Genomic DNA, 72089 nt, shown 5'->3' with positions numbered 1-72089 from the left:
CCAGGCTCCTCCGTTCATGGGATTTTCCAGGCAAGAGTACTGGAGTGGGGTGCCATTGCCTTCTCCAAACTTATGGCTACCAGGGTGAAAAAGGAGTAGGGCTAAATTGGGAGATTGTGATTGACATATACACCTTACTATATATATATAATAGATAACGAATAAGGACGTACTGTATAACACAGGGAACTCTACTCAAAATTCTATAATGGCCTATATGGGGAAAGAATCTAAAAAAGAGTGTGTATGTACAATACTTTGGCCACCTGATGCAAAGAGCTGACTCATTTGAAAAGACCCTGATGCTGGGAAAGATTGAAGGCGGGAGGAGAAGGGGATAACAGAGGATGAGATGGTTAGATGGCATCACTGACTCGATGGACATGGGTTTGGGTGGACTCAGGGAGTTGGTGATGGACAGGGAGGCCTGTCGTGCTGCAGTCCATGGGGTCACAAAGAGTTGGACATGACTGAGTGACTGAACTGAACTGAACTGAAAGGTAAATAATAAGAAATCTGCCTCTAATCTAGAATACCTCAGTGTACATTCAAGAATAAAATTAATAGAAATAAATATTTAAAAATCAACAATAAAATAGTATTATATTTCATACTTTAGTTTCAATTTAAAGTTACTGTGTATAACATCAACATACAAAAATCAGTTGTATTATATATAAGCCAAAAACAAACCAGTAGAATATGAAACTAAAATAAGACACTATTTACAAATCAAACAGTGATGAATGAATATATGTAAGATTTATTGGAGAAAAATATGACATTCTATTTGTAGACATTTTAAAGATTCAAATAAATGGCTGTACCATACTTATGGGCTAGAAAACAAAACATCTTAAAGATACCAATTTTCACAAGTTTACCATAGGTATAATGCAATCTCAGTAAGGATTTCATAGATTTTTTTATAATACTTGATAGGCAAAATTTCTGCTGAGTTACAAAGGATAAAAAATAATGACACACTCTAAAAGAAGGATAACAAAATGAAATTATCAGAGATCACTAGTTATTCTAAAGTGAAAAAGTGAAAGTGAAAGTTGTTCAGTCATGTCCAACTCTTTGCGACCCAGTCCATGGAATTCTCTAGGCCAGAATACTGGAGTGGGTAGCCTTTCCCTTCTCCAAGGGGTCTTCCCAACCCAAGGATTGAACCCAGGTCTCCAGCATTTTGGGCGGATTCCTTTCCAGCTGAGCTATCAGGGAAGCCCTAGTTAATTAAGACAGCATATTATTGTTGTAGGAATAGACAAATAGATCAATGGAAGATAATTGAACTTAGAAACTGACTCATATATATGTGAACCATTAATTTATGATAAAGTTATCACTAAAAGTGGAAAAGGACAGTCTTAACAGAAAACAACTCTGGTAATATTTGATATCTATACGGGAAAAAGTGAAATTGGATATTAATTACAGAAGAAATCAATCCCAAATGAATTATAGACATAAACCTGAAAGTCAAAAAATTAAAGATTATATAGAAGAATATTTTCACGGCATTGGGTTAGGGAAATTTTTTCTTAACTTAGATACAACAAAAAATTGATAAATTTGACCACATTAAAGTTAAGAATCTGTTTACAAATGAAAATCATTTAACAGAGCAAAAAATAGTAAGATATCTGCAACTCATATAATCCAAAAAGTAATTATATTCAGAATACATAAAGAATTCCAACATATCAATAGAGAAAAGACAGATAGCCCAGTGAAAAAGAAGTGAGCAAGAGATTGGAAAAAGGACTTCAAAAAAGAGAAATATAAATGGCAAATATTGCTATAGAAAATTCTTCACCTACACTAACAGTCATGGAAAAAGCAAATTAAGATCACTTGAGTTCAACTTCACATAATCAGATAGGTAAACATTGACAATCTGAAGTCCAAGTAAGGAAGCTATGGAGCAGAGAGCAATTGGATATTGTAAACAATTCAACCACTTTGAAATCAATTCAGCATTACTATTAAAGTTGAAATAATACATACCCAATAACCCAGCAGCTCCACTTATGGAATACATGTGTCAGTAGAACTGTACATTTCATAATTTTTCCAAAATGAAAAACAAATCTCTGCTAACTAGATGAATGAATAAATGGTGGCAGATTCAAACAATGGAATATTATAATGCAAATGAATGAGTCACAGCTATCAGCAGCAACACAAATGAATTGTATGCATAAATCTGAACACCCATGATGGATTCATGTCAATGTATGGCAAAACAAATACAATATTGTAAAGTTAAAAAATAGAAAATAAACTAATTTTTAAAAAAAGACAAAAAAAACTGAATAAAAGAAGTGAGACATGAAGGAATATATACAGTGTAATGCCATTTTTATAAAGGTTGAAAACAGGCAACACTAAACTATATTGTTTAAGGATCCATAAAGTGACAAAACTGTAAATGTAAGAAATTTAATTTGTTGAAATATTCTCATGTGTAAATGGAGATACAAATAAGTCCAGATTCAAAAGATTTCTGAGATAATTGAAGAAGTTAATCCATGTAACAGACTCAGCCCCTGCTTAAAAAGAAGTAGAAATCACTTAATCGCACAGTTATTCATATTTTTCTCCTTGGCCTTGCTATTAATGTTCGTGGTGTTAGTATTGACACTGATTTTTTTATCTTTTGAAATCTCTGAGAACACAAACACTTATCCAAAATAAAGTTTCTCACCACATATGTTTTTTCCTTTTTGAGTATAATCTTTGTACTTCATTTTAATATCAAATGATGAACAAGAAGAAAAAATGGACAGAAAATAAGATAATATTTGACTATATTTGGTGGTAGGTGGTGGATGAATGACAATCGTAATTTGAGAGATGGCTTAATTTCCAATGAATTTAGAAGTACTGTACAGGGCCGCTCATACTCCTACAAATGAAAGAGCCCCTAACTGTGCTGATTTTAGAAAAACAATTCACAAACTATTTTCAGAATGTGGGGCTCTTCGATGACCCTCAAATTGTGTCACCAATGTGGTAGCATGTTTCAGTGATAACCAAGTGGTAATTTTTCTAGCCATCTTCAAAGGTCTCACCTCATTACTCTCATCTTCTCTCTCAGATTCTTAGGCTGTAGCTGACTCTCTCACTGCACTTTTTTTTTTTGTCTTTTTTTCCCAAATATATTGAAATATAACTGACATATAATATTGTGTAACTTTAAGATATACAATGTGATAATTTGATACTCTCATTGTACTTTTAACATAGTCTCCTCGGCCCTTCTCTCAAATATGTGTCCACAACTTTCTCACAAAATTGTCAACAATTGATGCTCATTAACACCTCTGAACTTGAGTCCACAGGGCACCTTTAGCTTCTTAGGGTAATTGATCCCCATGTGCATTCTCTGAAAGGAACAGATAAAACCTGGATCACTGTTAATAACACAGGATCTGCAAAGAAGTCCATATCTTGGCTTCTAAGGAGAGCAACATAATTTATCACAGATCAGAAAATTTAAGGTATTTTCAGTCTGATCAGTCCTCCTTTTTAATCCTATCACTGCTACTTTTTACAATTTTTGGTATGGTCTTTTGCCCTGTTAAGTAGAACTCTATCTCTCAAGAACTGAGGCTTAATCTAATTTGAATTATTTGAAGCAATAGAGAAAATAATTCACTTACTATTTAGTTAAGCCTTATTTATAAGGTTGAGTACTTCCATGAAAGAGCATGGCAGGATAAGGCAAGACAATACAGATAAATTATGCTAATTTTTTGCTATTTGTAGGCTCATATGTGAATCTCACCTTTGATTCATCTTTTAGTATCAACCAGGTAAACAAACCACCACAATCATTCAAACTGTGAACAGTATAAGCCCTTTATGTTTCTAGTTTCCAAAACCACTGATGTAATCATTAGTGGACATAGACCATGAAATTTTACCATTGCGAAATTCTGAAAGAAAATGTAAAGCTACTGTTAAAAATTTCAGGTGAGTACAACCAGGGAAATAAGATCCAGACCTGAGAAAACCAGATTCAGGTTTCACTTTATCTGGTCCCTCAGTATTCATGTATGGCCACCATGGGGTATCAGTGATGTCTGAAAGTATATGACTTTTCTAACTAACCATACAGGTTGATTAAAGGATCCCTTAAAATGTCCTTTGCCACAAGAATATTTTTAATCAGATAAGGCTACAGGTGCAAAAATATGTAACTATCAAATTTGCCTTCCTTAGTGACTACCAATATATCTACAAAGAACAACTATAACCAATAATACTGGCATCAGTTTCCTTATTTCTGTGCTCTAAGAACAGTGGAAACACATATTTTTGAGATTTATAAACAACCTCTATTCCTAGATACCATTCAGCAGTCTTCAAAACTTTGAGCAAAATCCATTCTGGGAGCTATGTCCTATGACTGCCACAATATCTCTCTCCCCATTTGTATGCCAAATCAGTGCCCAGAAGACTCTGGCAATGAAGTGTAAGTGAAAAGTGAAAGTGCTAGTCACTCAGAAGTGAAAGTGCTAGTCACTCAGTCATGTCCAACTCTTTGCAAACGCCATGGACTGTAGCCTGCCAGTTTCCTCTGTCCATGGAATTCTCCAGGCAAGAATATTAGCGTGGGTTGCCATTCCCTTCTCCAGGGGATCTTTCTGACCTAGGGATCAAACCCAGGTCCCTTGCATTGCAGGCAAATTCTTTTTTTTTTTTCAATTAGTTTATTTTCTATTTTTTAACTTTACAGTATTGTATTTGTTTTGCCATACATTGACATGAATCCACCATGGATGTACATGTTTTCCCCTTCCAGAACCCCCCTTCCACCTCCTTCCCCATCCCATCCCTCCGGGTCATCCCGGTGCACCAGCCCCGAGCACCCTGTATCATGCATTGAACCTGGACTGGTGATTCGTTTCACATATGATAATTTACATGCTTCCATGTCATTCTCCCATATCATCCTGCCCTCGTCCTCTCCCATAGAGTCCATAATACTGTTCTATTTATCTGTGTCTCTTTTGATGTCTCGCATACAGGGTTATCTTTACCAATTGACTAAATACCATATATATGTGTTAGTATACTGTATTGGTGTTTTTCTTTCTGGCTTACTTCACTCTGTATAATAGGCTGCAGTTTCATCCACCTCATTAGAACTGATTCAAATGTATACTTTTTAATGACTGAGTAATATTCCATTGTGTATATGTACCACATCTTCCTTATCCATTCATCTGCTGATGGGCATCTAGGCTGCTTCCATGTCCTGGCTATTATAAACAGTGCTGCGATGAACACTGGGGTACACGTGTCTAATTCTTTACCATCTGAGTCACCAGGGAAGCCCAGAAAGCCTAAGGCTTAATGCATATTAATACAATTTAGTGATGGCAGAAGCCCGGACATAGGAAAAGACTTATGGTATAAAATGATAGCATTCTGAAACAGTCTCATAATCTTAAAGACCAAATAAATATTCATCCAGAAAAAATTCAGGAAGGTAGCAAAAGCAAACAGCTTTGGATTTGGGGTTTATAGCATTGCCTGTACTGGGAGAATTTCCACAGGTTACTTTAAAGAGGAAATCAGGCAACTAGACTGTGAAGGAGATGAGGGTCAGCTACATATATGATGAAGTATCAGGTAGTGTATGAAGGGGAACACAAAAAGAAGAGAAAAGAGGGACAAAGAGAAAAATTTATACCAAGAACATAGAAATAAAAGAGACATAGAGAACTAAAATCAGATAACATTATTTAAATGTAGGAAATTTATGAATATTTTATAAGAAAGGACAGGTACAGAAAGAGTCGTTCTTGTGTGACATGTCTGTGTTAAGAACCCAGGAACAGGAGAAATGACAAAAGCTTTATTAATTGAACAATATTTTACGTTTTGGTGTTTTCATTCCATTATATGAATTCTCTATGCACATCATTCCTGTGTGAATGCACATTGTTCCTGTGTGAATGCACATCATTCTTTGTGTTTAATCAATTTTATTCATGTTTTAATGTGAAAATATTGATCCATTAAAATATTCACTTGCCAAAAAAGAGCTTTATGAATCAAGCCACTTACATAGGAAACCTGGGTCTTCCAATGAGCCAACCCTAGTCCAGTGGGATGCCACTTTGGGCCAATTTGGTTGAAGAGTTGATAATATGACCTGATTCTGTTGGTTGCAATTAACTTCATTTTTCCTAGCCTGAAAAACTCCAGTTTTCATCACTGACCTTCCATTTTCCCTTTAGATCTACTGAAGGTCAACAATGAAAACTGAACCACGTTTACTGAGTTTATTCTGTTGGGCCTCACAAATCAACCTGAACCCAGGTGGTGATATTCATCTTTCTGTTCCTCACCTACTTGCCAAGCATCTTAGGAAATCTATCATTGTACTCACTCTGGTGGACCCTCACCTCAAGATTCCCATGTATTTCTTCCTCCAGAATTTCTCCTTCTTAGAAGTTTCCTTCACATCCATTTTTATTCCCAGGCTTCTGACCAGCTTGACAACAGGAAATAAAGTCATCAGCTTTGCTGGCTGCTTGACTCAGTAGAATTTTGCTATACTTCTTGGGGCAACAGAGTTTTACCCTCTGACTTCTAGGTCCTATGACCACTATGTGGCCATCTGCAAACCCCTGCATTACCTGACCATCATGAGCAGCAGAGTCTGCATACAATCTGTGTTCTGCTCCTGGCTAGGGGGAGCCCTGGCTATCTTGCCACCAATTATCCTGATAAGCCAGATGGATTTCTGTGCCTCCAATGTTCTGAATCAATATTTCTGTGACTATAGACCCCTCCTAGAGGTTGCCTGCTCAGACACAAGCCTTTTAGAATTAATAGTCATCTTCTTAGCTGTTTTGACTCTGGTGGTTACTCTTTTGCTGGTGACACTTTCTTATACATATATTATCAAGACCATTCTGAGGATTCCTTCTGCCCAGCAAAGGTCAAAGGCTTTTGCCACCTGTTCCTCCCACGTGATTGTCATATCGCTCTCTTATGGCAGCTGCATCTTTTTATACATGAACCCATCACCAAAAAAAGGAGGGAATTTCGACAAGGAAATATCTCTGCTCATGACTTCAGTTAGCCCTTTGTTGAACCCCTTTATTTATACCCTAAGGAATCAGCAGGTGAAACAAGCTTTTAAGAATACAGTAAAAAAAAATTAAAAATTTTTAATAATCAAAATTTATTATTTTAATTAATAAAATTAACAAATAATTGAGTTAATACATATCTAATGTGTTGACTATGTTTCCAGGGATATGCTGGGCATTGAGAATAGAAATACAAGAAACATAGCTCCCAAATTTCTAAGAACATCCAGGCCAGTATTATAGAGAGATATAAAAGCATATAAATTATAATGAAACTTATTAAATGCTATTCAGTTCAGTTCAGTCGCTCAGTCGTGTCCGACTCTTTGCAACCCCATGAATCGCAGCACGCCAGGCCTCCCTGTCCATCACCAGCTCCCGGAGTTTACCCAAACTCATGTCCATTGAGTCGATGATGCCATCCAGCCATCTCATCCTCTGTCATCCCCTTTACCTCCTGCCCCCAACTAAATGCTATTACAAAGAAATAAATGAGATGCCATAAAAAATTATTTGAGACAGCTTTGCTCTTGATATCATGATTTCTCACTTTTGAGACATTTGAGAGGCAAAAATGGTGTATAATGGGAACAGTAGAAGGATATTAATTTAGAGTGAAGGTAGGAGCCCAGTAGTGAAGATATTTATTGCACATTTAAGAGTTAACTAAGTATTACTGAGCCAAGAGAAATTATAAGAAGTGATATGTCAATTTTGCTTTATGAGGAATATAATAAAGCAGTGAATAAATTAACTTTTACATACAAGATGAGTGACAAGCAATTAATCAAGAATAGCATTCAAGCAAACAATAGTAAAAGTTTCATTATGGTCCATAAGATAGAGAGAAAGGACACAATTACAATCTCAATTCAAGCAATGTAGTGGACAGAGATGAGAAAGTTTTCCAGCTTGGAAGACTGCATGGTTGATAAAGCCATAAATCAAATGAAGGATTCAAGAGAAAAACATTTGTCAGCTTATTACTCACAAGCTATATTTAATCAAGTTTGTTTTGAAACACAGATGAAAAAATAAATGTATGAGAAGTATTTGTTTATCAGTGTGCCAATGGACTCAGCTTTAGGACATGTGAAATGTAAGATTAATTTAAAAATAAATATGAGCAAACTGTCCAGGGAACAAGTGAGGTTTGAACATAAATGTCTGGCTTTTATCTCAGAGTGACTGAAGAGCACAGACTTAGAAAACAGTCTGAAAAATAGTTTCTAATCAAGGATTTTCTGAAATAAAGTCTGCCAATAGTAGCCATCAGAGAGATGAAAGAGGAGGAGGAAGAAGGAGACAGTGGAAGGAGAAGAAGGGAAGGAGAAAGGAAAGAAGGGAGAGAGGAAATCAAGAGATATTATAGAAAAGGAAGTAAAACGTCCCCCTGGAAGTCAGGAATTATAGGCTTAAAAATTGTCAGAACTGGAAGCAAAGCAGTCGAATTGGCAACGTCAAAACGGTTCACTATACTTTCAAAGTTTTATAAGTGAAGGTCAAAATTATTTCAATCTAGTAATGCCAGACAACTAGAGGTCATGTGGAGAAGGAAAAGACTGTCATACCTAATTTAAAAAGAAATTAAAGTTTTAGACATGCAAGGAAGACACTGTAGGAAATAATGAGAATCAAGAAAAGTCTTGAATCTACTTGTCTGGCAAGTAGAAGCATTTCATTGTGCCTCTTTTCATAATAATAATCTACCATCTGTGCCATTTGATATTTTCCCTAGAATTAGTGTCTTATGATTTCTTCTGAAAAGCTTCCTCAACTGTGTTTTTTAAATTTATTTTTAATTGGGGGATAATTGATTTCTGCCATACAACAACATTAACCAGTCATAAGTATACATATGTCCCCTTCCTCTTGAATCTTCCTCCCACCCACCCCCATCCTACCCTTCTAGGTTGTCATCTAGCACTGGGTACAGCTCCCTATGTTACACATCAATTGTATTTTAAATGCACAGGTGGGAGACTTTGAACATTTTAAAGAAATTAGCTCCATCACTCAGTCGTATCCAACTCTTTTGCAACACCATGGACTGTAGCCCGCCAGGCTCCTCTGTCTATGGAACTTTCCAGGCAAGAATACTGGAGTGGGGTGCCATTTCCTTCTTCAACAAATACAAGTGGTACCATACAATTACACTATTTCTTGAACAGCTTTTTTATTGTCTCAGTTTAGTTCAGTTCAGTCGCTCAGTCGTGTCCGATTCTTTGCGACCCCATAAATTGCAGCACGCCAGGCCTCCCTGTCCATCGCCAGCTCTCGGAGTTTACCCAAACCCGTGTCCATTGAGTTAGTGATGCCATCCAACCATCTCATCCTCTGTCATCCCCTTCTCCTCCTGCCCCCAATCCTTCCCAGCATTAGGGTCTTTTCCAATGAGTTAACTCTTCGCATGAGGTGGCCAAAGTATTGGAGTTTCAGCTTCAACATCAGTCCTTCCAATGAACACCCAGGACTGATCTCCTTCAGGATGGACTGGTTGGATCTTCTTGCAGTCCAAGGGACTCTCAAGAGTCTTCTCCAACACCACAGTTCAAAAGCATCAGTTCTTTGGCGCTCAGCTTTCTTCACCGTCCAACTCTCACATCCATACATGACCACTGGAAAAACCATAGCCTTGACTAGATGGACCTTTGTTGGCAAAGTAAAGTCTCTGCTTTTAAATATGCTATCTAGGTTGGCCATAACCTTCCTTCCAAGTGTCTAACTACACATAATTACCTTTTTATTTGACACAATTTGACATATCTTATTTTCACGTTTGTCTGTTAAACATTCTATTGAGTTCTCTTTCATCCTAAAGACCTCACTTCTAAGGCTTCCGTCCTCCTACTCCATGTGTACAAGTGGCTTTCTGTATATGTTCAACAGTTGTCCTATATTCACTGTTGGTTAGTGAATTAAAATGTGAAATGAGATGTAATTTTTAAGAGTAAAATGGATTATAACCACTCGACAAGAATTACAACAATGGGAGAACATTACAAAAAGATAATAAATCAAAAACCAAGACTCAAAATACATTTGTGTATCATAAAATTAAACAATAAGATGTTTCAACATGTAGGAACAATTCCTGAGACCCACAGATAAGGGTTATTCTCAGATAAAGAATATCTCAGATGCTACTAATACAGCAGGTATTATTGTCCAGATAAATGCCTTAAGAGGAAGTGAGTTGTACCCACCAACAATTGAGCCTTTACCTAGGATATGTCATCAACTGGGAGAGTAGGTAATGTGAAATTTTGGAAGTCTTTTATAATCATTCCCATATGCTTATAAAGATTGGACTGTGGCAAACCAGTGAATGTTTGGTCCCCTCAAAGTAAGCAGACTACAAGAGTACACATATAAAATGTGTACATATCATTCCTGAAATGTTCTATGATTGCTACAAGAGTCTTCGAGTCATTTTGATTCACAGAGAAAAAGTTTGCTTTGTGTAGTTGAACAATTTTTATAGGACAAGCTTGAGAGGTAGAGATGAAAATAAATAAACCAGTGTTCATATAATCGGTTCCATATTTGCCCCTTCTTCATTGGTTAATCCTGTGTTTTGAATTTGTGGAGCTATTTCCTCAATGGTATTATGTTTACCTAGGAGGACAAAAATGTTGCAAAGATGGTGCATAATGTGATTTCCTATTATATCTTCCATGGTTGGCCTTAAGACTTCTTTGGATTCTGGTTTTAGAAGGTATTATAAAAATTTGGAAAGAGGTTTAAATAGATTGCTCTGAACCTCAATAGTCTCAGCTCCAATCATGGTGCCAATTTCAGTGGAATGTCTGATTAATAAGGAATCTAGGGCTTCATGGAGTTCCTCCAAAATGTTTTACTTAGACATAAGGACAAACTATCTCAACTATCAAGGCAAAACAACCTTAGATTTCCTTCAGTCAAGAGAATGTATGTACCATTGTAAATACATCTTGCTGTACAATGACAAATTATTCTTACAAAGTTAAACAATCTACATTCATATTTTAAAATATATAGTTATCTAAGGTAGAACCAAATGAAAAAAACAGACATGCTTTTGTAGCTCAGATTTAGAAATCCAGGACAATGACAATTTGAAAACTTTAATAGTAACCTTTATCTAAGTTTGTCTGCCTTACAGTACCTCATGTGTGGCCTTCAGGATTGTAAAAGTCATGTGGTATATGCCATGGCAAATGATTCAGCAACTAGGTTATCTACTATAAAGAAATCAACAAGACCTATGCAGCAGGAGATTGAAATGACTACTGTTGAAAACAGTGTATGATTACAGCCCACTCAACAGCAATACAGAACAAGCTGATCACACACACACACCAAAAAAATGATCTATTTTGCATCACAGGCTGGAAATTAAATAGTGTGGATGGTACAGTTTTGTTATTCTTTTCAAAATTGTTTAGACTATCCGAGTTTCTTTGCCTTTCTTTATATGTAAGCTTTAAAATCAACTTATCTATATCTGCCAAAAATCCTGCTAGAATTTTGACTGGATTGCTTTTTCTTGGTAAATATTTATTTATTAATTTATTTATTTGGCTGCACTGAGTCTGAGTTGTGGCATGCAGGCTCTTTGGGCTCTTTAAGATGCAGTGTGTGGAATCTAGTTCCCTGACAAGGAATCGAACCCAGGCCTACTGCATTGAGACCTCAGAGTTTTAGCCACTGGACAACCAGGGAAGCCCCGACTGGAGTGCTCTAAATCTAGAGATCACACTGGGAAGAATTTATTTCTTAAAAGCATTAGAACGCCTTCCCATTAGAGTTGTTATAGAAGGCTGCCACTGCAGGAGGTTGTGGTTCCCCAAAGGCCAGGATCCTTTTCCCCAGGATCACAGCAGAGGGTGCACTAGTCTGAGGGAGCTGGATTTCCGACCCGCCGCAAGATATCGAAGACAGGAGCAGCACACCCCCAGGAGGTAGCAAATCAGCAAGGGTCCCCAGTACATGATCACCAGCATGTGAGAATTAGAAAAAGGATCATTTTCTTCTCATCAGGTTTTAGAGAACTGAGAGCTGAGTAGTGAACAACAGTACACAGATTTTGAGATCTGGCAGCAGCAACAAGTCGGCCCAAGATGCAATGGACCACAGGATGGCAACCATGCTGAAGCAGGGGCAGAATCTGAAGTCTCAAGGACTGTGGTCACCATCAGTTTAGACTCTGATGACCTAAATGGCTTCAACATTTAGGCTAACAACGTGGGGAAACATGCTCAACTTATGCTGAATATCAGAGAGACCATTCTTATCATCAGTAGAACCAAGAAATGTGTTGGGCAACATTGTTCTGGATCAGGCTTCCTTGAGATCATTCATTAATTCATGCATTTTCTAGCGTAGTCTCTTGACAAACTACCAACAAGGGCTTTAGCTTGTTTTAATAAAAGTATAAGAAGTGTCTCTTTGAGGTCTTGTATTGTGGCTTCATCGGTAGCATGTCTGGAAGGAGAGGGGCATACTATTTCCAAGTGTCTACTATGATCCAAAAATAGTAACTAACAGCAGAGGGAGTCAGTGGCCTCACAAATCTATTTGCCACTGGCTAAGGGCCATCCAGGGAGACAATCTTCTTCCATTGTATAGGCAGGGGCACGTTTTCCCTCATAAGATGCATGAGTTAGTCATTATGTTATCTTATGTTCACACTGGAAAAGGGAAGTCCCTTTAATTCTTCTCAGGCCTTGAAGGCAGAGGCCATACTATGGACTGGCATTTCATGGGCCCACCAGGAAGAGATTAGTGGCATCAGATCTGAGGTGTACCAGTGCGTGTTTCAGAAATCCAAGCTAATTTATCAGCCTGTGCATGGTAATGAGGCTCTGAAAATTGAATTTCAGTATGTGACCTTGATTTGCATTTTGATATCAGTAATGCAAGAAATTCCTGGAGTTCTTTACCCCAAAGGAGAGTGTGAAACAACTTAGATAAGGGATTGTTGTTGCTGTCATTAGCCAGACCATGTGACCATATTGTCAGCAACTGACCAAGAGTCTATAAAAATGTGAAGGGGCCAATTGTTGGCCATCACATCCTCCAATATTAAAATGACTGTGCTGTGGTGCACTGGGATGACCCAGAGGGATGGGATGGGGAGGGAGGTGGGAGTGGGGTTCAGGATGGGGAACACATGTACACCCATGGTGGATTCATGTCAATGTATGGCAAAACAAATACAATATTGTAAAGTTAAAAAATAGATAAATAAACTAATTTTAAAAATTTTAAAAATAAAAAATAAAGGGGCCTTGAATTTTATAGGATGCAGTGGACCATCTCTGATTAGAAAGTTCTGTGAAAAGTTTTGTTTATCCCATGTGAAAGCACTGTTTGAATTTCCTTGCAGAAGGATGTTATCAATATAATCTCACAGCTGTATTCCTGGAATAAGTTGGATGTGGTTAGATCTTGCCTGCAGGGTTATGTGCAATAGGCAAGGCTGTTGGAATATCTCACAGGGAGGCAAGTGAAACACACTATTCCTTCAGAAAGTGAAGGCAAATAGCTTCTGAGAGCCTGTAGAACTCTAGAATGCAGACATAAAATAGAACATTAGTCAAATCTTCCATAGAAAAATATTTTCCAGGTGCTGATTGGATGGAGTATTAATTTCAAAAATAATAAGTATGTAGATCTTTTTTTATTATTAATTTATTTATTTCAGTTGGAGGTTAATTACTTTACAATATTGTAGTGGTTTTTGCCATACATTGATATGAATCAGCCATGGGTGTACATGTGTTCCCCATCCTGAACCCCCCTCCCACCTCCCTCCCCATCCCATCCCTCTGGGTCATCCCAGTGCACCAGCCCTGAGCACATGTCTCATGCATCAAACCTGGACATATGATAATATACATGTTTCAATGCTATTCTCTCAGATCATCCTGCCCTCGCCCTCACCCATAGAGTCCAAAAGACTGTTCTATACATCTGTGTCTCTTTCTCTGTCTCGCATATAGGGTTATCTTTACCATCTTTTTAAATTCCATATATATGCGTTAGCATACCGTATTGGTGTTTTTCTTTCTGGCTTACTTCACTCGGTATAATAGGCTCCAGTTTCATCCACCTCATTAGAACTGATTCAAATGTATTCTTTTTAATAACTAAATAATATTCCATTGTGTATATGTACCACAACTTCCTTATCCATTCGTCAGCTGATGGACATCTAGGTTGCTTCCATGTCCTGGCTATTATAAACAGTGCTGCAATGAACATTGGGGTACACGTGTCTCTTTCAATTCTGGTTTCCTCAATGTGTATGCCCAGCAGTGGGATTGCTGGGTAATATGGCAGTTCTATTTCCAGTTTTTTAAGGAATCTCCACACTGTTCTCCAAAGTAGCTGTACTAGTTTGCATTCCCACCAACAGTGTAAGAGGGTTCCCTTTTCTCCACACCCTCTCCAGCATTTATTGCTTGTAGACTTTTGGATAGCAGCCATTCTGACTGATGTGAAATGGTACCTCATTGTGGTTTTGATTTGCATTTCTCTGATAATGAGTGATGTTGCACATCTTTTCATGTGTTTGTTAGCCATCTGTATGTCTTCTTTGGAGAAGTGTCTGTTTAGTTTCTTGGCCCATTTCTTGATTGGGTCGTTTATTTTTCTGGAATTGAGCTACAGGAGTTGCCTGTATATTTTTGAGATTAATTCTTTGTTGCTTCGTTTGCTATTATTTTCTCCCATTCTGAAGGCTGTCTTTTCACCTTGCTTATAGTTTCCTTAGTTGTGCAAAAGCTTTGAAGTTTAATTAGGTCCCATTTGTTTATTTTTGCTTTTATTCCCATTACTCTGGGAGGTGGGTCATAGAAGATCCCACTGTGATTTATGTTGGAGAGTGTTTTGCCTATGTTTTCCTCTAGGAGTTTTATAGTTTCTGGTCTTACATTTAGATCTTTAATCCATTTTGAGTTTATTTTTGTGTATGGTGTTAGAAATTGTTCTTGTTTCATGCTTTTACAAGTGGTTGACCAGTTTTCCCAGCACCACGTGTTAAAGAGATTGTCTTTACTCCATTGCATGTTCTTGCCTCCTTTATCGAAGATAAGGTGTCCATAGGTGCTTTCTATTTTGTTCCATTGATCTATATTTCTGTCCTTGTGCCAGTACCATACTGTCTTGATGACTGTGGCTTTGTAGTAGAGCCTGAAGTCAGGCAGATTGATTCGTCCAGTTCCATTGTTCTTTCTCAAGATTGCTTTGGCTATTCGAGGTTTTTTATATTTCCATACAAATTGTGAAATTATCTGTTCTTGTTCTGTGAAAAATACCATTGGTAGCTTGATAGGGATTGCATTGAATCTATAGATTGCTTTGGGTAGTATACTCATTTTCACTATATTGATTCTTCCAATCCATGAACACAATATATTTCTCCATCTATTTGTGTCCTCTTTGATTTCTTTCATCAGTGTTTTATAGTTTTCTATATATAGGTCTTTTGTTTCTTTAGGTAGATATATTCCTAAGTATTTTATTCTTTTTGTTGCAATGGTGAATAGTATTGTTTCCTTAATTTCTCTTTCTGTTTTTTCATTGTTAGTGTATAGGAATGCAAGGGATTTCTGTGTGTTAATTTTATATCCTGCAACTTTACTATATTCATTGATTACAGGCCAATATCACTGATGAACATAGATGCAAAAATCCTTAACAAAATGCTAGCAAACAGAATCCAACAACATATTAAAAAGATCACACATCTTGACCAAGTGGGCTTTATCCCAGGAAAGCAACGATTCTTTAATATCTGCAAATCAATCAATGTAATACACCACATTAACAAATTGAAGATAAAAACCATATGATTATCTCAATAGATGCAGAAAAAGCCTTTGACAAAATCCAATATCCATTTATAATAAAAACTCTCCAGAAAGCAGGAATAGAAGGAACATACCTCAACATAATAAAAGCTATATACGACAAACCCACAGCAAACATTATCCTCAATGGTGAAAAATTGAAAGCATTTCCCCTTAAGTCAGGAACAAGGTAAGGGTGCCCACTCTCACCACTACTATTCAACATAGTTTGGGAAGTTTTGGCCACAGCAATCAGAGCAGAAAAAGAAATAAAAGGAATCCAGATAGGAAAAGAAGAAGTAAAACTCTCACTGTTTGCAGATGACATGATCCTCTACATAGAAAACCCTAAAGATTCTACCAGAAAATTACTAAAGCTAATCAATGAATATAGTAGAGTATGCAGATCTTAATGAAGGATACCATGGCATTAAAATTGTTGTTGTTGTTGTTATTGTTTAGTTGCTAATTCGTGTCCAACTCTTTTGAGACCCCATGGACTATAGCCTGCCAGACTCCTCTGTCCTTCGGATTTCCCAGACAAGAATACTGGATTGGTTTGCCATTCTTTCTCCAGAGGATCTTCCCAACCCAGGGATCAAACCCACATCTCATGCATTGGCAGGTGGGTTCTTTACCACGGAGCCACCAGGGAAGCCCCAAGGTTGTGATAATCCACTGGGAAGTGACATTCATTTATATCAGATTTGAGCACAGGCCAACTAGTTTATTAAAGGGAGAAATAATAGGAATAATGACTTGGGCAGGCACACCAATCCCCTGGGTTCTCACTCCATCACTCTCAACATCACAAACCTCATGACTGTGACAGATTCTTTCATGGAACCCTTATGGTCTCTCAGGAACTTCTCTCCTCAGCCACATGTTTAAAACTTGTTCTCCAAGCTGTCAACAACTGAGGTTTATTTGCACCTTTTGTACTTGGGTCCACAGGGCATCTTTAACTTCTTTAAGAAATTGATCCCCATGTGCCTGCTCTAAAAAGAGCAAATAAAATCCATGTCACTCTAGTAAACATAGAAACTACAAAGAAGCCCACCCATATCCTGCCTTCTAAGGACTCTGCAATAATCTTTCTTAGAACAGAAACATTAAGGTTGTTTTCAGTTTATTAAAGTCCTCTTTTCTAATTCTATTGTTGCCAGGAGAAGGGGGCAATTATTTGCTCTTTTTTTTATTATACATATGAAGGACTCTATGTCTCAGAAACTGTGACTTGATTCTGATTCAAATTCAAAGAATGGAAATAATACACTTCCTTCCCAATTAAGCTCTAAAAACTTGGGTACTTCCATTGAGAGAAGAATTGAATGTGGATGGGAAGCCAATTTAAAAAAATGCTAAATTTTATACAACTCGGAGATTCACATGGCACATCTCACCTTTGATTTACCTCTTGGGGACAACAAGGTGAACAGCCCATTACAGTCAATCAGATCACTGAGGGTGTGAATACTGTATGTTTTAAAGTAAATGATGTTATTATTCTGTAAATATGGATCGATTAAATCCTCCAACTGTGAAAATCTGGATGAAAATGAAGCACTTGCCAAAGACCACAGGTTAGTACAGACAAGGAAGGCAGGGTTGTAGCGGGATACAGGTCAACACCTCCAAAAGCTATATGGAGTAATGGGGAGGTTGACAAAAATGATTGTGAGGACCTAATTTTTCTTACTCTTACACATGTGAATTAGAGTGGCATTTTACATTGTTTCTGCTTCCTAATCAGAAAAACCTAAAGAGGCACACAGGATACCACCAGTAAAATTTCCTTCTTTGGAGATTACCAATTTATGTACAAAGGGCTTATTGTCAAAAACATGAATGTTCCTCTTCCTGGGTTCTGTATGCCAAGAAAATTTGAAGCATGATAAATTTATCATCCTTAGTTTGCCACTGAGGACTCTTTGAGGCTTTGGGCAAAATCTACTCTGAGATGCTGTCTGTGGCTCTCTCAAGATTTCTATTCTCAGAAATATAGTCCAAACCAGTGTGTAGGAGACTTTGAAAATGGCAGAGAAATAAAAGTAAATGCTAATGAATATGATTTGTTAATGCCTTAAACTTGTTTATGTAGTCAAAATAAAATGATAGAGTATTGAACGAAAGGTCTTTAAGTCCTAAAACACTGTTACAAATTCACCCTACAAAAGAACTGGTGTGTGCATGCTTAGTCGTGACCAATTCTTTGCGACCCCATGAACTGTAGCCCACCAGGCTCCTCTGTCCATGGAATTTTCCTGCAAAAATACTGGAGTGGGTTGCCATTTTCTACTCCAGGGGAATCTTCCCAAACCAGGAGTCAAACATGCATCTCTTGTGTCTCTTACAATGAGCAGGCAGATTGTTTACCAACTGCTCCACCTGGGAAGCGGGGAGTGTCTAGAAATATCAGTTATGCATCAAGATCTTCAGAATTATCTACTTGGGGAAATTTCTATTAGTTGCTGGAACAAGGGAAGTTAGAGATTTGTATAGTAATGGAGATGAGGATCTGTGGCAGGTATCCATCTAAACATTAAATAGTACAAGGAGGGGGAATGTTACAGGGAAGGGGAAATAGTATAGGGAAAGAGCCAGAGGGGAGAGGGAAGCACAGAAAATAGAATCAGATAGAGGTATTTCTACCAAGTGCCCAGAAGTATGAGATTAATAGAGTCAGAGAAATGTGACTCTATGTGACTTCAATATGGAGACTTCGTAAACATTTTGGAAGGAAAAGATGGGTACAAAAATTTATTCTTCTGAAAAAAAATTAAGTAATCACTTTGTAATAGTTCTGTTATGTGTGCAGGAATAAATCAACATGAGAAATTACAAAGACTTTAGGAATAAGGTCATTTACATGAACAACAGGGGGCTTCCATGGAATCAAGTCTAGTCCAATGGACACTGGTTTGGGCCAACTGGATGGAGAGTTATATATGATCTGATTCTGTTGGTTACAATGAGCTTTATCTCCCCAACCCCAAGAAACTTTAGTTTTCATCATTTTCACCTATTCCCTTTAGATCTACTGAAGGTCAACAATGAAAAATCAAACCACATTTACTGAGTTTATTTTGTTGGGCCTCACAAATCAACCTGAGGCACAGGCAGTGATATTCATCTTTCTGTTTCTCACCTACATGCTAAGTGTCCTAGGAAATCTAACTATCATCATTCTCACTCTAGAAGATTCTCACCTCCAGACCCCCATGTATTTCTTCCTCCGGAATTTCTCCTTCTTAGAAGTTTCCTTTACATCCATTTTTATTCCCAGATTTCTGACCAGCATGACAACAGGAAATAAAGCCATCAGCTTTGCTGGGTGCTTAACTCAATATTTTTTTGCTATATTTCTTGGGGCAACAGAGTTTTACCTCCTGGCTTCTATGTCCTATGACCGCTATGTGGCCATCTGCAAACCCCTGCACTACCTGACCGTCATGAACAGCAGAGTCTGCATACAACTTGTGCTCTTTTCCTGGCTAGGGGGATTCCTAGCTATCTTTCCCCCAATCATCTTAATGAGCCAGGTGGATTTCTGTGCCTCCAATATTCTGAATCACTATTACTGTGACTATGGGCCCCTCCTGGAGCTTGCCTGCTCAGACACAAGCCTCTTAGAACTGATGGTCATCTCCTTGGCAGTTGTGACTTTGGTGGTTACTCTGGTGCTGGTGACACTTTCTTATACATATATTATCAGGACCATTCTGAGGATTCCTTCTGCTCAGCAAAGGGCAAAGGCTTTTTCCACTTGTTCCTCCCACATGATTGTCATCTCACTCTCTTATGGCAGCTGCATGTTTATGTACATTAATCCTTCTGCAAAAGAAGAAGGTGCTTTCAACAAAGGAATAGCTGTGCTCATTACTTCAATTACTCCCTTGTTAAATCCCTTCATTTACACTCTAAGAAATCAGCAAGTGAAACAAGCCTTCAAGGACACCATCAAAAAGATTGTGAAGCTTTAAAAAAACAAAATACACTTCAAGGAAAAATATACTTCATTTAGTAAATATGTATTGAGTGTCTACTATATTTCAAGTGCAGACCTGGCATTTTAGGAGAAAAATATGAAAAGCATATGTCCTAATTTCAGAGAATCTATGGTTTAATGTGATAGAAATGTATGTAAACTGTAAATTGATAAGTTTACAGTTTACTTTTAAGTCATAAGCGTGCATGCGTACGTGTGTGCTACATCGCTTCAGTCGTGTCTGACTCTTTGTTACACTATGGACTGTAGCTCGCCAGGCTTCTCTTTCCGTGGGATTCTCCAGGCAAGAATACTGGAGTGTGTTGCCATGCCCTCCTCCAGGGGGTCTTCCCCACCCAGGAACTGAACCAGCATCTCTTATGTCTCCTACATTAGCAGACGGGTTCCTTGCCACTAGCTCCACCTGGAAAGCCCCAAGTCATAAGTTTACAAAAAATAAAAGAATATGGTAAAGTGTTAATAGAGAAGAATGAATGAGAATGTCTAAAAAGAACAACTGGAAAGAATTAGCTGTTTTCTGGAGTAAACTGGACATCGGTGACTCAAGAGATGTTTTAAGAAAGGAAGTGATGCTATGAGCATTGTTTCTAAAGAAATCTGTTCTTCATTATGGAGCTGTGGAGCCATGCTTCTATTAAAGCAAAAATATTTTTTATTCTCCTTCTCTTTTTCGTTTATCTTACAACTGTAGCCATTGAAACTACCATCCTCCTGTAAATTAGGTCCACTTTTCTCCAAATGAAGCAAAAACTCTCAAGATTTTGTCAACTTACACATTCATTTTCTAGAAGTTGTGGTTAGAGTTCTAGAGGCAAGGTTTACATCCTCTTACCTGTTGTTGCTTTTCATAGCTGACATCTTTCTAAGTTAATGGCTGAGTCACCCACTCTATCTCTCTCTCTCTTTGGTAGTCTTTGAAAAAATTTTTTTCAATCACAATTTAATTTTCATCTTTTTGTTTACTTTCGTTAGGTATTATAAAGGACAAATTTTGTGATATGGCTGCATTCTTTCAACTTTTCCCCAAATTTTTGCTTTTTTTACATAACCCATGGATACCTGTTTCATAAAGTGAAAAAAATATAAAGTATCACACAGTTTTACATATAGAACATTCCAAATTGTGAATCTTCACCACCAACTGGGAACACACTACCCTACCAAGAATTCCACACATGGATTTTAGGTAACAACAAATTGAATTTGAAGAGGTGATGGTAGGAACTCAACGTCAATGGAACTTAGGACATTTTGGAAAGTTGATTATTTATACATAGTTTAGTAACACCCTAATTCATTGCAGAATGCTGATTGAGATGCAAATGGGCATCATCTGATGTATTCACATGTTTTATATGTGGTAATAATGTTGCATGGAATTATGCTTCTCAGTCACTTAAGGAAAAAACTGTACCAGCCTGATCATGAGAGAAAATTTCCAAAACCACAGAAGATAGTGAAGAGTGTATAATATTTTTAATAAATGGCCTTCTTTGTAAGCCACGGCAATTTTGAATATCTGGGTTTCCTTGATGGCTAAGCTAAGGATTGTGTTAGTCACTCAGTCATGCCTGACTCTTAGCGACCCCACTGACTGTAGCCCACCAGGTTTCTCTGTCCTTGAAGTTCTCCAGGCAAGAATACTGGAGTGGATTGCCATTCCCTTTTCCAGAGGAACTTCCCAACCCAGGTATTGAACCCTGGTCTCCTGTATCACAGGCAGATTCTTTACCATTTGAGCTACAGGAAAGTCCAAGCTAGGGATTAGTGATGCCTTTTAATTTATTCCAAGTTCACTGAATTATTAACTAATAGAGACATATTCTCAAATAGTCACATCTGAATCATTAACTTCCCCCATATCCACATTTCTACAAAAGCCCATGGTGAAATGGAAGATAATGCCATATAGTGGTTGAAAATACAGGTTTTAATTCAAATCCCAGATTTTCACCTGACTAAAGCTTATTTTTCTCAACTCTAAAATGTGGATAATATACTGTCTATCTTATAGGGTAGTTTTGAGTATTAAATAAAATAATAGGCATAAAATTTTTAAGTCATTATTTATTATGTTTAAGAAATACATCCATTATAACAGTATGGTAATGATAATCAATGTCCTTTTCAAGAAACTCAGGCTTAACTAGGAAGAATAAGCATGAAATTGATTGGTTTAACATAAGCAGGACTGTAAAAATGCTGGTCATTCTACTTGAAATCCCTGTGCAACAAGACCAGCTTATTTCCATTCCTCTTATGTCCACTTGCCTCCTTGGATAGCTAGATTATTCACACATTTGATAAAGCAAGGCAGAACACTTGGCAGCAGACTGTTAGAACTAGGCTACCATCAACCCCATGTGACCTGGGTATCTCTGAGTATAAATGAGATGAAGAAGAAGGGTACCTGGTGTAAATCAAAGTACAAGGACACTAGCCAGGGCTTCACCCAGCCTTCATAATATAAACATTTAGAAATGAATTTTGGAAGGAATGCATCACCTTTTAAATGTACTTGTGAGAAATAAAAAGACAGGTCATGCTCCTCTGAAACTGTTCATATTGCTAGCTTTATGTCAATACTTACTGGGTATGTGACTCAAGTCACAACACAAAGGAATTAATTTACTGATTCTGCAGTTGAACTTTTGGAATGTTCAATGTCTAAATGTGTAGGTTGGTAGGTTTTATCTCTCCTGTCACCACTGTAGACAAGAATCAAAAGAAACAGCTTTACCTACCTAGTATTCTCAAGATAATATCAGAGCAGTGCTAGGGTGAGGAGATAATAAAAACACTGGGCATTTATTCCTCTATCCTCTCCCCAAAATCCCCAAAGGTTGTGGACTTATGAATTACAAATCTAAACAGATGGTCTTTTCTGAATTTTGCTTCTTGCAAAGAGTTTAAGATAAAATTTAAAATTTTTAAAAAGAACTTTTTAAGAAGCCAAGTACAGTAAGAACTGTTCTATAATGGCTTGGACATTCTGACCTGAGGATCAGCTTTGTCATTTCTTTATTTTTTTTTTATTATAGTCTATGTTGATTTATTTCTTGATTTAAAGATATTTGAAAAATATATCAATAAGAGAAGGATTTTCATTTGAGGAAAGAGTGGTTAATTTATTTATTTATTTATTTTTCATCTATTTATTTATTTTTTAAATTTATTTATTTTAGTTGGGGGCTAATTACTTTACAATATTGTAGTGGTTTTAAATTCATCCAGAAGGTCACAGACCAGGGCTTAAGCTTCAGCCCACACACATCACTGGACAGGATAGCTGAAGCTATGCCGAGGTCATGAGTTCAGAAGCCAAAAGAACTATCCTTCTGAGGAATGCATCCACTGTGGGATACAGTACGGGCTGGGGACAGGATTACACAAAAGACAATATATGATCCAAAGAACAGAAACATCAAGAGCTTAAAATAAGCATAATTCCTCAAAAAGATGGGAAAGATACTGATAAAATGAAGGATAAAACATTATAAAAATAACTAGGTAAAAAATACTGCTGAAAAACATAAATGAAATAAAGATGAGACTAATACCAGGAAAGAAAGAACTAAAACAAAAATAATGAGCTAGAAGATCAGATCTGATAAACCCTTCCATAAAGCAGTAGATAAACAACAGACTGGTTCCAAATCGGGAAAGGAGTACGTCAAGGCTGTATATTGTCACCCTGCTTATTTAACTTACATGCAGAGTACATCATGAGAAACGCTGGGCTGGATGAAGCACAAGCTGGAATCAAGATTGCCAGGGGAAATATCAATAAGCTCAGATATGCAGATGACACCACCCTTATGACAGAAACTGAAGAAGAACTAAAGAGCCTCTTGATGAAAGTGAAAGAGGAGAGTGAAAAAGTTGGCTTAAAACTCAACAACCAGGAAACTAAGATCATGGCATCCAGTCCTAACACTTCATGGCAAGTAGATGGGGAAATAATGGAAACAGCGAGAGACTTTATTTTGGGGGGCTCAAAAACCACTGCAGATTGGTGACTGCAGCCATGAAATTAAAAGATTTTTGCTCCTTGGAAGAAAAGCTATGACCAACATAAACATATTAAAAAGCTAATTTTTTAATAAATAATGTCTCTGATACAGAAAAGTAAACAAATATACTTTGCTGACAAAGTCCCATATAGTCAGAGTTATGGTTTTTCCAGTGGTCATGTATAGATGTGAGAGTTGGACCATAAAGAAAACTGAGCACCAAAGAATTGATGCTTTTGAACTGTGGTGTTGGGGAAGACTCTTGAGAGTCCCTTGGACTGCAAGGAGATCCAACCAGGCCATCCTAAAGGAAATCAGTCCTGAATATTCATTGGAAGGACTGATGCTGAAGCTGAAACTCCAATACTTTGGCCACCTGATGCAAAGAACTGACTCTTTTGAAAAGACCCTGATAAGATTGAAGGCGAGAGGAGAAGGGGATGACAGAGGATGAGATGGTTGGATGGCATCACTGACTCAATGGACATGAGTTTGAGTAAGCTCCAGGAGCTGGTGATGGACAGAGAAGCCTGGCATGCTGCAGTCCATGGGGTCACAAAGAGTCAGATACTACTGAGTGACTGAACTTAACTGAACTGAAAGCGGTAGAAAACAAGACATAAGTTGATAATGGAAAACAATAAATAGGTAGGTAGGTAGATAGATAAGCACCAAAAAACAAATGCAGATGTCAAAATCTAGATAAGTGTTACATGTGGAGAGAAGATTAACAAAAGGAAATAATAGTATATTTCCTATACTAGAGAAAGATAGATATCTCCAAGAATGCTGAAACAAGATGTGCTCAGTTGCTCAGTCATATCCACTTTTGTGACCCCATGGACTGCAGCCTGCCAGGCTCCACTGTCCATGGGATTTTTCAGGTAAGAATACTGGAGTGAGTTGCCATTTCCTTCTCTAGGGGTTCTTCCCAACCCAGGGATCGAACCTAAGTCTCCTGTGTCTCCTGCATTGCAGGCAGATTCTTTACCCACTTAGCCATTGGGGAAACCCTGAAACAAGACAGAAAAGCAAATTTTACATCTTAAGAAATCAGACATTTAAATATGATCATAAAATAAAAGAACACCTCAGAAGACTGGCCACACAAAAGACAAATTTGAAGACCCTTTTAAAAGACATATTCAAATGCTTGCGTGTTAAGCAAATTAGAAGGTAGTAGTTAAACTAAAATAAATGGCGAAAACAGTAAACAAAAATATTAATCATACAACAGTCTGCTACTTTATTAAGAATATAAATTTTACTTTCATGTACTCTGGTAATTATGAAATGAAAGGAAAGAAATGGTAATTATGGGTAAGACTTAAAAACAGCACTTTGAAAGTTTCCTGGTGGTCCAGTGGCTAAGACTCTGCTTTCCCAATGCAGAGGTCTCAGGTTCAAATCCTGATCAGGGAACTAGATCTTCTATGCCTCAACTAAAGATCAAAGATCCCATGCACCATAAACTAAGACCCAGCAGAGCCAAATAAATAAATAGTACTTTGGTCCTACAAAAAAATTTAGACGCTACTATCAAAGTTTCAGGAATGTGTTCAAAACTAAGACATTTTAGTCAAAATGCAAAATGTCATTCATATCTATTTGTATTCTAACGCAGTTGTTGCTTGAATGTAATTTATGAAATGGAGTGGAGAAAAAGTGCTATTTTAGTGGTATGTTTCTCTAGAACTGGGGAGCTTCCCTTGTGGCTCAGCTGGTAATAAATCCACCTGCAATGAGGAAGACCTGGGTTCCATCCCTGAGTTGGGAAGATCCCCTGGAGAAAGAAAAGCCTACCCACTCCAGTATTCTGGCCTGGAGAATCTCATGAACTGTACAGTCCATGGGGTCGAAAGAGTCAGACACAACTGAGGGACTTTCACTTTCACTTTTCTCTAGAACTGAATATTTCCTACCATGTATTGCAAAGGAAATGCCTGAACTTCATTTATCACAATGAATAACAGATAAATACCTCCCTCTACCAAAGAAAGGAAAAAAAGACTAACTTACTTGATTGGAGAGCAGTCTGTAAAATTATTTGGATGATTTTCTTGAGCACATTTGCTTTCATTTATATTTATTTATTATATGCATCAACCACTTGATAGGTCATGCACTCAGGTTATGCATTCATATCATTACCATTATCCAAATGGTGGGAGTTGCTTATTGGGAACATCCCATATAAACAGTAGAAATATTTCACCTACTTAAAACACTTAGTTCCAAAAGACATTCAGAGTATCAGCTATAAACACTTGAGTATGTAAAATGTTCATCACATATTTTGATTACCAGCTGATTACTGGGTGGCTTTGTGTCAATCGGTGCACAAATGTCAATTGCAGATGGTCCAAAATCCTGAAATGACAGTTAATTTCAAGGACCCCAGTGGTGGGGCTATTGTAGACTGATCAACCATTGTTGCATCACTTCTACTACACTCTCATCACAGATTATAGATTAGCAGAGTATAAACCCAGCCAAGCCAAAACAGAGAAAAGAAAACTTTTGTGCCCTGATGGAGAAGCTGACATTAAATAATTTGAAGCAATCTTTAATCCATCACAGCCATAAATCTGAAAATGCCTCTAAGGGCAAAAGTAGCTGCATACAATCAACTGCCTCTTCAACTGTTCCACCATTTGCAGAATCTTGTTTCAGCAGCAACCTGATTACTTTAAGCCAATGGTTTTTGTGTTGTATTTTGGCTTTTCTAGTTGTTCTCTGAGCAATTACTCAAGGAGGACATCTATCAATAATCTTCAAAGGCTATATTGCAACATATTGACAAGGCTGGTCTGAGGAAGAAGAGAGCTTTACATTTCCTGAAAGTTCATGTATTTTCCTCTTGAAAAGGGAAGACTCCTCAAAATAGAATGTATAGCAAAAATGGGAAAGAAGTGATACATACCAAAAGTGACACACAAGTCTCATGAGAGACGCATATTTGAAATGACTAAGAAGAATTGGCTGAATTCCAAATTAAGAAGAGAGAGGTTTTAGCAGTTTCAGAGAAGAAGAGAAATGCTCATGCCCTTATGCTGGGTCCTTCAGCATTCTTTCTTCTCAACTCTGTTTCATGCCTATCAAAATGTGTCATTCTCATGACTTCAATTTCCATCTACATTCTCATGATATATCTTTGATTTTCTTTTTTTTTTTTCAGGCAAGGCTCTATTAGGGACCCTGCTGCAGCAGGGGGAGTGAGAGCACGATTTGAGCTTGAATTCCCAGTATTCCCAGTATGCTGTTCTACTACTTCTTTGCATGAAATGCAAATCTTTTAAGAATGCCATAAAAAAAATAAAAAATAAAAAAAAGAATGCCATAGAAAGAGCACTTAACCTGTTTATTTCTCAGGGGATAAATGAGAAATTTATTTCTCAAGGGCAACAATATAGTGAGCAGAGAAACTCCCTTACTAATGGCCACTTCATCTTTGGCTGAAGGTTTCACATACATAAAAATGCAACTGCCATAGGTGATGGAAACCACAATCATGTGGGAAGAACACATGGAAAAAGACTTTTTTCCTTTCCTGGGCAGAGGATAAACTTAGAATCATCCAATGATACATATGTAGGACAGAACTACACACACAAGGGTCACCATAAAGGTCAACACAGCACAGAATATAACCAGATGCTCTAAGAACCATGTATCAGAACATAAATTCTTCAGTATTGGATAAGCATCACAGAAAAAATGGTCAATAACAGAGTCACAGAATTCCAGGTAGGGACTCAGGCCAAGGGGTGGAAGGATAATCAAGAAGCCAGATACCCAACAACAGAGGATAAGATTTCCAGACTCTACTCTCATGATTGTCATATAATGCAGAGGTTTGCAGACGGCTACATAGTGGTCATAGGACATCACAGCCAAGAGAAAAAATTCTGTAGCCCCAAAGAGGACCATAAAAGAGATCTGGCTGAAACAGGCATTGGTGGTGATGGTTTTGTTCCCACTTGATATGATGTAGAGGTATTTGGGCACACAGGCCATTGTGAATGAGATTTCTAAGAAAAAGAAATTTTGAAGAAAAAAATACATAGCTGTTTTAAAACAAGAATCCACAAAGATGAGAGAAATTATGGTCAGATTCCCAATTACACTAAACATATATGTGACCAACAGGAAGATAGAAACCAAAATCTCTAGTTGTAGGTCATTTGTCAAACCCAGTATGATGAACATTGTTATTGCTAAATGGTTTCTCATCACTGACTCTGTAGTATTGCCCAGTCTTCAGATAAAAAACATAGAAATTGGATCCGAGGAACAATTTCAAAATATCACAGGATCAAAATAACTACAAGTAACATTTAAACCAATCACATGCATTTCCTTCTATAACCTGATAATTCATCTTTCATTATATGATGACCTCAAACTCCACTGAATGTACCACAGAAGAGCTGATACACCAAACAGAAGCTAGCAGGATTTTTTGCAGTTTCAAATCATATCTCTGTCATCTACTATATGAGCAACATTGGGAAAGTCACTTAACCAATCAGTGCTCCCAATTTCCTCCTTAATAAGATGAGTTCAATGATAATAGTACATTGTAGCATTATTGTGAGAGTTAAATGAGATAAAGCATAACAATCTTACAATGATACATAGGAGATGATAAGCACTATATAAGTGGAATTTTTTATTTTCTAGAGCCAATTTGATAATCTCAAAAATGCATTTAGCTTTTTTATACATTATAATTCTGGGTTAATAAATATGATGATTAGAAATTGTCTATGGCATGTAAAGAAGAAGATATCTAAATGTTTTTAGAAATAGAAAATTGAAATACTGTTAATTAAAATAAATCTAAACACAGCAACAAAATTTTTCCTGCATGAGAAACTCATGGATCAGATTCTCTCACACATAAATTGTAATTCTTATTTAAAAAGTTAGTCTTTACTCCATGCATTACTAGATTTATTACATAACATAGGTACTATAATCTTAGCAAGTTACATGTTTATTAATTAAGTTCACTGGTGAATATATATGCAAAACTCAGCCTTCACAAGAAATAAAAAATGCCTTTAGCTTTTTGGGTAGATTTGTTCCATCAGTATTTTCTTCCACACCTCAGGATTAATTTCATCAGCATACAAATTTTTTCTGGTTTTCCACATACAATTTTTATCATACATTTATCATACACTTCTATCATAATGTCTCATATAGTTTTCACAGAGATTTGATACTTAGAAACATGTTAATTTAGACGTTCAGAAACAAAACAATTTCAGTTAAGAAAGATGGGAGGGAGGACATAAAACTGAAAGCAATTTGAAAAAAATTAACCCATTTCTATCTCAAATAAATACCTTAACCATTACAATGACAGAGAAGAAAAAGAACTAATCCAAATTTATCAACATATTGTTTTGGAGGAAGAATAAAACTGAGATTATGCCTTCAAATTTATGTTGTTATTCACTTAAAATAGACTGTTACAAATATAAGTTTTTTTATAAGTCTTAGGGTAAGCACAAAGCAAAAACCTGTAATAGATACACAAAAGAGACAGAGAAAGAAATCTAAGTATATCACTACAGAAAATCATCCAGTCACAAAGGGAGCAAACAAGAGAAGACAAAAGGAAAAAAGAATTACAAAACAGAAGGAAACATAACAAAATGGTAATACTAAGTTGATACTTAACAATTATTTTGAATTTCAGTGGACATTTCTCCAATCAAAAGCCAGAGTCAAAAAACAAAACAAAAACAAAATAGAGTGGTATATCACCTATATCTCAATTTAAAAAATAAAGTAGCTGAATACATCTTAAAAACAAAAAGCCCTAATTGTATGTATGAGGCCTACAAAACTTTCACTTCACTTTTAAGGTCATATACAGCCTGAAAGTATTAGAGAATGATATTTCATTAAAATGGAAACCAAAAGAAAGCAGAGGTATCTACACTTATATCAAACAGACATTAATAAAAAGTCTGTAATAAGAGATAGATGTTTATATATTGATTAAAAAGTCAATCAAATAAAAGAATATAACATTTGTAAATATTTATGCACCCAACACGGGACCCAACAGACCTAAAGGGAGAAATAGACAGCAATACAATAATAGTAGGAGATTTTAATTCCCCACTATCAATCATGGATGGATAGATCATCATGACAGAAAGTCAATATTGAAACATTAAACTGAAACTACACATTAGACCAGATGGACTTAATGTTTACTGAAGCTTCCATCCCAAAGGGGCAGAATACACATTCTTTTCAAGCAAAAATAGAATATTCTTTAGGAAAGACCACAATTATTATTAAACACAATTATTAATAAACTTTTAATTATTATAGGCCACAATTATTAACAAAGTTCAGCACGTTGAAATCATATCAAATATCTTTTCCAGCCACAATGAAATATGGAAAAAATGTGAAGTGGTAAACTTGACCAAACTTATGGAAATCATTTTATAATATCAAATATGCAAAATATCATCACTATGTTATATACCTAAAACTAATACAATGTTATATGTCAATTATAGCTCAATAAAACCGAGATAAGAGAGAGAGAGAAATTACCTAACCATACATCTTCAGTCTCAGTCTGAAAGGAGGGCAGGAAGAATTGTAAATAAATCCTGAACTATTTTTATTAAAAAAAGAAAGTTCTAAGTTTGAGATTTTGGTGGTAAAATCAAAATTTTGGGCAAAGTTAGGCTGACGTTGTTTTATATCTATTATAGGAATAAGCAAATAAATACACGTTGATTGTCAGAGTTGAACGTCAGTCTTTTAGAATCACTTAAGACTGAATCAGGAAAAAAAACATCAAGAAATGCAAAACTGAGGGGAAATTTTTGTTGAGAAGTAGAATACTTGCATGGTCATAAGGTATACTCCCATAGACTGCTTATTAGTTAAGGGAACTGTTATGATTATACAACGGAAAAGGCAGACAGCAATCAGACATAGTGATCAGCAGTGTCCCTTTGAGAACAATAAAATACCATGGGAACAGTACTCTAACGGTGATAGACAAGTGATGGTGACGGACAGAGAAGCCTGGCATGCTGCCGTCCGCGGGGTCACAAAGAGTCGGACACAACTGAGCGACTGAACTGAACTGATAGTACTCTGGCCGAGGATAAATAAACTGAATATAACTATGAAGGATCATCAGAGAAAAGCAAACTGAGGAAATTCTATTGAAAAAAGGAAGTGACGAAAAAAAAAAAAAAAGGAAGTGACGAGAAACTGCTTTCTACAAAAATGTACATCTTTAAAATATATACACACATGATGTACCAAATATAAGCGGCCAATCATGACACCTAAATCTAATATTTTATCCAATGTGGATACTAGGTAAAAGAGAACAAAAAATTATAATATTGGGTTAGTGCAAAATGGAAATGTGGGTGACGAATTAGGTAAAATTATTTTATCAGTGTTAAATTTACTAAACAGTACTCTGATTTTGCAAGTAAATATCAATTCTTTGGACTTACACAGTAAATGTCTAGGGATGCAGCAGTAAAGGGCCGTGATGAAAATATTTTTCCTTCAAATATATCATGAAAAAATTATCATGAAGAGAAAAAGCAAAAGTGTTAGGCACTCAGTCGTGTCCGACTCTTTGTAACCCCATGGACTATAGGCCACCAGACTCCTCTGTCCATGGGATTCTTCAGGCAAGAATACTGGAGGGGATTGCCATTCCCTTCTCCAGGGGATCTTCCCGACCCAGGGATTGAACCCGGGTCTCCTGCATTGCAGGCAGATTCTTTACCATCTGAGCCATCAGGGAAGAGAATTATGAAGAAAATTAGACAGCAAATAGCAAAGTAAATGGGGAAAATATTAACAATGGGTACACCTGGATATTCACATATTCTTGACGTAATTGCTAATTTTGCAAGTTTTCTGTAAATTTAAAATTATTTCCATATAAGAATTTAAAGAAAAACCCTCATTTTACCTTACTGCCTATCTATCGCTCCATATTTTTCTTTCCTCCATTTAACAGCAAATTTCCTCCAAAGAATTTTCAGTCTGTTTTCATCTCTTTGCTTCCTACCTGCTCTTCCTTTCTCACAGGAAGTACTTGGATTGTTTTTAGAAATTAATGTTTCCCACTCCTCTATTTAGATTTTATATTCTGGTAAGAACACAACATGAGTTCTACTCTTAAATTTTTAAGTATTGCTGACTATAGACACTATATTGTACAGCAGAGCTCTAGATCATATTCATGTTGCATAACTGAAACAATATATGTTAAATAGCGACCCTTCCTTTCACTATTCTTTCTACATCAATCTCGCCTTCACAGTACTATACCATCAAATATTCTTTTATCAAAAGAAATAGTCACTTCCTTGATATCAAATGCAGTAACCATTCATTAATCTTCACTTATTTCAAACTCAATTACTCTTAAACAGGTTCTCAAAAACTCTTTTTTACTCTTAGCTTCTTTATTACCACACCCTTGAAATCCTTAGCTCAGTCCTCCCTCCTCAGTGTACTTCTCTTACACAAATTATCAAAAAAAAATAAATAAATAAAAGACCATACTGCCCTCTTGCATTTATATTACATACTGTCCCAAGGTGACCTTACTAATCACATTATTTCAGTGACATCTAATTCTTATTGAAGCTCAGGTGATGATAATGATGATGGTGATGCGATAGATAGAATATGTATATATGAATTCTTTTTGTATGTCAAATGCCTCCTTTCACACTCACAAAATGAAATTCTTCAGTTTCCCACCGATTTTCCTCCCCTTTATCTCAGTTTTAGCAACAATGTCAGCCAGATATTCAATATAAAACTTAAGAGATATATTTGGCTCCCTATTTTCCTTCTTCCTCACACCAGTACATCGGCAAATACTGTATTTTCTACGTTAAAATACATCTCTAATCCAGCAACAGCTTACCAATGCCAGCACACGGAGCAAAATCCCCATCCTCTCCGTCAACTGATCTTCAGTGTACCCTCTCATCCCCTCTCTAAACATTTTCCTCTGTGGAAGCTGGAGAGACATTTTTAAAAGGTAGATTAGTCCATGTATCTCCCTATTAAAATGCAACAGTACTTCTTATTATTCATGAGTCATCGCTTCCTAACCATCTCCAATCATTCTCTCTCTGACCACTCCCTAATATCTGGTTTTCTCTCTGATCCTCAAGGAAGCCCTGCTCTGAGCCATTGCACACACTGAGCCATCTTCCTAGGTTATTCTTCTCCTGTCTGCATGCTCCTGGATGCCTCTTGTCACTGTGCTGCTGCTGCTGCTAAGTCGCTTCAGTCATGTCTGACTCTGTGCCACCCCATAGACGTCAGCCCACCAGGCTCCCCTGTCACTGGGACTCTCCAGGCAAGAACACTGGAGTGGGTTGCCATTTCCTTCTCCAATGTATGAAAGTGAAAAGTGAAAGTGAAGTTGCTCAGTCATGTCGGACTCTTAGCGACCCCATGGACTGCAGCCTACCAGGCTCCTCCGTCCGTGGGATTCTCCAGGCAAGAGTACTGGAGTGGGATGCCATTGCCTTCTCCATTGTCACTGTGGGCTTGGTTCAAAGGTCACCTATTTCTAGGTCCTCCCCTGATCATCAGATTTAGTGAGGCCCCTCATCATTTAGTTGAGACTTCCCTGGTGGCTCAGACGGTAAAGCGTCTGCCTACAATGCGGGAGACCCGGGTTCGACCCCTGGGTCGGGAAGATTCCCTGGAGGAGGAAATGGCAACCCACTCTAGTACTCTTGCCTGGAGAATCCCATGGATGGAGGAGCCTGGTGGGCTACAGTCCATGGGGTCAAAGAGTCGGACACGTCTGAGTGACTTCACTTTCACTCATCATTTAGTTACTAAAATTTGCACCAGCTGTTTTTCATCTTCTTCCTAGTAATCAACAAATTCTGAAATTATCTGTCTTCCCCTCACTTACCACCAACTATAAGTTCCACTTGGGAAAGGAATTCAAATACCTTGCACTCTCCTCTATACCCGTCTTTGAGGACAGTGTCAGGCATAGAGCTTTGCATGACAACTTTGGCTGAAATATCGACTTTTATACTTTTACAAAGAGAATCATTTAAACAGACATTATAATGTAAGCAAAGAAATTACAACAGGAACTCTGAGAACATTTTTAGGAACTACTTGGCAAAAGAAAGTCTCTCATGAGATGCTTTTTGCCAGTATCTATTAAATAATATTTTATAATAATAATGATGAACATTAAATAATGTTTTAATATTCATGCTAATGAGGAGAAAAAAATAATCAAATGTTCTAGATTTATCTTCCCTGCCATAACTTCCAAGCAGATAATTGATGCTTCCTTTCTTTATTTTCTAATTGGTATACAGTTGATTTACAACATCATATTAGTTTCATGTACACAGCAAAGTGATTAAGTTATGAATATATATACATATTCTTTTTCATATTCTTTTTATTATGGTTTATTAATGACATTATTATGAATGCATTATGCTAAATATATTGATATAAAGAAAATATGCAATTTAAATTCACTTTTCTTATTTTATTTCAATTTTTGTACTACTAGAAAGCTTTAAATTCCAAACTTGGCTCCCATTTACTCCTATTGACTAGAGTTGTTAGAAATTTCAAATCCTTTCTATTAGATGATATTTTTAAAACTTCACAGGAACTGATTACATTAGCTTTTCCACTTTTAATCATTTCCACAAACATCCCTGAAGGGTATGTTCCCTGCCCCAAGGATATGAAGCTATCCTTTCTCCTTGTGAAGTGTTGAGATCCCACCAGGTGGAGCCCCCCAACACAGCACCAAGTTTGCCAAATCATGAAAAATAAAATAAGGAGACATTAACCTGGGTTTCTGAGACAGATGACATGCAGAGAGGTGGTGTTGTTGCTGCCGTTGAGTCACTAAGTCGTGTCTGACTCTTTGCAACCCCATCAACTGTAGCCTGCCAGGCTCCTCTGTTCACAGGATTCTTCAGGCAAGAATACTGGAGTGGGTTGCCATGCCCTTCTCCAGGGGATCTTCCCAACCCAGGGATCCAACCCATGTCTCTGACATCTCCTGCACTGGCAGGCAGGTTCTTTATGGGAAACCCATATATATACATCTAAAATAACCAAAAAATATATTTCTTCAGAAAACTTAAAATGGAGTTATCATATGATCCTACAATTCCCCTCCACAACATTTACCCAGAGAAGACCATAATTTGAAAAGACACAGGTTCCCTGATATTCAGAGCATGACTATTTACAACATCTAAGACAAATGAAGCATCCCAAGTGTCCATCTACAAACAATTGGTCTAAGAAGACATATATATATATAGGAAATGGAATATAAATCAGCCATTAAAAAAAGAATGAAATACTGCTATTTGCAGCAACATGGATGGACCTAGAGATTATTATACTAAGTGAAGTAAGCCCGACAGAGAAAAACAAATTTCATGTAATATCACTTACATGAGGAATCTAAAAAAAAAAAAAAAATACATATGAACTTATATACAAAACAGAAATAGAAGATCCTTAGCAGTTTCTGAACCTTTGATATGGCTCCATATCCTCTCATCATCTTCTCTGAAGATGAGGGAACATCACCAGGTGTAGGCTGGTGGCAATCTGAGGCCAGCAGGGACTGACCGTGAGCTGCCTGATGGCAGCGGGCTGAGAGTTGTGTGGCAAGAAAGCAAGCAAAAAAGCAGGCAGGGAAATGAGGAGCAGGGGGATTCTCCAGAGCTACCTTTAGGACTTCTAGGGGAGGCATTTGTGCACTGAGGAAATGACTGAGTAATCATTTGCATGAGTTATTTTATGACAGGAGTCCTAATAAGGAACACGGAACTAACAAGCCACCGCCAACCAGAAGAGCTCAGGAAAGGTCAAAAGGAGATACCATGTGTCCTGCCACCTCCCAGAATCCTCCTTGCTGGAATACATCTTGGCTAAACAACGCATGTGCCACCGGGAAATACCCTGAGTCAGAATGATTGGCCAAAGACAACCCAGAAACTAATCCCAGCTCCATAAAACGAGACTACAAGCCACATGGAAGAGCAGTCCTCCTGGGTTCCCTTACCCTCCTGCCCTCCGCCTGAGCACCCCTTCCCAATACAGTCTCTTGCTTTGCTAGTGCATATGTCTCCTCAGACAATTCATTTCTGAGTGTTGGACAAGAGCCCGTATTTGGGCCCTGGAAATGATCCCTCTTCCTGCAATGTTTATCTTTCCCCATCCCCTCACTCCCTAATTAGTAACTTCTCAAGTCTGCTCTTTGGAGCTCAGGGAAGATCTAGGAGATCAATGCCTTTCTCTACAAACAAGAAACATGGAACAGAGAACGGCTTTGACCCTGGAGTGCCCCTTGGGGTCCTGCTTGTCCCCTTTTCTTTGATACTCTTCAGTCCCAAAGTGAACAAGGGTGAGAAAAGAAAGGAAATCAAGTTTTGGATAGAGAGTTTAATCATTAACTTGGCAAGGGAACTCAGTTTTATGGGGACACAGTTTCAGTTCTCACTTGAGTCTGTCACTGAGCTATAATCAGACAATAACTTGGGTCGGAATGACAAGAGGCCTGCAGTGGACTGTTTATCTAAAATGGCATCTTCATTCAGGTGTCTGACACCACAGCTGAGAGGCCTGGAAGAGATGGGCTGCCCAGGCATCTTTTTATGGTCTTTCCATGACGCTAGCTTAGGTTTCCTCACCGCTTGGCAAGATTAAGGTTTTCAGACTTTTCATTTGGCACCTGGATTCCCCCCACCCCCACCCCGGGAGAGTGTTCCCAGAAAAGAAGGTAGAAGTTGCAAAGCTTCTTATCTCTTAAGTCATACAACTTCACTTCTACCACACTCTCATGATCAAAAACATAGACCCAGGTAGGTTAAAGGGGAGAGGAAGTAAATTACATCTCATGATGAGGAAATGAGACTGAAGAATATGAAATAACCATTAACCCACCACAGCCACGACTCTGAAAAGACCTCTAAAAGCCAAAAGTAGCTACATACATTCAGCTCACCCTTCAACAGTTCTGCCCTTTGCAGATTCCTGGACTTTCAGATCTTTACTGTTTCACCACCCTCTGATGCTTTAAGCCAATGATTTTTGCTTGGTATCTGCCTTTTTAAAGTGTTCTTACACAAGTTACTAGAGGAGAAGGAAATATACCCATAAACTCTAAAGACTATGTAGTTACAATTTTTATGTATTGCCAAGGGGGTGGCCAGTTGTTTCTATCATCATTTTAGTACATTCAGATAGGAAGGGAAATTAAAACATTCTAAGTTATACAAATTAACATATTATTTATTGTGAAGCAACACTGAAAAGCTTAAAGTTAAAATTAAGGCTGCTTACATTTCCTGAAAGTTGATGTACTTCTCTTGAAAAATAAAGGCACTTCATAACAGATTTTATTGCAAAGAGGAAAAAGCAGTGATATGTCCAGAATAGGTTACATGTGCAAAACTAATGAATTTGAGAATGCTAAGTGGAATTGTTAAATTGCAGATTGGGCAGATATAGAAAGGGTTAGCAGTTTCAGAGGAGTAGAAAAATGCTTATCTACATAATGTTAGTCCCATCAGGATTCTTTCTTAGATATTCTCAGTTTTCTTTAATGCTTGCCCAAATATGTCACTCTCATGGCACAAATTGCCATCCACATACCAATGACAGATGTGTTACTTTAGAGTTTCCGGTGTACTGTTCTACTACTTTGTTGAATAAAATATTAACCTTTTAAGAATGTCATGGAAAGACCGCTTTACTTGTTTATTCCTCAGGGTATAAATGAAAGGGTTCAACATAGGGGCAATAGATGTAGTCATCAGAGAAACTCCCTTATTAAGGGCCACTTCATCCTTAGCTGAAGGTTTCACATACATAAAAATGCAGCTGCCATAGGTGATGGAAACCACAATCGTGTGGGAAAAACACGTGGAAAGGGCTTTTTTCCTTTCCTGAGCAGAGGGTAATCTTAGAACTGTCCTAATAATGTATATGTAGGACAGAACTATGCATGCAAGGGTCACTATAAAGGTCAATACAGCACAGAATATAACCAGCTGCTCTATGAACCATGTATCTGAACATGCATTCTTCAGTATTGGAGAAGCATCACAGAAAAAATGGTCAATAAAAGAGTCACAGAATTCCAGGTGGACACTCAGGCCAAGGGGTGGAAGGATAATCAAGAATCCAGATACCCAACAAGAGAGAATGAGGCTCCTGCAGACTCTGCTGTTCATGATGGTCATGTAGTGAAGGGGTTTGCAGATGGCCACGTAGCGGTCATAAGACATCACAGTCAAGAGGAAATATTCTGTAGCTGCAAAAAAGACAATAAAAAAGATTTGGCTAAAGCAGGCATTGATGGTGATAAATTTGTCCCCACTTGATATGATGTGGAGGTATGAGGGCACACAGGCCGTTGTAAATGAGATTTCTAAGAAAGAGAAATTTTGAAGAAAAAGATACATAGCTGTTTTTAAATGAGGATCCACAAAGATGAGAGAAATTATGGTCAGATTCCCAATTACACTTAACATATATGTGACCAACAAACAGACAAAAATCAAAATCTCTAGTTGTGCGTCATTTGTCAAACCCAGTATGACGAATGCTGTTATTGCTGAATGGTTTCTCATCACTGACTTGGTAGTATTGTCTGATCTTCACATGAAAGTCACAGGAATTGGACCTGGGGAACAATTTCAAAATAAGACAGGATCAAAGGATGCCTTTAAATAACAATTAAATCGGTCACACGCATTTCGTTCTATAACCTGATGATTCATCTTTCATGAAATGATGCCCTCAAAAGCCACTGAATGTACCACAGGGAAGATAAAAGCATTTTGTGTGGGTTCAAATCATATCTCTGTCCTCTACTGCATGAGAAGCCTTGGGAAAGTCATTGAACTGATCTGTGGTCCCACTTTCTTCCTTAATAAGATGGCTTTAATGATAATACTATATCATAATGTTATTCTGAGAGTTAAATAAGCTATGCCATACAACATCCTTCTAATAGTAATTGGGAAATAATAATCTCTGTATAAGTGTTATTTTCTTATTTTCTGATGCCAATCTCTCATAATCTCAAAAAAAAAATTTAAACACATATTTAGTTTCTCGGGTAGCATCTCTCCCTTTCTCATTATTTTCTTCCTTATCGCTAGATTAATTTCATCAGCATACAAACTCTCTCTGGTATTCCACATATAATTTTTTAAATCTTTCCCATTGGGGAGTGACATTTCTATCATAATTTTAATGTTTCCTATAGCTTTCATATAGTTTTGACATTTAGAAACACATTAATCTGAATATTCAAAAATAAAAGCAATTTATATCAAGAAAGATGAGTGGGAGGACATAAAACTGAAAGCAAGTTGAAAAAAATCAACCCATTTTTACCTCAAAATATATATAACCATACAATGACAAAGAAAAAAGAAGACCTAATCCAAATTTATGAACATATTATTTGGCAGAAAGAGTAAAATGGAGATCTTCATTATGCCTTCAAACTTCAGTGTTATTCACCTTAAAAATATTGCTACAAAGCTATTTTTATAAGTCTCATGGGAAACACAAAGCAAAAATCTCTAATAGATATACAAAAGAGAAAGGAATCTAAGTATATCACTACAGAAAAATCATCCAATTACAAAGGAAGAGAAGAAGAAAGAAAATAAAGAATTTCAAAACAGAAAAAAGCATATAACAAAATGGCAATAGTAGATCCATACTTGTCAACGATTACTTTAAATGTAAATGGACATTTCTCCAATCAAAAAACACAGAGTGGTAAATCAACTATACTTCAATTAAAGTTTAAAAATAAAGTGGTGAATACATCTTAAAAAAGAAAAAAGCCCCAACAGTGTGAAACCTACAAAAATTTAACTTCACTTTTAAGGACATACACAGCACAAAAGTAAACGGATGCAGAACAATATTTCATGAAAGTGGAAACCAAAAGAAAGCAGGGATATCTATACTTACATCAGACAAATAGACCTTAAGAAAAAAAATCTGTAATAAGAAATAAAGAAGATGTTTATATATTGATAAAAAGGTCAATCCAACAAGAGGATATAACTTTTGTCAATATTTATGCACCCAACATCAGTTCAGTTCAATTCAGTCCCTCAGCTGTGTCCAACTCTTTGCTGTCCATGGACTGCAGCACGTCGGGTTTCCTTGTCCATCACCAACTCCCGGAGCTTGCTCAAACTCATGTCCACTAGAGTCAGTGATGCCATACAACCATTTCATCCTCTGTCCCCTTCTCCTCTTGCCTTTGATCTTTCCCGGCATCAGGGTCTTTTCTAATGAGTCAGTTCTTCGCTTCAGGTGGCCAAAGTATCGGAGTTTCAGCTTCAGCATCAGTCCTTCCAATGAATATTTAGGACTGATTTCCTTTAGGATTGACTGATTTGAGCTCCTTGACGTCCAAGGGACTCTCAACAGTCTTCTTCAACACCACAGTTCAAAAGCATCGATTCTTCGGTGCTCAGCTCCCTTCATGGTCCAACTCTCATATCCATACACGACTACTGGAAAAACCATAGCTTTGACTAGACGGACCTTTGTCAGCAAAGTAGTGTTTCTGCTTTTTAATATGCTGTCTAGGTTGGTCATAACTTTTCTTCCAAGGAGCAAGAATGTCTTAATTTCATGGCTGCAGTCACCATCTACAATGATTTTAGAGCCCAAGAAAATTAAAGTCTGTCACTGTTTCCATTGTTTCCCCACCTATTTGCCATGAAGTGGTGGGACTGGATGTCATGATCTTAATCTTTGAATGTTGAGTTTTAAGCCAGCTTTTTCACTCTCCTCTTTCATTTCCATCAAGAGGCTCTTGTATGCTTATATCTGGGGATATTTTTATGCTGTAGTATAGTACATGTGTATATGTTTCCACATATTTTTTCAGACAACTAAAATGGCTGAGAAGAAAGATACCACAGTTCACTGAGCTCACCTACAGTCCACATTTGTGTCTCATTAAAGTGAATCAGGACTCCCTAAAAATTTGGCCTACTAGAGCTGAGTGGAGGAGGTAAAAAGTGAACATGTAACATCTTGTTATGCCAGAAGATAAGGAAAGCCTTATATAATAAATGGGAGCTTGTCTCAAGGTCTACAGAAGCCAGCTTAAAGATGTCTAATTGAGAAAATGGGAGACCTTTTGAACATCATGATTATTAAATACAGCAATGAATTATAACCCACTAAAAACTTGGAATGCATGAGTCTGTACAAATAAACAATCAATGGATCAAGTAAAAGTCAATGAAAAAGAAAAGCTCTTACTTATAGTAGAATGCCAAGGACAAGCTGGTAGATGAGAAAGAGGGCTGGCATTGGAAATCAGTCTTTTACAATCACTAAAGATGGAATCAGACAAAAAAAAAAAAAACACACCAAGAATGCAAAATCAAAGGGTGTTTTCTGTTGAGAAGCAGAATACTTGCATGGTCTTAGGGTATAGTCTCAAAGACATTTATTACCCAAGGAAACTGGAATGATTATACAATGGATAAATGGAACAATGATCAGACCTAGTGATCGGACTTGTCTCTGTGAGAATAATATGATATCATCTGTTTTAAACTCTGGCCGAGGATAAATAACCTGAGCTTAACTATGATGGACCATCAGACAAAATCAAACTGAGGAAATTCTATTGGAAAAAGAAGATGAAGAGAGACTGAATTCTGCAAAAATGCCCATCTTAAAAAAATATATACACATATGATGTTTCAAATAAAAGAGGTTAAAGAATCATGACAAATAAATGCAATATTTTATCCAATTTGGATACGCAGTAAAAGGAAGGGAAAAATTACATTACTGTATCAGTGACAAATGGAAATGTGGATAATGAATTAGATAAAATTATTTTACCAGTGTTAAATTTAATGAACAATACTGTGGTTTTCCAAGTAAATATCTCAATTCCTTGGACATACACAGTGAATCGCTAGGGATCAGTTTAGTTCAGTCGCTCAGTTGTGTCCGATTCTTTGCAACCCCACGGACTGTAGCACGCCAGGCATCCCTCTCCATCACCAATTCCCGGAGAGTGCTGAAATTCATGTCCATCCAGTTGGTGATCCCATCCAACTATCTCATCCTCTGTTGTCTCCTTCTCTTCCTGCCTTCAATCCTTCCCAGCATCAAGGTCTTTTCCAATGAGTCAGTTCTTTGCATCAGGTGGCCAAAGTATTGGAGTTTCAGCTTCAACATCAGTCCTTCCAATGAATATTCAGGACTGATTTCCTTTAGGATTGACTGGTTTGATCTCCTTGCTCTCCAAGGGACTCTCAAGAGTCTTCCCCAACACCACAGTTCAAAAGCTTCAATTCTTCAGTCCTCAGCTTTCTTTATGGTTCAACTCTCACATCCACACATGACTACTGTGTCTAGGGATACAGCAGAAAAATTCATCAGAAGGACCGATGCTGAAGCTGAAGCTCCAATATTTCAGCAGCCTGATGTAAAGAGCAAACTCATTAGAAAAGATCCTGATGCTAGGAAAGATTGAAGGCAGGAGGAGAACGGGACGACAGGGGATGAGATGGTTGGATGGCATCACCAACTCAATGGATATGAGTTTGTGCAAGCTTCGGGAGATGGTGAAGGACAGGGAAACCTGGCGTGCTGCAGTCCATGGGGTCATAAAGAGTCAGACACAACTGAGCTACTGAACAACAGCAACAAAGTACATTTAACATGAGATTTGGTCTCTTAAATTTTTAAGTGTACCATGTCTCTAAGTGTCTCAGATGGTAAAGCATCCACCTGCAATGCAGATCTGGGTTCTATCCTTGGGTAGGGAAGATCCCCAGAGAAAGGAATGGCAACCCACTCCAGTATTCTTGCCTGGAGAATTCTGTGGACAGAAGAGTCTGGTGAGCTACAGTCCATGGGGTCACCAAGAGTCAGATACAACTGAGCAACTAACACACTTTCCCAACACGTAGTATTAGGGCTTCCCTGGTGGCTCATACAGTAAAGAATATGCCTGCAGTGTGAGAGACTTGGCTTCTATTCCTACACTGGAAGATCTCCTGAAGAAGGGAATGGCTACCCACTCCAGTATTCTTGCCATGGAAAATTCCATGGACAGAGGAGCCTGCCAAGCCACAGCCCATGGGGTTGCAAAGAATCAGACACGACTGTGCTCACTTCGGCAGCACATATACTAAAATTGGAACGATACAGAGAAGATTAGTATGGCCCCTGCACAAGGATTACACTCAAATTCATGAAGCATTCCATATTTTTTATCAAGCTACCAACGGTATTTTTCAGAGAACTAAAACTAATAATTTCACAATTTGTATGGAAATACAAAAAACCTCGAATAGCCAAAGCAATCTTGAGAAAGAACAATGGAACTGGACGAATCAACCTGCCTGACTTCAGGCTCTACTACAAAGCCACAGTCATCAAGACAGTATGGTACTGGCACAAGGACAGAAATATAGATCAATGGAAAAAAATAGAAAGCTCAGAGATAAATCCACACACCTATGGACACCTTATCTTCGACAAAGGAGGCAAGAATATACAATGGAGAAAAGACAATCTCTTTAACATGTGGTGCTGGGAAAACTGGTCAACCACTTGTAAAAGAATGAAACTAGAACCCTTTCTAACACCATACACAAAAATAAACTCAAGATGGATTAAAGATCTAAACGTAAGACCAGAAACTATAAAACTCCTAGAGGAAAACATAGGCAAAACACTCTCCGACATAAATCACAGCAGGATCCTCTATGACCCACCTCCCAAAATATTGGAAATAAAAGCAAAAATAAACAAATGAGACCTAATTAAACTTAAAAGCTTTTGCACAACAAAGGAAACTCTAAGCAAGGTGAAAAGACAGCCTTCAGAACAGAAGAAAATAATAGCAAACGAAGCAACAGACAAAGAATTAATCTCAAAAATATACAGGCAACTCCTGCAGCTCAATTCCAGAAAAATAAACTACCCAATCAAAAAATGGGCCAAAGAACTAAACAGACATTTCTCCAAAGAAGACATACAGATGGCTAACAAACACATGAAAAGATGTGCAACATCACTCATTATCAGAGAAATGCAAATCAAAACCACAATGAGGTACCATTTCACGCCCGTCAGAATGGCTGCTATCCAAAAGTCTACAAGCAATAAATGCTGAAGAGGGTGTGGAGAAAAGGGAAGCCTCTTACACTGTTGGTGGGAATGCAAACTAGTACAGCCACTATGGAGAACAGTGTGGAGATTCCTTAAAAAACTGGAAATAGAACTGCCATATGATCCAGCAATCCCACTGCTGGGCACTGAGGAAACCAGAATTGAAAGAGACATGTGTACCCCAATGTTCATTGCAGCACTGTTTATAATAGCCAGGACATGGAGGCAACCTAGATGTCCATCAGCAGACGAATGGATAAGGAAGCTGTGGTACATATACACAATGGAATATTACTCAGCCATTAAAAAGAATACATTCGAATCAGTTCTAATGAGGTGGATGAAACTGGAGCCTATTATACAGAGTGAAGTAAGCCAGAAAGAAAAACACCAATACAGTATACTAACACATATATATGGAATTTAGTAAATCGGTAAAGATAACCCTGTGTGCGAGACAGCAAAAGAGACACAGATGTATAGAACATTCTTTTGGACTCTATGGGAGAGGGCGAGGGCGGGATGATATGGGAGAATGGCATTGAAGCATGTAAATTATCATATGTGAAACGAATCGCCAGCCCAGTTTCAATGCATGATACAGGGTGCTCAGGGCTGGTGCACAGGGATGACCCAGACGGATGGGATGGGAAGGGAGGTGGGAGGGGGGTTCTGGAAGAGGAACACATGTACACCCATGGTGGATACATGTCAATGTATGGCAAAAGCAATACAATATTGTAAAGTAAAAAAATAGATAAATAAATTTAATAATAAAAAATAAAAATAAATAAATAAAATTCTTGTGCTTAAAGTTGTAGTCCATGATAAAAAGCAAATACATGAAGGATGGTGATTATGCCATGGGTGCATAATCTCTCCACGTCCCTCCTCCAGTGAACTAAGCATTTACTCTTTAGAGATCAAGTTAGATTTCTACCAGAAAACTGTCATTCATTTCTCCTGACTTTCTCTAAGTTCCTCTATTCTTCCCTTATCTTCCATTTCTGTTCTCAGGAGAGAAGTCTGTAGTACACGATTATTTTAATATAATTGGAAAAACATGGGGTAAACTTTTAAATAACTAAAGGATATGAAGACACACTTTGCTTTCCCCCATTCATGACAACAGAATGTGATACATGTTTTAGTGATGCCCAGGGTATAAGTGCATTGACCTTGGAACAGCTTGTCTGGGATCTAGTCATAGCTCTCTCATCTACTAGCTGAGTGACCTTGGGCAAGTCATTTAATTTCTCTGTACTCCCTGTTTCCTAATGTGTAAAGTAGCACCTCCTTGGTGGTCCAGTGGTTAAGACTCTGCCTGCCAACGCAGGGGACAGGGTTCCATCCATGATCTGGGAAGATCCATTTGCTGCCAGGCAACTAAGCTCCTGCAGCACAATTACTGACCCCATGGGCTCTCGAGCCTCTGCTCCACAACGAAAGTAGCCATCTAGAAGCCCACACACCGCAACTAAGAGTAGCCCATACTGCAACTAGAAAAAGATGGAACGCAGCAACGAAGACAGTGTAACAAAAATTAATTAATTAATTAACTAAACTAATTTCTAAAGTAAAGTCAACAGAAATTACTGCATCATAGGGTTACTGTAAGGTTGCTTTTAGTCGCTAAGTCGTGTCCGACTCTTACAACCCCATGGGCAGGCTCCTCTGTCCATGGGATTTCCCAAGCAAGAATACTGGAGTGGATTGCCATTTTCTTCTCCAGGGAATCTTCCCAACCCAGGAATCAAACCCGGATCTCCTGCATGGCAGGCAGATTCTTTACCAACTGAGCTACAAGGGAATCCCTACTGTAAGGTTAAATGAGATAAACCGTGCAACATGTTTACAATCGCACTTAGCACATAATTGGGCTTCCCTAGTGGTTCAGAGGGTAAAGAATTTGTCTGCAATGTGGGAGAACCATAGTTCAATCCCTGGGTTGGGAAAATCCCCTGGAAAAGGAAGTGGAAGCCTACTCCAGTATCCTCACCTAGGGAATCCCATGGACAGAGGAGCCTGGCGGGCTATATAGTTCACGGGGTCACAAAGAGTCAGACATGACTGACTGACTATTAATTTAACTTTTTTCACATAATTAATATTATACATACATTTGACATTTTTTTATTTCTAAATCTCTCTCAAGAAGGCACTTGGCTCTACAAGAAGTATCTCTCGCTCTCTCTCACACACACACCCTTTCTGCATCATCAGTTTCTTCCACTTTTCTAGATTTATTTCATGAGCATAAAAACATTTTCTGGTATTCTCCTATATTTTAAAAAAGAGTAAAAGTATTATCAAGGAGTGCCACTTCCATCAGTATACACTTTATGTAGTTTTGACTTTAAGAAACATGTAAATCTACATATTTAAATACAAAATATCATATCTGCCAAGCAGATAATTTACCTTCTTTTTATTAATACCATTTCTATTTTTACTCAGCTTTTCTTTCAATGTAATATTAAGACCAATGCCCAAGTATTACATGGCTACTCAGGGTCTGGGCGATAGCCATACTGAATAGTTGTTCTTGAAATAACCTAATTAGTTATATTGGTCTATTTGACTATTTATCTTCATTTAATGTTCCAGGCCTCCACTACCCAATAAAGTAACTACCAGCCACGTATGGCCATTGACCACTTGAGATGTGGTTAGTCCAAACTGAGTTGTGCCATAGCTGTAAAATGCACATCAGATTTCAAGACTTAGAAAACAAATAGGTAAAATACACCGCTTCTATTTTATACTGAATGCATGTTTAAATGTTCATATTTTTGATATATGGAGTTAAATAAAATACATTATAAAAATTAAGCTCATCTGTTTGTTTTTATCTTCTTAATGGTACAACCAGAAATTTTTAAATTACAAATGTGGCTCACATAAATTTTTGTTGCACTGTACTGTTTTAGGTTTTCAAATTCTTTCACATTGGGGAATTGTAAAAAAAAAAAAAAGGAACTACTTATGAGACAAATTAATTTATTTTCTAAATGTCTTTCACTCTCTTTTCAATAAAACCCTCAACTATGTTTGAAGTGCATGCTCCCTGAGTCTGAGAAAATGAAGCTCTTTTTGGTCTTTGTGAAGTGAATAGTACCAACTCTCACCAAATACAGATTTGCTAGCATGCATTGCCAGATATCATGACAGGAAAAAAGGATATTAACCCGGATTTATGAAGCAAATAGTTTGAAAATAGATGATACAGGCACTGGAAGAGGGAGGATATTTTTTAAATGGAGTGTTTACCAGTGGTAATTGAGATAAATGATTTAAACATATAGATAGACACATAGACACATTTAAACATGTAGATAAATGGGAGACAGACAGACAAAGAGAGAGAAGGAGAGGTAGAGAGAGAGAAATTAGGAAGTTTTCCCCATGTGTCAATCAAATCATTGTACATGGGATTGCACCAACTCAATGAAGCATAAATGAATCCTGCCCACATTTTCAACTGGGAAAAGTTCATGAATTCTATAGATAATCCCAGAAGTAACTAGTTCTCTTAACAATGTATCAGAAACAAATGCTGAAACTAGGAATTACTTTTTTTTTACTATATGAATAATCACAAGCATCTTCTCTATAAATTACCCATGGAAACATGCCTGGCTTGAAAACATCCCAGTACTTAACTTTGATATTCTTCATTGTTTCACCAGAAAGCTACAAATGATATTTGTGAACTTCGTAGTTTAACAAAAACATACTAGTAGGGTCATCTAAATGCATTCCTAGTCTCTTACCTCCAGAACCTATACTCACCGTATATACACATCTTTCTAAAATTATAAAGAAATACCATCCTATTTTAAAATTTGGATATATTTCTGTGCATTGTAGGTAGCTGAAAGGATGCTAAAGTTCAAAGAGAAAGGAGGAGTTAAGAAGCCTCTCTTGCTCTGCAAAAATGGGTGTTCTGATTTTCACTGGACAAATAGGTTTTTATACTTATAACTCTTTTTTATTTCCTTCATCAGCAACAGGAGTGCATAAAACAACTAAGCAAAAAAGTCCTTAGAGGCCCTGACTCAATGCACTAGTGAATTCACTCTAGTGAATTTAAAATATAACTTACTCTGCCAAAAAAAATCCCAAGCTAAGCACCAATGAGGATAATTTCTGCAGAGAGAAAAGCATAATATAGTATTAACAAACTCAGTTCAAAAATAAAAATAAGAATTCCATGGAGAAAAGACAGTCTCTTCAATAAATGGTGCTGGGAAAAATGGACAGGTACATGTAAAAGAATGATATTGAAACACTCCCTAATACTATACACAAAAGTAAACTCAAAATGGATTAAAGACCTAAATGTAAGACCTTATACTGGAAGGCAGATTCTTTTACCATTGAGCCACCAGGGAAGCCCTTGATACCAGTAGATTGTCATAAGTACATATGTGTATTGTAATACCCAAAGTAACCACTGAGAAAATTATACAAAATGATATGATCAAAAATCTTGAATTAGTCAAAATGGAATCTTAAAATGTGTTCAAACAACCTACATAAATGCAGAAAAAGACAAACAAGAAGCAAAGTAAATAAACAGAAACAAATAAAAGACAGATAAATCTGAATACATAATTATTTTAAATATAAATGGTTTAAATACATCACTCAAAAGGAAGAAATTGGCAGAGTGGATTTATTCCTAAAAATTACCCAAATACATAATGTTATTGGAAACTCAACAATATGCATAGATTGAAAGTAAAGGATAAAGAAAAACATATCATGAAAAGATCAAGAAAAAACTGGCATGGCTATATTAATATTAGGTAAAGCAGAAGCAAGTAAAATTGCAAATGGGAAGTAAAGGGAAATTACATAATGATGAAAGCATCAATCCACCAGGAATCAATCCACCAATCCACCTTGCTTTATTTATTATTGCATTTATCATCATCTCACTTATTTTATGGGCTTCCCAGTGGCTCAGATGGTAAAGAATCTGCCTGCAATGCAGAAGACCTGGGTTCGATCCCTGGGTTCAGAAGATCCACAGGAGAAGGAAAAGGCTATTCACTCTAGTGTTCTGGCCTGGAGAATTCCATAGACAGAGGAGCCTGGTGGGCTACAGTCCATGGAATTGCAAAAAGTTGGACAAGACTGAGTGACTTTCACTTTCACTTATTTTATATTTACCTGTGGATTCATTTATTGTCCCTATGCTACATCTAGGCAGGGACTTCAGTGACTTTGTTGATAGCTGTATGTTGTTATTGTTTAGTAGCTAAGTCATGTCTGACTCTTTGCAATCCCAAGGACTGTACCCTACTAGGCTCCTCTGTCCATGGAATTTCTCAGGCAAGAATACTGGAGTGGGTTGTGATTTCCTTCTCCATGATAGTTGTATTTCCAGTGCCTAAAATGTTAGTTGCACATGGTATTGAAGCTGAAGCTCCAATACTTTGGCCACCTGATGCGAAGAACTGACTCATTGGAAAAGACCCTGATGCTGGGAAAGATTGAAGGCAGGAGGAGAAGGGGACGACAGAGGATGAAATGGTTGGATGGCATCACCAACTTGATGGACATGAGTTTGAGCAAACTCCGGGAGCTGGTGATGGACAGGGAAGCCTGGTGTGTTTCAGTCCATGGGGTCGCAAAGAGTCGGACACAATTGAGCGACTGAACTAACTGACTGACATGGTAAGTACTAAGTAAATATTTGTTGAATGAATAAAAGGGTTAGCTTATTATCTATTGAGATCTGTTCTTTAAGATACAAGGCACTAATCACTTTAAGTTCAAGTGCTTTAAATGCTTAGTTACACTATGAACTAAAATATTCCAACATCAAGTTAGAAATGACCAAATGTTTTATTGATTCTTCTTATAGCTTCTCATGCAAACAGAAACTTCTGACATTAAAATGTTTCCTGAAAGAAAGAATTATCATTTCCAAAATAACTGTCTTCCACCAGTCACATTTACCTCAATCACTTCTTTATCACACAATCTAGGTACATCTTAAACTTAAGAAAGAAGTGTAGCCTCTCCAAATAATTCATTATCGAATAATTTCCTCCATGGATCACTTCCCAAGCAGATTTCCACCTCTTGCTCTCCTTGTCTTACTTTATGCTGATTCTTGTTCTCAAATCCCAAGCCTGAACAATCTGCAGCCTAGACTGACACATCGATGAGCTAGAACTTGTCCCTCAACTTAACTTCCTCTCCCTCTGCTTTCTAGCTAAGAATGAATATCTAGGGAAGAGATTCCTTCCTTCTTTTTTTAAAAACTTTTTATTTTGTATTGGGATATAGCCAGTTAACAACGTTGCAACAGTTTCAGGTGAACAGCAGAAGGGACTCAGCCATACATGTACATGTATCCATTCTCCCCTAAACTCCCCTAGGAAAGAGATTCCTTCTAATCTAAGAGTATTTGAAGTCTGTCAGGTTCAATGAGTTTCCAATGATAACTTTGGCTTTCTTTTCTATAAACACATTTGAAAGAAGCAACTAAACTGTTGCCAAATAGAGTTACATATTAATTCCCTCATCAGAGAAAAGAAAATGGGAAATATTCATGAGACACGCATGCGTGTGTTTTGTCACTCAGTTGTGTCCAACTCTTTGTGACCCCATGGACTGTGACCCACCAGGCTCCTCTCTCCATGGGATTCTCTAGGCAAGAATACTGGAGTGGGTTGCCATTTCCTTCTCCAGGGGATCTTCCCCACCCAGGGATTGAACCAAGATCTCTTGCATTGCAGGCAGATGCTTTACCATCTGAACTACTAGGAAAGGCCATATGTGAGACATACTATGTACTATGTATGTTGGGTAGCATCACAGACTCAATGGACATGAGTTTGAGCAGACTCTGGGAGACAGTGAAGGACAAGGAAGCCTGGCGTCATGCAGTCCGTGGGGTTGCAAAGAGTCAGACACAATTTATGGACTGAACAAATACTATGTGACAGATACTTAACAATGATCACCCTATTTAATGGGCTTTATTATCCCCATTTTACAGTAGAGGAAAGTGAGAATCAGAGAATGAAGTTTCTTGTGTTGATTATTAATAATCAAGATCGAGTTGATTATTGTGTTAGAGTTGGTGAGACCACATTCCTTCTCTGGGCCCCACATTTTTGTGAGAATTATACACAACCTAATACGAGCAGCCATGTGTAAGACATATGTGTAATGGGGTAATTTGTCCCTAATTCTGGCATTTTGTTCCAAAGGCTAGCTTTGTTTTTTCTGGTGTTTGTACTATACTGATATTAAATAGGTGATTAATCTGATGAATTAACTGCTATGAAGGTGTCTTTGGGTGGCAAAGGTTTAGCCCTCCCAGGTAATATATACATATTTTCCCAAGTTCCTCTCCTTAAACTGGACATTTGCAAGTGTGTTCTCAGAAGCAACCCACCGGTCAATGTGGGCTCTGCTCTCCCTCAGTCTGAGCACTCCATTTTTATCTGTTTTATATTTGGCTTATGCATACACTCCAAAAAATGAAAATTACTGCTTATTGTCTTTAGCCAGTAGTGTCTATAACTAGGCTAGTTACAACCAGGCTAATGGTGCTTAGAAAGTGTGAGTTTTCAGGACATTCATGACCTGCAAATGGTTCCAACTAGGCTGTTTGTCCATGGCCAAGCCCAGCTATGCCCACCCACTGGGGAAGGCAAATGCCATGACTCCATAGCCTCCCTCTTCCCTGCAGCTGATGCTGTTATGCTATGGTAGCCCCAGCCCCACCTCACCTCCAAGCTAGTCTCTCTGGACCCTCATTCATTAGCCATATGTTTAAAATTTGTTCCCAGAGTTGTCGACAGAAGACAGTCATTAGCCTGCTCCAACAAGAATCCCCAGGGCAACTTGTGCCTCTTCACTCAATTAATTCCCCAGTGCATGCTCTCAATAGAGCATAACCTGTGTCACTTTGGGTTAAGTATAACCTGGATTGGGAGGTGGAGTTTATATTCTGTCTTCTGAGATCATCAACCTCATTTCTCCTAGGACAGAAAAACCTAGGACTACTCTGCTCCTCAAAGTCCTTCTTTTAACCTCCTATAAGGTTTTTCATTTTTAAGAGGACATCCAAAAACTCTGATTCAGCTCCAACCTGAATTAGTGGAAAAGCAGAAATGGGCAAGTCCCCATTAACCTGATAAGGAACAGGAAAAGACTATTTCTTACTAAGAGAAGCCCCAGAAGTTTTTATTATTCCTGTGAAATACAGGATAGGACTTGGTGGCTGATAATGTAGAAAATGCAATATATTTTATATCATTTTGTAATGGTGTAGCCTTACAATTTTCATGCACCTCTAAGAATATCTAGGACTAAAATCCCACTATAAGCCATTTGGATAGCCAAATGAGGAAGAATATTCTTTGTTCACCGCTACATTGACTTCACTTCTCTGTGATTGGAAAGCCTGAAAGTGATACAGACATGACTATTCAACCTATCCCTGAAGATTTCAGGTTGGTAACCTGGAAGGCAAGGGCATCCAGAGCACTGTGTAACTTTTCTTAATCTCTGATTCCTACTGTGAACTGCAACCCACTAGCGGTTTATAGAATCAATTTAATGGGTTGCAATCAGCATTTGAAAAACAATTAATAGAATAAAATCAAATAAAAAATACCTGGTTGTATCACATGCAGTAAGGAAGGAGTGCTCTATAAAACTTTTATTTATGTTAGATATATACGTGTTTACCAGAAAATTGCTAAAATGTAGAATACTCCAAAAATGCTTGAAAATGGCTGCTGTATAAAACAACATATAGGAAAAAATTGTAAATCAGTAAGGACACTCTCATATAATGTGATTCTTTAATAACATGAGCTCACAAATCAGTAGAGATTTGAAATGCTTTTGAAGTGCTTAAACATGAAGTCTCCTAGAAAACCTTGGATCACAGTTTTTATATACTTTCCCCATAAAATTTCTATACTCACAAACCCAAAACGTTTTATACATGATTTAGTGGATTCATAGACATGGCAAATTCAATCTAGAATTGTTTAGAAATCCTACTTTAGATATTTTTAAGCTCCTAAATTTTCCTTAGAAAGTAATAAAATCTCCTTGTCCTTATGGGAAAGCAAAACTCTAGATCTAAGTATTCTGAATGTGCTTATGTAAGTAAATGCAAATTTTTATTCTAATCTAACATCGACTCAATGGACATGAGTTTGGATAAACTCCAGAGTTGGTGATGGACAGGGAGGCCTGACATGCTGCAGTTCATGGGGTTGCAAAGAGTCGGACACAATTGAGCGACTGAACTGAACTGAATATTTACTGAATCTTAGGTATACGGATGGTTCAAAGAACAGAATGACACAATCCTAATACAGAGAACTTTGATTCTAATGGACAGGCAAGGAGAGAAGCATGGAGGGTCCACTAGTAAGAAGTGAGGAGCTGGTACTTTTTGACATCAAGGGACTCAAAGGGAGTGTAACAAGAAGAAAAATGAGAGACTGCTATAGTCACATGAAAAATAAAAGCAAAAATGGCAGGGGAGAATAAGAAAAACGTCTGTTCTGAGAAAAGTTAGACAAATGACATAGAGCAATAAATAGAATCAGTAGAAAGAAAGAAAAGAGAACATAGAAGAAAGAAAATTATGAACTATTCTAGAAGGAGGCAGCTGCTGGAAGCATTCTTTTAATAACTCATTCCAAAAGCTATTTAATCATCTATGAGGCATATATTTATTTCATATTGGCACTGGGGAGAGTACCATGTAGGAAAATAATGACAACTTTTCTATGCAGGGCAAAAGAGACTGGCAAGGACCCAACACCATTCAGTTGGGCCACTGGGCTGTGTCATATTATCAGAGGAAAAGTTCATCTCCTTTTGTGTTTTTCAGATTCCATCTGTCCATTTCAGAGCTCCTCTTCCTTTATCACTTTTCATTACTATCACTTTTCTCCCTTGAGATAAACTTTTTCATCAATGAAAAATAAAACCGTGTTGACTGAGTTCATCCTGCTGGGTCTAACAGATGTCCCTGAACTCCAGGTGATGGTTTTCATCTTTCTGTTCCTCACCTATTTACTCAGCATCACTGGAAATCTGACGATCCTCGTCCTCACGTTGCTGGACTCCCATCTTCAGACCCCCATGTATTTCTTTCTCCGAAACTTCTCCTTCTTAGAAATTTCCTTCACAAGCATCTTCATTCCCAGGGTCCTGATCAGCATCACAACAGGGAACAAGAGTATCAGCTTTGCTGGCTGCTTTGCTCAATATTTCTTTGCCATATTCCTGGGGGCCACAGAGTTTTATCTTCTGGCTGCCATGTCCTATGACCGTTATGTGGCCATATGCAAACCCCTGCATTACACAACCACCATGAGCAGCAAAGTCTGCACCCAACTTGTTCTCTGCTCTTGGCTGGCTGGGTTAATGGTTATTATACCACCAATCACTCTGATGAGTCAGCAGGACTTTTGTGAATCCAATAGGCTGAATCATTATTTCTGTGACTATGAGCCCCTTCGAGAACTCTCCTGTTCAGACACAAACCTCATAGAGAAGGTTGTCTTTCTTGTGGCATCAGTGACCCTGGTGATCACTCTGGTGCTAATCATTCTCTCCTACACATTCATCATCAGGACTATTCTGAAACTCCCCTCTGCCCATCAAAGGACAAAAGCCTTTTCCACTTGTTCTTCCCACTTGATTGTCATTTCTCTCTCTTATGGAAGCTGCTTCTTCATTTATGTTAAGCCCACAGCAAAAGAAGTGGACACATTCAACAAGGGAGTAGCTCTACTCAGTACCTCAGCTGCACCTTTGTTGAATCCCTTCATTTACACCCTAAGAAATCAACAGGTAAAACAAGCCTTCAAGGATACAGTCCGGAAGCTCATGAATCTTAAAGAATTTCAGAATTAAAGCCTTAATGGATGAGTCCTTACTATGTACCAAACTCTCTGCCAATTGCTAGGCTTCCAATATACAGTTAAACTTCAGGCCAGTGAGAAAGACTTGAAAATAAATAAATTATAGCCTGTAAGTGTTCATATAAAGAAACGATTAGGCTTTATCAATGAAAAAGTAGTTAAACCTGAATTAGTGAGTCAATAAATGTTTTCAGAGGGAGTGCCATTTAACGTCAGTCTTAACAAGTAGGACTAGGTCAAGCAAGTAAAAATAAGAGGAAGAAACTTGGGTAGAAAGAATATTGTTGGTAGGAATACCAAATTTCAGTCCTACAAGATTGAGTAAACGTTGTCATTCATTTCAGTGAAATAAAAAGGAGAAAGAGAGAGTTGAGGAGATAATATTTTTTAGTTCTGAATTAAGTTAAATCCTATTTTAAGTAAACTAAGTGCTCATAATGTCAAGTCATTTGGATTTGGAACAAGATTTTGGCTCAGATGGTAAAGAATTCACCTGCAATGTAGGAGACAGGAGTTCAGGAAGATCCTCCCTGGGTCAGGAAGATCCCCTGGAGAAGGGAATAGCTACCCACTCCAGTATTCTTGCTTGAAGAATTCCATGAACAGAGGAACCTGGCAGGTTCAGTCCACGGGATCACAAAGAGTTATACATGACTAAGAGACTAACACTTTCACTTCTATTTTTTTATGGATTTAGCAATCCACAGCTATTGCAATAGAAATTGATGTGAAAATTGAAGGTGTCATGAATAAAAGAAGGTGAGCAGAAGAGACAGAGAAGATGATAAGAAGTCAATAGAGGAGTTCCCTGGTGGTCCAGTGGTTAAGAATCCACCTGCCAATGCAGGGGACAAAGTTTCAACCCCTGGGCCAGGAATATCCCACATACCACCGAGCAACTAAACCCATGAGCCACAACTACTGAGCCCACTTGCCTAGAGCCAGTGCTCTCCAACAGAAGCCACCACAATGAAGAATAGCCCCCACTTTCTGCAACTAGAGAAAGCCTGAGCAGCAACAAGGACCCAGCACAGCCAAAAATAAAATTTTTTAATAAAAAAAAGAGAGTCAATATATCTGTGGAATTCATGGGAAGAGAATGTTTCAAGAAATATAGATAGTTGGCAATGTGAAATGCTGCAGAAACCAGTTAATATGAAGAATGACATTATGACAGTTAGGGTGTTGTTATTGATCATAACCATCTTCAAACATGAGGAATTTGAGGATAGGACAGGAAGAAATCTGATTGTAGCGGGATACCGGTGGGTAAAAGTTAAAAAGTTAGGAATTGTACAATGGAATGTTGAGAGTGGAAAAATAAAAATAAAAACAACCTCTAAGTTGTGTTCCTTATCATTTCTCACTACTAGTATCTATGCTTTCACAGTACACAGTATATCACAGTATACATGATAAAAATAGTTATATTTAAAGTCTACATTCTCTTCTCGTCTGTAAGATTGCAAAATTCAGAGTTAATATTTTTTAACACAGTTCCATCTACATATCAACCAGTGATAGGTGTTCAATAATTATTGTTGAATGGATAAAATGGGTGGATGGATGAACAAATGAATGAGGGAGCCCAGAACTGAATCTTTTTAAGTGAAGAACCTCAAACCTTTGAGAGTTTATATACTGAGAGCAATGAATTAGCAAGGCATGCCTCATATGGATGACTTATATCTGCCTGGAAATGCCTCTCTATTTTACAAATGAGGGAATGGAAAATCAAAGAGGTGAAATAAGTTGTGCAGGGTCACACAGCTGAGTGCCTGTGTTAGAATTAAATACTAAATATGTCTGATGCCAGAGTCCAACTGCTGAACTTCTGAGTAGTACAACCTTCCACCCATTCTAACTAAAGTCCACTCTTTTAAGTGTTTCTAAGTATTTTAAGAAGCCTTGGATTTCAGCTTTCTCCAAGCTCTCAACAAGCTTTCATTAGAAGCCTTTAGGAGGTGAATCTCTTTAGGAAGTTGAAAGCATGCAAAAGCCTATATTATCCCACCTATGGCTCCTGACCTCTCTAAAGAAGCTTCTCCTTTCCACATCCATATCTCTTCTGAACAACACGGATCTTCTGTTATCTTCTTTGAGAGGGATCAGCTTTTCATCCATGGAGTGCAACTCAACTCAGTTCAAGATGCTAAAAAGCTTCAGAGCTGATGTTTGAAAGACAGAATTGTGGTGCCTGAAAGCAACTTTTCATGGAAATAAGGTATATTTGAACATGCGACGATTGATATATACAAAATAGAGGTTTTGCTTTCTTTGTGCCTTTCATGTGGTAGCAGGGGTGAACTTTCAAAAAGGTACCAAATACTGATATCTGTAAGAACAGATATGTCAGGAATTCCATGATGGTCCAGAGATTGGGGCTTGACAGTCTCACTGCCATGGCCCAGTGTTCAATCCCTGTTTGGAGAACGAAGATTGTGCAAGCCACGTGACATAGCCAAAAAAGAAAACCAAAAAAAAAAGCACATATATCTGATTTTAGAGAACTTCTATAGAATTCCATTCCAATCAGCTATACCCCAATACAAAATAAAAAATGTAAAGTTTGGGAAAAAAAAGAATTCAATTCCGTTATTTAAAATGGGCTTTCTATCAACCAGCCCCAGCCTGAAACTTGACACAGTAACTGCTAAGTCGCTTCAGTCGTGTCCGACTCTGTGCGACCCCATAGATGGCAGCCCATCAGGCTCTGCCGTCCCTGGGATTCTCCAAGCAAGAACACTGGAGTGGGTTGCCATTTCCTTCTCCAGTGCATGAAAGGGAAAAGTGAAAGTGAAGTCGCTCAGTCGTGTCCGACTCTTAGCGACCCCATGGACTGTAGCCTACCAGGCTTCTCCGTCCATGGGATTTTCCAGGCAAGAGTTTTTCTACAACTATCTTAAGACAACTTGTCAGCCACTTTAATTGACGAAAGTTATTTTCAAATCTCATTCTAAAAGATATTCAAAAGAATATTCTAAATGTATGTTTCAAAGCATGCTGTTAAAAATTTGGGTTTTTCTGCTTGCAATTTTTTCTATACTAGACCATTTGATGACTAAATTTGACCCCCTTGACAGAAAACAAATCAGTGGATTCTAAAGGATCGGGGAAGAGTTTATTGCACAGGGTTGGGGGTGGAGCGATCAAAGAACTGTTCTACACTTTGACTATGATGGTGACTGCATTTGTCAAGTTTTGGAGTTTTACTGAATGTAAATTCTACTTTAAATAAACATGACTTTAATTTTTTTTTCTTCTTTTTTAAATTAATTAATTTATTTTAATTAGAGGCTAATTACTTTACACACTGTGGATTATGCATGAGCCTTTCCTCACCAAGACTGATCTGACCACTGTCTGTGCTGCACCCAATTTCCTGTGGCATGGCACCATATGCCATCAACCACTCGCTAGTCGGTTAAATGTACAGGATCTATTCTATTACAGTGGGGAGCAGCAGTTGTCTTCACTAGAATAAAATTTCATTCAGGATATGAATTTCTTTTCCCAGTTCAGCATTTTCATCCATCCAAATTATGTGTTTTATTTACCATGATGTTATCCCATGATGTTTCTTATAAACAAAGAGAAGGGGTTGATATATACACACTACTATATATAAAATAGATAACTAATAAGGACCTACTATATAGCACAGGGAATTCTATTCAATACTCTGTAACTGCCTATATGGGAAAAGAATCAAAAAAAAGAGTGAATATTTGTATATGTGTAACTGATTCACTTTGCTGTACACCTGAAACTAACACAACATTGTAAATTAACTGTATGCCAATAAAAACTTTAAAAATAAAAAAAATTTTTAAGAAGTAATATTTATTTATTTATATGTATTACCTTCTGGCTTGATCACCCATCATGTATCAACATAGTCTCTGTACTAACTACAAAATCCAAAAAAGAGAATGTAATTAGCTCATGTCTATACCTAGGTCATTCTCCTCTGGCCAAGTTCTCTCAAAAGGAGGTGCGGACTGGGAGAAAAATAAAGTCTATCATATTTTTTGTAAAATTATCTCTTTGTCTAGTCTGTGACATCAAGGATTATCCACAAATAAATGTCCTTTCCCTTGAAGTTCTAAGCTAGATTGCATTAATCCCTTCTGCGAATCTTAATGTTAAGGTTCTGCTACTCAATCTCTCTTGCCTTTTCCTTATATACCTAAGTCAGGGTTATTGCCCTCTGATATTCTCTCAGGCCTATGTTTGTCTTTCCTAAAGAGCTCTACTTGCTGTAATGCTGTATCTCATTAGCATTCTCAGAAATACATATATGCCACACTCACCCATTCCATCAAAAGCCAAACTGGGAACAGGGGGAGAAGTTGCTCCCATAAGCAGCTAAGGTAACTCAGCTGTCAAGGAGCAACCCCAGTTAGAAACATTCCTCGCACCAAGCACAAGTGGAAAATTAATATTATATAGCAGATTTTGGCCAAAGCAAATCATTGATCTTATTCCTTTGACTAATCCAATCTGAAAATCCTTTTATAAAGGAAATTTGAATTTTAAGCCCCTGGGGAGCCATATGACAATTATCATATCTGTGTAAAGGTTTAAAACTTGAGAGAGTCACTGAATACGTGGAGGAGGGGTTTTCAAGCCCCACAGAAGAAACGGAAGAAGGACACAGGGCCTCCAGTCTTCCTTCAGAGAACAGTTTTCAGGACGCAAAAGACTGAAGGGAAGGGAAAGAAACTAATAGGGAAAATGCTAAGCCCTCCACAGGGTTCATGTTCCTTGGCCAAGGTAAGATCACCACAGCGACAGAAGGCAGACTCTCTGCTACTGTTTTTTGTTCCTCAGGAGATATATGACATGGTGTTATGAACATTAAGCAAGTTATTGAGGTTTATTGTCTAGCATTATGCATAGTATAATGAAGATGTGTTTAGAATTATGCCCAGAATGTGGTAAATGGCTCAAAAAACATGTTCCTCAGTCTCTTTGGGCTTCTTCCCCAATCCCTTATTAAAAGTTCAGTTCCAGAGTTCTCAAAAAACAGGGTTCATTAGCATGCTCTGAATGTAGGCCTCCTGGGATCTTTTCTTTCCTCAATTGATTGTTCTGAGGCCTCCCCTGAGTAGAACATTTAAAATATGCTTCTATCTAGTATAAAGTCAGAGACAGCGCATATTCAGGCTCAGATGGGCCGGAACAGAGGAAATCAGACTTTGAAGGGAGGGTGCTTTCTACTATCACTAAGATAAATGTGTTTAACTTAAATAAATCACATCTCAAAGGATTACCTACCGGCCAGGGTGCATTTTAAATTAATGCGGAAATAAAAAGTAGTGAATGACAGCTAAACTGATACATAGAAGAGAAGTAGCATTTTTCCTATGAAATTTTCATAGGTTTGTGAATTTTTATGAATAATTAGGTCAATAGGTAGTGGTGGGAAGTGAAACAAGTTCAACTTTATTCTACCTTTCCTCTACATCTTACTTCTAAATTGTGATTCATCGCATGGACACATATGGGTAAAATCCTACAGGACCACCCTGAAAGTCAAGTGTAAGTATATTCTCAGCTTATACTTATATCAGTGTTACTTGTTCATGACTAGAGAGCTTGAAATCATATTACTGTGATTTTTTTAATTAAAAAGCAACTTATGCTTGCTTTGTTGCATTCATATAATACAGATAAGTATAAAGTAAAAAGACACAGCTCCCCTTATGTCGCCCACTTCTTCATCTAACTCCATAAAAATAATACTGATAGCAATTTTTCCAGATCTATATGACCATGCACATAAAAATATAATTTTAGAGCATAAGATATATATATTTTTAGACCAAATGGAATAATACAATACACAATTATTCAACAGCTTCCTTTATTCATATAGAAATATACCAAATATGTCCTTCCCAAGTGAGTTCACATAAATCTTTGCCATTTATTTTATTTATTTATTGCATTTTATAGTTTGGAGGCACCAAAATTAGTCATTTTCCTATGGACGGAAATTTTCATTGTTTCCAAGTTTTTATGTTTACAGACAAGGTTGTAATGAATAGCTTTGCAAAATTATCGAAGCAGAATTACTATAGAATTTGTGTGGAATATGAATATAAAGGTTTGAATGATAACACATAGTTGTTCACCAAAGACCAAAAATTAATGACCAGGAAGTTCACGAGCGTGAACGTTCAGGCGCTGGATGATGTGGTCATGTTCCATACATCCTTGTGATTAGGATATTCTTAGGGACAATGGCAGAGATGGCTCCCTGGTGATCCAGAGAGGCCAGGGGTATAGGGAGGTGGGGTTAGGATTTCTCTGTTTCAGGGACCTTAAAAAATCAGAACAACATGAAGATGCCTAAAGGATTCTAGAAATTTGAGGCTTCTTTCTTAGGACAAATGCTGAGCTTTTGTAAAAGTATATTATGATCAAATAATCTGATAGTCTCTTTCCTGGTTCTGTGTTAGAGCTGTTCCTGTATCCCAAGCGAAGTGACTCAGTCTATCTAGGAGGCTGAGAGGGCGTAGGTTGGAGGAGTCTGGGGGCAAAGGAACATCACTCCCTAAGTGTCAGTGGTCAGAGGAGCCTGGCGAGTTACAGTACATGGGCTCACAAGAGTCGGACATGACTTAGAGACTAAACCACCACCACCTAATGTTGATGGTAAGAATTTTAAGTAGTTCCTGAAAGCCCCTCCTGAAGTTATTTGGTGTCTGAGATTTGTCTTTCCATCACTGACAACTCAGTATTATGAAAAGTAAGCAAGAAAGAGAGTCCAAACTAACTTTATATACATTTATTGCTGTTGTTTAGTTGCTAAGTCACGTCTGACTCTGTGACCCCATGGACTGTAGCCCCCCAGGCTCCTCTGTCCATGGTATCTCCCAGACAAGAATACTGGAGTGCGTTGCCATTTTCTACTCCAAAGGATCTTCCCAACCCAGGGATTGAAACAGAGTGCCTCTGTGTCTCCTGCATTATCAGGTGGATTCTTTACCACTGTGTCACCTGGGAAGTCCTTATATACATTTTAAAATTATTATATTCCCCTCACCCACAATAACAAATAAGAGAAATATAGATTTTTATTATTTGGTGGTAGAAAAGCACCAAGCGTGAACAAGGAAAATTTCAAAATACAACCTTGCTGATAGAGGCTGTGCTCTCAGCTCTTAGAGCAAATACCAGATAACACACATGACTCCTTGACTTTCATCAGTGAAAGAGAGACAGGAAACAGTAAAGTCAATTTATAGGCTCAAGAGACTTTACCCTAGACTGACTCTTAAATGCTCCTATTTGTAGTTAGATTAAAAAAAGCTAGGAAAAATGTACAGTTTGTGGAGCAAATTGCTAAAGATAAAAGGCTAAATGAAGAGCAAAATAAGGAGTAGAGAGAAAAGGCACTATCTTTATTTCATTTATTTAACAATTATGTATCTATTATGCTGTGTGCTTTTGCCAGTGTTATTGGTGGGTAAAAGAATACCAAAAACAGAAGAAGAATATTATTTATGAAAGAGCCTACTTTAATACCAACACCACAATCATTCAATAAGTGTTGGTTCTCCTGCTCTTCCTCTACTCTTAAGGAACTTACAATCTGTTTTTGGAAAGGTGACATATACCCATAAAACAGAAAATGGATAATGTCCAAATAAAATGCATCATTTATGTTAATTCTTATCTTAGAATCAGACAGCTCTCTGTATTTATCCTGTGCCACAGACATTCAGATATTCATTTTGATATAAAATTTCCACATAGAATGTGGCCCCCATGGAAAGCAGTATGGCTATTTCTAACAAAACTAAAAATAGAATTATAATATGATCCAGCAAAATATGCTTCTGGATATATATCCAAAAGAAATGAAAGTAGAATCTTGAAGATATATTTGGACACCCATGATTATAGCAGCTTTATTCACAATAATCAAGAAATGGAAGCAACCCAAACACCCATCAGCAGATGAATGGGTAGATAAAATGTGATATATACATACAATGGAATATTATTCAATCTTTAAAAGGAAGGAAATCCTGTCACATGGATTATTAACCTTGAGAACATTACACTAAGTGAAATAAGCCAGTCACAAAAATACATACATACATAGTGTATGATTCCACTTATATGAGATGTCTAAAGTAGTCAAAATCATAAAAATAGAAAGTAGAATGGTGGCTGCCAGGAGCAGCAGTTGAGCGGGAGTAGGGAGAGTTGTTCTACAGGCATAGCACTTCAGATTTACAAGATGAAAAAGTTCTGGAGATCTGTTGCACAACAATGCAGATATGCTTAACATCAAACTCCACACTTTGGCTGATTCGTGTTGATGTTTGGCAGAAACCAACAAAATTCTGTAAAGCAATTATCCTTCAGTTAAAAAATAAATATATTTTTAAAAAAGAAAAAAATAGTTAAGATGGTAAATTTTATCTTGTGTTTTTGACCACAGTTTTTTAAAATTCCATAAAAAATCTCACAAATGCTAATTACATTTTGCACAGATTATCTTACTCAGATAATGTACTTAGCAACTGGACTTAGCTCACTGATTTTCCTACCCATTTGCACAGGAGATCTGCTGGAAGTGAAAGAAGAGGCCAGCTCTCACAGAGGCCTATAACTTCTATAGCCTTATGGCTACAGAAACAGAGAGAAGCTATTTGCTTGAGCCATATATTGCCAGGGTCAATGCAAGGACTATAATTTTTTTTGAATGTGAGTGGCTAAATACTCAGAAAATTAAACTTAGGTCAGTAGTTTATCCTGGGGAAAGAAGTGGCAACCCACTCCAGTATCCTTGCCTGGGAAATCCCGTGGACAGAGGAGCCTGGCAGGCTACAGTCCATGGGGCTGCAAAGAGTCGGACACGACTTAGCTACTGAACAACAGTGGTCTATAAACACAGTTTTCTCAATTGACTTCCAACAGAAAACATGAAGTTATAAAACTGCCACTTTGTATTAAATAATATTTTTAAGATAGGAATTAATGTATTCTATTCAGTCATTAACCATTTTCTATTTTTTTCATCTATTTTTGTTTTTGGCTGCATTGGGTCTTCATTGCTTATGCATGGACTTTCTCTAGTTTCAGCAAGCAGAGGCTACTCTCTAGTTGCAGTGAACAGGCTTCTGATTGTAATGGCTTCTCTTGTTGCAGAGTACAGGCTTTAGGGCACAAAGGCTCAGTAGTTGCGGCCTACAGGTTTAGTCGCCCTACGGCATGTGGAATCCTCCTGGACCAGGAATCAAACCCATATCCTTCACAGTGGTAGGTGGATGTTTAACCCCTGGACCACCAGAGAAGTCCCAACCATTATCTATTTCATGTGTACATTACATCTCTCCAAAAACTGAATGTAAGTTCCTTAAGAGCAGAGGAAAGGCAAGAGAACCAACACTTATTTCAAAAGTAAATATCCTAAAACATCAAACAAAAAAAAAATCTATCAAAGAGCTTGGAAATTTAAAGAACTTTTAATCACAAGGTAGAAATATGCTGATATAATTTTAACATATCAAGTTTAGTTAGAGGGGAGAATATCTAAAAGAAATATGTTAAAGTTAATGATATGGAGATGAAAATGAAATAAGAATTCAGGCCTACAAATATCCACTTGAGGGGTAGCATGAGACAGGTGTAAGACAGTACCATTTCACTGATGTGGAAACTAAGGCAGGCTAACCACCTGTATGTGTGTTTGGGAGAAAGAAGTGCCAAAGTAAGAGATACATCATTAGTATCTGAAGAAAGGAGGAAAAATTAGGGAGACGCCACTAGTTAAAGGCAGAAATTTAAAAGATATTAGAAGAAAAAAATCAAATTTCTCAATAAGGCTTACAACTTTTGATTCCAGTTATATTTTTCTAGCCAGAGTAAAATCACATGCTTATTAATAAACATGGATATGGAAGAAAATGATAGCAGGTATCTGATTGGAGAGATACCATCTCTTCCTCTGCTAAAACTACCTAAGACAGGATAGCTGGGACCTGAGGGAAAGCTGACACCAGCAGCAAAGATTGTGAGACTGGTGACATTAGTTACAATGGTCCACAAATTTAAAACATCAAAGAAAAGTTGGGGCATCTTTGGTTACCACAGTTATAATGGCATTGCTGATTCTATTCTAAAGACTTCTCAACAATAGCTAACAAGTTAGTATTTCTTCTCCAACTGAGACCAAGAGAGTTATGGAAATGAAATTTCACTGCCAACCACATTAGTAGAAATAAAGAAAGATCAAAAGTAAAGTTAACATTGAAAATGAAAATAAAAATAGGAAATAGAAAAAATAGAAAATGATAACTTAGGCATTGGTTTAGAAGGTAGGCTAGGGAAGTACATGAAAAGTTGAAAGGGACCATGGAGAAAACCCTCATACATGGAAATTTAAGAAAATAATCTTTGGGACTTCCCTGGTAGTCCAGTGGTTAAGACTCCGTACTTCTAGTGCAGGGGGCAAGGGTTCCATCCCTCATTAGGGAACTACAATTAATTAATTAATCAGTTAATAAATTAATTAAAATTAAAAGCTTATCCCCAGCTTTCATTCAAGAAACCATGAATGAAATGAAAGGCAATCAACCAGAATGGTAGACAATATTTGGAAACCATGCATCTGATAAAAGGGTTAATAAATTGTAAGGAACTCACACAACTCAATAGCAAAGTAAAACAAAACAAACAAACAAAAAAAAACAATAAACTGATTTTTTAAAAAAAAGGAATTCTTGTGAAGAGTCAACTTCTGTCCAAGAGAAAAACTCATTTAAGTCAAAATGACAGAAAAAAGGCATTTGAACCAATTCAACAAGAAAAGCTCTCCCAAAGGTTTCTGAGCTCCTCTTCCATTCTCATCACTGATTTCTTTCCTTTGTAGGCAGCAAAAGGTAGCAATGAAAAACCAAACCTATATAACAGAATTCATTCTGCTGGGACTAACAGACATCCCAGAGCTTCAATCTGTAATCTTCATACTTCTCTTCCTCACCTATGTATTCAGCATTATTGGAAACCTGACAATCATCACCCTCACACTACTGGACTCCCACCTCCACACGCCCATGTATTTCTTCCTCTGGAACTTCTCCTTCTTAGAAATTTCCTTTACAACCACTTTTATTCCTAGGCTACTGTTCAGCATATCAACTGGAAACAAGAGCATCAGCTTTGCTGGCTGCTTCACTCAGTGTTTCTTTGCCATATTCCTGGGAGCCACAGAATTTTACCTTCTGGCTGCCATGTCCTATGACCGTTATGTGGCCATATGCAAACCCCTACATTACATGACCATCATGAATAGCAGAGTCTGCATCCAGCTGATCCTCTGCTCCTGGCTAGGTGGATTTCTCATCATTTTATTCCCAATCATCCTGACCAGTCAACTGGACTTCTGTGCCTCCAACATGCTGAATCATTATTTTTGTGACTATGGACCCCTTATAGAAATATCTTGCTCAGACACGAGACACCTGGAGCTGGTTGACTTCATCCTAGCAGTTGTGACATTGGTGGTCACCCTGATGCTGGTGATTCTCTCCTACACAAACATCATTCAGGCTGTTCTGAAGATCCCCTCTGCTCAGCAAAGGAAGAAAGCCTTTTCCACATGCTCCTCCCACATGGTTGTCATCTCCCTCTCTTATGGCAGCTGTATCTTCATGTACATAAAACCCTCAGCAAAAGAAGGAGTTGCCTTTAATAAGGGAGTAGCTGTGCTCAATACCTCAATTGCCCCTTTATTGAACCCATTCATTTATACTCTGAGGAATGAACAAGTAAAACAAGCCTTCAAAAATGTGGCCAGAAAGATTGTGAGTCTTCAATGAATGTAAAGACTTCAAACTTAAAACAGAATCTGAATAATATTTATGAAGTTCTTCTCAAGGATAACTTCTTCAATCCTCTTCTTATTAAAGCAGTATCTCAGGGGACTTCCCTGGTGGTCCAATGGCTAAGACTCCACACTCCCGATGCAGGGGGCTTGGGTTCAATTTCTGGTCAATTTCAACTACTTCTCACATGCCACAACTGAGACTTGAACTAGAACTAGACTCTGAGGTTTCTGATTCTGTTATAATAACATACCACAATCACATCATGCAGGGGTACCCATCTGAACTGCCACATCTCAATAAAATATTTTAATTGTTGTTGTTCGTCACTAAGTCATGTCCAACTCTTTGTGACCCCATGGACTCCAGCATGCCAGGCTCCTCTGTCCTCCACTATCTCCCGGAGTTTGCTCAAATTCAGGTCCACTGATTCAGTAATGCTATCTAAACTATCTCATCCTCTACCACCACCTTCTCCTTTTGTCTTTCAATCAGGGTCTTTTCCGATGAGTCAGCTCTTCCCATCAGGTGGCCAAAGTATTGGAGCTTCAGCTTCAGCATCAGCTCTTCCAATAAATATTTGGGTTGATTTCCTTTAAGATTGACTGATTTGGCCTCCTTGCAGTTCAAGGGATTCTCAAGAGTCTTCTCCAGCACCACAATTTGAAAGCATCAATTCTTCAACACTCAGGCTTCTTCATGGTCCAACTCACACATTCTTACATGACTACTGGAAAAACCATAGCTTTGAGTATATGGACCTTTGTCAACAAAGTAATGTCTCTGCTTTTTAATACACTGCCTAGGTTGGTCATAGCTTTCCTTCCAAGGAGCAAGTATCTTTTAATTTCATGGCTGCAGTCACCATCCACAGTGATTTTTGAGCCCAAATTTGGAGCTATCACTGTTTCCACTTTTTCCCCATCTATTTGCCATGAAGTGATGGGACCAGGTGCCATGATCTTAGTTTCTTGAATGTTGAGTTTTAAGCCAGCTTTTTCACTCTCCTCTTTTCACATTCATCAAGAAGCTCTTTAGTTCCTCTTCACTTTCTGCCATTAGAGTGGTATCATCTGCATATCTGAAGTTGTTGATACTTCTCCCAGCAATCTTAATTTCAGTTTGTGATTTACCGGCCTGGTATTTCACATGATTTCTGTGGCTCAGCTGATAAAGAATCTGCCTGCAATGCAGGTGACCTAGGTTCGATCCCTGGGTTGGGAAAATCCCTTGGAGAAGGGAAAGGCTACCCACTCCAGTATTCTGGCCTGGAGAATTCCATGAACTGTATAGTCCGTGGGGTCACAAAGAGTCGGACAAGACTGAGCGACTTTCACTTTCACTCTGCATATAAGTACCCACTCCAGTGTTCTTGCCTGGAGAATCCCAGGGATAGGGGAGCCTGGTGGGCTGCCATCTATGGGGTCGCACAGAGTCAGACACAACTGACGCGACTTAGCAGCAGCAGCAGCAGCTGCATATAAGTTAAACAAAGTGAAGAGTCGTATCTGAATCTTCGGGACCCCATGGACTGCATCTTGTCAGCCTCCTCTGTCCATGGAATTCTCCAGACAAGAATACTGGAGTGGGTAGCTGTTCTCTTCTCCAGGGGATCTTACCAACCCAGGGATCAAACCCAGGTCTCCCACATTTCAGGCAGATTCTTTACCAGCTGAACCACCAGGGAAGCACAAGTTAAATAAGTAGGGTGATAATATACAGCCTTGATATACTTACACATTTCACAATTTTGAGCCAGTCAGTTTTTCCATGTCCAGTTCTAACTGTTGCTTCTTGACCCGCATATAGATTTCTTAAGAGACAGATAAGGTGGTCTGGTACTCTCATCTCTTTAAGAATTTTCCACTGTTTGCTGTGCTCCACACAAGGGCTTTAGCATAGTAAATGAGGCAGAGGTAGATGTTTTCCTAGAATTCCCTTGCTTTCTCTATGATCCATCAGATGTTGGCAATTTGATCTCTGGTTCCTCTGCCTTTTCTAAATCCAATTTGTACATCTGGAGCTTCTCAGTTCACATACTGTTGAAGCCTAGCTTGAAGGATTTTGAGCATTACCTTGCTAGCATGTGAAATGAGCACAATTGTGCAGTAGTTTGAACATTCTTTGGCATTGCCCGTCTTTGTGATTAAAATGACAACTGACCTTTTCCAGTCCTGTGGCCACTGCCGAGTTTTCTAAATTTGCTGACATATTGAACTGCCACATCCGAATAAAATATTTTCGTATTATAGAAGGATTTAAAGCCAATTAAAAACTGCTGAGGTCTTCCCTGGTGGTCCAGTGTTTAAGAACCACCATCGCCTGCCAATGCAGAGAACACGGATTCAATCTTCATCCAAGAAGTCCCACATACCTCAGGGCAACTGAGGCCATGAGCCACAGTTACTAAGCCCACACTCTAGAGCCAGGGAGCCACAAAGAGAGAAGCCTGCATATCACACCTAAAGAGTAGCCCCCACTTGCCACAACTAGAGGAAACCCACCACAGACCAAAGACCCAGTACAGCCAAAAATAAATAAATAACACATTTTAAAATGATTTTAAAACTGATGAATTAACTCAACATTTATAGATACTTGTGAATGGACCAGCCAAAATTGTAAGAATGACAAAGTTGTCTTCGACATCTTCCGACCTACTTATCAGTTCTCAAAAATATTTATCAACACTTGTTACCAACTATTGATACATTTTTAACAAATGACAGGTGCACATATTCTTTTAGGAGAAGTTTTTAGGTAAATTCTTTGTCACTTTCTCTGGGGATTTTTCACAAATTGTCCTGCTTACAACTGTGGCCAAAACAACCACACCCGAAGGTCATTAGTAAATTCTGAGCACAGATTCCCCTGAGCACCATTTGTTGTTTCCCATAATTGATCCTCTGGGTCCACAATAAAAGAGTCTATAAAGCATATGTCCCATTTTGATTAAGTGGGACCTGCTCAGAAGCTTCTTGCATGACCCAAAACTTCAGAACCTTAGGATCCATAGGGGGAACCATGTGCTGTGGCATAAGGGGAAGCTTCCAGCCCCATCTCAGACTCTCTCTGATCCTTCTGATACATGGTTTGGATGTTGACTAAGCAACAGAAATTCATCCTTTGATAGCTATGTTTTAGAGTTGTTACTGCTGAAGGGGCAGATATGTTGGAAAAGGCCAGGGAGAAACGAAAATGAGTCAAGAAAAGAAATTTTTATGGAAACTTAATCCTGTGATTATTTCTATAGTGTTTCCTCCACATTTTGCTGCAAGTCTGAACTCTTCATGAAACATAGGACATTCAGGTCTGTACACTTCCTGCTTTCTTTTTGAAGGATCGTCACCTGAGGTGCTTGTTGTCTCTGGGCTAGTGAGTTCCTGAGGCCACTTCCCAAATAACAAGTCATTGTACTGAAAAAGGGGGAGTTGCAGGTCACAGCTTCCTTTGCCAGGCCCCAGAAATGACCCAAGACCAAGGCTTCTGAACCATTGGGCAAATTCTCTACTGCCCCTGGGAATTCCTTTGGTCTCATTCTGAGAATATAACAGGCTCAGAAATCTTTCTTTAACAAAGCTAAAGGATAGTTTTATGTGTGTGTGTGTGTTAGTTGCTCAGTTGTGTCCAATTCTTTGCGACCCCATGGACTGTAGTCTGCCAAGCTCCTCTGTCCAAGGAATTCTCCAGGCAAGAATACTGGAGGAGTTAGCCATTGCCTTCTCCAGGGGATCTTCCCAACCCAGAGATCAAACTCAGGTCTCCTGTATTGCAGGTAGATTTTTTTACCGTCTGAGCCACCAGGGAAGCCGGAAGTATATTTCTCCTCCCCCAAAGAAAATAGACCTATTTGCAAACACAGACTGCCTGGGGGGTGGAAGCAAGGAAATGGGGGGAATAGACAGGCAGCAGGTCTCTTTGGCAATAATTCTCCAAACTTTTTAAATCATACATCCAGTCTGTAAATATTTTGAAATGAAGTTGAGGATATAGTCCCAATATATGTTTATATTAATTTATTTTAAAACTATTTATATGTACTTCTATATAAGCATATAGATTATGCTTTGTAGCAATTAAAAAAACAGAAATTTTTAAAGAGCCAAAAATAAATAAAATACTTCATCAACTTCAAAATACACATTTTAACATCTCTGAAACTGAGAAATGTCTTATGATCAAAGGTAATTTAGCATAGGGTCATAGTCTAATCGGTAGCATCTTTTCTTCCTTAAAGGCACATAAAACAATGCTGAATGGAACATTTGATTGTATCTTAGATTTCATGAAATAAGGTATAACCAGAAGACTGACATATCTTCTTCACATACCCCAGTAAATCCTCTGGCTCACCCCCTGATGTGAATGTTCCCCACATTTAGAGATCAGTGACAGAGATCATGGAGTTCCTGAGTTATTGATCTCAAACTAAAAGGGATGTGAGAAAATAATTCAACAGAACTTCATAGATTTCTTCAGGGGAAAATCTCTTTTCTACACAACAAAATAACAAACCTGAGAGCATCATAGATCTGATCCTGGAGAGGAAACAGTCAAGTGGCTTCCGCATCGTTTTTAGATTCTCCTCATGGCCCCAGGTGAATAGCTAATTTCTGTGGAGTTTCCCTTCTTTATCAAAAAATGAGTGCAACAAGCCTCATAGTATTTTATTTCTTGTCAGTTCCATCCCAGCAATCTATAGAGATACCAAAGATCAATGTGAAAAAGGAGTCTGAGCACCTGAACAGACATTTTTCCAAAGAATATATACAAATGGCCAACAAGTACATGAAAAGATGCCAACAGCACTAAACCTTAAGGAAATGTAAAACAAAATTTCAATGAGAGATCATCTTATATAAGAGATATCTTATTTGTCAGGATGTCCATTATCAAAAAGACAAGAGGGAACAAGTGTTGGCAAGGATGTGGAGAAAAAGGAATGCTTGTACATTGTTAGTGGCAATGTAAACTGGTACAGCCACTATGAAAAACAGTATAGAGATTCCTCAATAAATTAAAAATAGAGCTAGCATATGATCCAGCAATCCCATTTCAGGGCATATAGCCAAAGGAAACAAAATCACT

General features: G+C 37.8%; 5 protein-coding genes, 1 non-coding gene and 1 pseudogene across 6 annotated transcripts; 5 read left to right on the top strand and 2 right to left on the bottom strand.

Annotated features, from left to right (window-relative positions):
• Window positions 1-2084: 2084 nt before the first annotated feature.
• On the top strand, window positions 2085-7193 carry LOC145545680 (olfactory receptor 6C4-like; annotated as a pseudogene).
• An 11818-nt stretch (window positions 7194-19011) lies between these two features.
• On the top strand, window positions 19012-19941 carry LOC145545017 (olfactory receptor 6C4). Its single transcript, XM_081588512.1, has one exon. It carries the CDS (start codon window positions 19012-19014, stop codon window positions 19939-19941), a length of 930 nt encoding a protein of 309 aa, XP_081444638.1.
• Window positions 19942-26808: 6867 nt separating this feature from the next.
• On the bottom strand, window positions 26809-28213 carry LOC145545679 (olfactory receptor 6C2-like). The gene is given in 2 exon segments (XM_081590505.1): window positions 26809-26870; window positions 27319-28213. Coding segments are annotated over 2 exon segments (957 nt in total).
• A 9521-nt stretch (window positions 28214-37734) lies between these two features.
• On the bottom strand, window positions 37735-38670 carry LOC145547476 (olfactory receptor 6C2-like). The gene has a single exon (XM_081597117.1). It carries the CDS (start codon window positions 38668-38670, stop codon window positions 37735-37737), a length of 936 nt encoding a protein of 311 aa, XP_081453243.1.
• Window positions 38671-43217: 4547 nt separating this feature from the next.
• Window positions 43218-43324, top strand: LOC145504007 (U6 spliceosomal RNA). Its single transcript, XR_014052000.1, has one exon. It is a non-coding gene; the product is annotated as a U6 spliceosomal RNA (small nuclear RNA).
• A 10875-nt stretch (window positions 43325-54199) lies between these two features.
• Window positions 54200-55144, top strand: LOC145545165 (olfactory receptor 2AP1). Its single transcript, XM_081588961.1, has one exon. The coding sequence runs from the start codon at window positions 54200-54202 to the stop codon at window positions 55142-55144; it is 945 nt and encodes a 314-aa protein (XP_081445087.1).
• Window positions 55145-66059: 10915 nt separating this feature from the next.
• LOC145545110 (olfactory receptor 6C4-like) lies at window positions 66060-66995 on the top strand. Its single transcript, XM_081588832.1, has one exon. The coding sequence runs from the start codon at window positions 66063-66065 to the stop codon at window positions 66993-66995; it is 933 nt and encodes a 310-aa protein (XP_081444958.1). The 5' UTR covers window positions 66060-66062.
• The last annotated feature ends 5094 nt before the right edge of the window (window positions 66996-72089 follow it).

Source organism: Giraffa tippelskirchi, chromosome 4, assembly GCF_054371585.1.
Source record: "Giraffa tippelskirchi isolate mGirTip1 chromosome 4, T2T-mGirTip1v1.2.pri, whole genome shotgun sequence".
Classification (NCBI taxonomy): Eukaryota; Metazoa; Chordata; class Mammalia; order Artiodactyla; family Giraffidae; genus Giraffa; species Giraffa tippelskirchi.
This window is presented reverse-complemented; position numbering and strand designations above follow the sequence as displayed.

Excerpts from the sequence above, each read along its gene's own strand:
- LOC145545017 (XM_081588512.1), top strand. The coding sequence starts at position 19,012 with ATGAAAAATCAAACCACATTTACTGAGTTTATTTTGTTGGGCCTCACA.
- LOC145547476 (XM_081597117.1), bottom strand. The coding sequence starts at position 38,670 with ATGAGAAACCATTCAGCAATAACAGCATTCGTCATACTGGGTTTGACA.
- LOC145545165 (XM_081588961.1), top strand. The coding sequence starts at position 54,200 with ATGAAAAATAAAACCGTGTTGACTGAGTTCATCCTGCTGGGTCTAACA.
- LOC145545110 (XM_081588832.1), top strand. The coding sequence starts at position 66,063 with ATGAAAAACCAAACCTATATAACAGAATTCATTCTGCTGGGACTAACA.